Source organism: Triticum urartu, chromosome 6A (genome assembly GCF_056163025.1).
Source record: "Triticum urartu cultivar PI428250 chromosome 6A, HENAU_Tu73, whole genome shotgun sequence".
Classification (NCBI taxonomy): Eukaryota; Viridiplantae; Streptophyta; class Magnoliopsida; order Poales; family Poaceae; genus Triticum; species Triticum urartu.
In genome coordinates, this window is record NC_141878.1 from 594023932 (window position 1) to 594084879 (window position 60948).

Consider the following 60948-nt stretch of genomic DNA (forward strand, 5'->3'; position numbering starts at 1 on the left):
TCCTTGACAACTTCCAAGGAACATATGTCCGCCCCTAGATGCCGATGACCTAAGTCACATTGTCCAGCAGGCCGGAGAGTCAGCCAGGAAGCTCTCATCTCGGTTCCTAGTCAAAAAAACCAAATCGTCGACTGTCCAGACGCGGAAGCCCTCGCAGCCTTCAAACACAGCGTCTGGGATGAATGGCTGATAACCCACAAGTATAGGGGATCAATTGTAGCCTCTTTCAATAAGTAAGAGTGTCGAACCCAACGAGGAGCTAAAGGTAGAACAAATATTCCCTCAAGTTCTATCGACCACCGATACAACTCTACGCACGCTTGACGTTCGCTTTACCTAGAACAAGTATGAAACTAGAAGTTCTTTGTAGGTGTTTTTGGATAGGTTTGCAAGATAATAAAGAGCGCGTAAATAAAAACTAGGGGCTGTTTAGCTAAAGAAGCAATAAAGTTCGTATAGCGAGTGTGAAAAAGTGGTGGTAGGAGTTGCGAAATTGTCCCGAAGCAATTGACTAATTTACTAGAACGATAGCAAGTTTTATGTGGGAGAGGCCACTGCTAGCATGTCATCCCTGACTTGGAATTCTATGCACTTATGATTGGAACTATTAGCAAGCATCCGCAACTACTAATATTCATTAAGGTAAAACCCAACCATAGCATTAAGATATATTGGTCCCCCATCAATCCCGTATGCATCAATTTCTATGCTAGGTAGAAGCTTCTGTCACTCTTGCCCTCCAATACATAGTCCTATCAACATACAACTAACCCTATGGTGTGATCCATGTGTGCGCTCATATGATGGGCACCAAAGGACAACAACATAACCACAAGCAAATTAAATCAATCATAGCAATTCATCAACCACCGATAGGACAAAGAAAATCTACTCAGACATCATAGGATGGCAACACATCATTGGATAATAATATTGGTACAGCGGGTTGCGGGAGAGTGGACCACTGTAGATAGAGGGGGAGGTGATAGAGATGTTGGTGAAGATGGCGTAGGTGTTGGTGAAGATCGCGGTGATGATGATGGCCCCGACGATGTTCCGGTGCCACCGGAAGCGAGGGGGGAGAGCCCCCCTCCTTCTTCTTCCTTGCCCTTCTCCCTAGATGGGAGAAGGGTTTCCCCTCTAGTCCATGGTCTCCATGGCATGGGAGGGGCGAGAGCCCCTCCAAGATTGGATTTGTCTCTCTGTCTCTCTCTGTTTCTGCGCTCTGGATTCTGCCCTTTCACCGTTTCTTTTATAAACGGAGATCCGTAACTCCGATTGGGTTGAATTTTGGACACGATCTCTATCCGGAAATTAGCTTTCTTGCAGCGAAAGAAGGGCTCCAACCGCCTTACGGGGTGGCCATGAGGGTCAGGGACGCGCCTGCCCCCCTAGGGCGCGCCCCCTACCTTGTGGCCCCCTCGGGCATCGTATCGCGTTGATTCTTCTTCCCAAAAATTATAAATATTCCAAAAAAAACATCTCCATCAGTTTTTATCCCGTTTGGATTCCGTTTGATATGGGTTTTCTGCTAAACAAAAAACATGCAACAGACAGGAACTGGCACTGGGCACTGGATCAATATGTTAGTCCCAAAAAATAGTATAAAAAGTTGCCAAAAGTATATGAAAGTTGTAGAATATTGGCATGGAACAATCAAAAATTATAGATACGATGGAGACGTATCGATGGCTTGCACGCCACCTCAGTCAAGAAGGACCTAAATCCATGGCAGCCCTTACTACTCTCATGACCCGCTTTTGCGCGGGAGAAGATAGCTGGCTCGCTCATAGAAGCAATAGCACCAGCGATCCGGGCACTTCCGAAATCCGAGATGGCAACGGCAAGCCACGACGAAGTAAGAACAACAGTCGCAATGATAATGAAGGATCACGCGACACAGGGGTAAACACCGGATTCAGCAACCCCAAACCTGGTCAATGGAAGAAGCCATTCAAGGCGAACCGAGACGAACCATCCAACCTAGACAGGATATTGGACCGACCCTGCCAGATTCACGGCCACCCCGATAAACCAGCTAATCACACTAACAGAAACTGCTGGGTCTTTAAGTAGGCTGGCAAGCTCAACGCCGAACACAAGGGGAGGAGGCCGCCAGGTGACAGGGACGATGGAGAGGTTCACCAATGAAATACCGGGGGTCAGAAGCAATTACCACCCAAGGATCGACCGCTCACGGAGCGGAAATAGCAGTCTGATACGTCTCCAACGTATCTATAATTTTTGATTGCTCCATGCTACTTTATCTACTGTTTTGGACTATATTGGGCTTTATTTTCCACTTCTATATTATTTTTGGGACTAACCTATTAACCGGAGGCCCAGCCCAGAATTGTTGTTTTTTGCCTATTTCAGTGTTTCGAAGAAACGGAATATCAAACGGAGTCCAAACATAAAAATCCTTTTTGGAACGTGATTTTCTTCCCGAATAAGACACAGGAGACTTGGACCCTACGCCAAGGAACGCCGGAGGCGGTCACGAGGGTAGGGGCGCGCCCCCTGCCTCGTGGGCCCCTCGACGCTCCACCGACGTACTTCTTCCTCCTATATATACCCACGTACCCCCAAACTACCAGATACGGAGCCAAAAACCTAATTCCACCGCCGCAACTTTCTGTATCGACGAGATCCCATCTTGGGGCCTGTTCCGGAGCTCCGTCGGAGAGGGCCGTCATCACGGAGGGCTTCTACATCATCATAGCCTCTCCGATGAAGTGTGAGTAGTTTACCTCAGACCTTCGGGTCCATAGTTATTAGCTAGATGGCTTCTTCTCTCTTTTTGGATCTCAATACAATGTTCTCCCCCTCTCTTGTGGAGATCTATTCGATGTAATCTTCTTCTTTTTGCGGTGTGTTTGTTGAGACCGATGAATTGTGGGTTTATGATCAAGTCTATCTATGAATAATATCTGAATCTTCTCTGAATTCTTTTATGTATGATTGGTTATCTTTGCAAGTCTCTTCGAATTATCCATTTTGTTTGGCCAACGAGATTGGTAGTTCTTGCAATGGGAGAAGTGCTTAGCTTTCGGTTCGATCTTGCGGTGTCCTTTCCCAGTGACAGAAGGGGTAGCAAGGCACATATTGTATCGTTGCCATCAAGGATAACAAGATGGGGTTTATTTCATATTGCATGAATTTATCTCTCTACATCATGTCAGCTTGCTTAAGGCGTTACTCTGTTTTTAACTTAATACTCTAGATGCTTGCATGCTGGATAGCGGTCGATGAGTGGAGTAATAGTAGTAAATGCAGGCAGGAGTCGGTTTACTTGTCATGGACGTGATGCCTATATACATGATCATACCTAGATATTCTCATAACTATGCTCAATTATGTCAATTGCTCAACAGTAATTTGTTCACCCACCGTAAAATACTTATGCTCTCAAGAGAAGCCACTAGTGAAACCTATGGCCCCCGGGTCTTTTCTCATCATATCAATCTCCATCACATTTATTTTGCTTTGCTTTTTACTTTGCCTTTTACTTTACTTTTCATCTCTATACCAAAAATACCAAAAATATTATCTATCAGATCTCACTCTCGTAAGTGACCGTGAAGGGATTGACAACCCCTAATCGCGTTGGTTGCGAGGAGCTCTTTGTGTTGTGTAGGTACGAGGGACTTGCGCGTGGCCTCTGAGGGAGTCCTGGATTAGGGGGTGTTCGGGTAGCCGGACTCCAGGACTATGAAGATACAAGATTGAAGACTTCGTCCCGTGTCCGGATGGGACTTTCCTTGGCGTGGAAGGCAAGTTTGGCGATGCGGATATTCAAGATCTCCTACCATTGTAACCGACTCTATGTAACCCTAACCCTATCCGGTGTCTATATAAACCGGAGGGTTGTAGTCCGTAGGCAATTAACTCCATATACAACAATCATACTGTAGGCTAGCTTCTAGGGTTTAGCCTCCTTGATCTCATGGTACATCTACTCTTGTACTACCCATATCATCAATATTAATCAAGCAGGACGTAGGGTTTTACCTCCATCAAGAGGGCCCGAACCTGGGTAAAACATCGTGTTCCCTGCCTCTTGTTACCATCCGGCCTAGACGCACAGTTCGGGACCCCCTACCCGAGATCCGCCGGTTTTGACACCGACATTGGTGCTTTCATTGAGAGTTCCTCTGTGTCGTCGCCTTTAGGCCCGATGGCTCCTTTGATCATCAACAACGATGCGGTCCAGGGTGAGACTTTGCTCCCCGGACAGATCTTCGTCTTCGGCGGCTTCGCTCTGCGGGCCAATTCGCTCGGCCACCTGGAGCAGATCGAAAGCTACGCCCCTGGCCATCAAGTCAGGTTTGGAAGCTTAAACTACACGGCTGACATCCGCAGAGACTTGATCTTCGATGGGCTCGAGCCACGGCCAAGCGCGCCGCACTATCTCGAGGGGCATGATCTAGCTCTGCCCCCGGACAGTGTCCTGGAGGCCGCACACGCATCGGTTCTGACCCCTAACTCGGAGCCTATTGCGCCAATCGAGGATGAGCGGTTGGATGTCACCTCGGGGGCTGCGATCCCAAAAGCGATCGAGCCGAACGCTAGCCCCGCACTCTGCACGACCCGTGACTCCGAGGATCCGGACTCCTCCCCGGACTCCGAACCCCCCGCGCCCCTGCCAATCGAATCCGATTGGGCGCCGATAATGGAGTTCACCGCCGCAGACATCTTTCAGCATTCGCCTTTTGGCGACATCCTGAATTCTCTTAAGTCTCTCTCTTTATCAGGAGAGCCCTGGACGGAATACGGTCAGCGAGGGTGGGATACTGACGACGAGGAAATTCAAAGCCCACCCACCACCCACTTTCTAGCCACTGTCGACGATCTAACCGACATGCTTGACTTCAGCTCCGAAGACATCGACGGCATGGACGACGATGTAGGAGACGAACAGGAACCAGCACCTGTAGGGCGCTGGAAGGCCACCTCGTCATATGACATATATATGGTGGATACTCCAAAAGATGGAGATGGCGATGGAACAGTGGGGGATGACGCCCCCAAGAAACAGCCAAAGCGCCGGTGTCAGCGGCGCCGCTCTAAATCCCGCCAAAGCAAAAAACGGTGATTCCGGCACGGGAGATAATACTACCCCGGATAGCGCCGAAGAACACCCACCTCAGCAAGATTCGGCACAGGAAGATGGAGAAGCCAACCCTCATGAGAGAGCGGCAGACCGAGAGGTCGAGGATGATAACTATACGCCTCCCTCCGAAGACGAGGCAAGCCTCGATGACGACGAATTCATCATACCATCAGACCTCGCCGAACAAGAGCATTTTAAACGCAGGCTTTTAGCCACGGCAAGCAGCCTCAAGAAAAAGTAGCAATAGCTTAGAGCTGCCTAAGATTTGCTAGCTGAAAGATGGACTGAAGTCCTTGCGGCCGAAGAGTATGAACTCCAACGCCCCTCCAAGAGTTACCCGAAGCGCAGGCTGCTACCCCGATCAGAGGAGGAAGCACCTACATCACCAGCGCATGACATGGCAGATCGGCCACCTCGCGGCCGCGACAGAGAGGCCTCTCGGCCCTCCACCCAAGCCATGCCCTGACGCCGCTCAACTAAGGCACAGGAAAATGCGCCCGACCTGCGAGACATACTGGAGGATAAGGCAAGACAAACAAGATCGATCTACGGATCGCGCAAGCGCCCTACAGCATGTGACAATGATCTTCACTCCGGATACAACAAATCCGGCCGGGCCGAACACAACAGACATAGCTCTTCCGATCTGCGTCGTGATATAGCCCAGTACAGAGGCGCCGCACACCCGCTATGCTTCACGAATGAAGTAATGGATCATAAATTCCCAGAGGGTTTCAAACCCGTAAACATCGAATCATACGATGGCACAACAGATCCAGCGGTATGGATCGAGGATTATCTCCTTCACATCCACATGGCACGCGTCGATGATCTACACGCCATCAAATACCTCCCGCTCAAACTTAAAGGACCGGCCCGGCATTGGCTTAACAGCTTGCCAGCAGACTCAATCGGTTCTTGGGAGGACCTGGAAGCCACATTCCTCGAATACTTCCAGGGAACTTACGTGCGACCGCCGGATGCCGACGACTTAAGCCACATAATTCAGTAGCCAGAGGAATCGGCCAGACAATTCTGGACACGGTTCCTAACAAAGAAAAACCAGATAGTCGACTATCCGGACGCAGAGGCCCTAGCAGCCTTCAAGCATAACATCCGCGACGAGTGGCTTGCCCGGCACCTGGGACAAGAAAAGCCGAAATCCATGGCAGCCCTCACGACACTCATAACCCGCTTTTGCACGGGAGAAGACAGCTGGCTAGCTCGCAGTAACAACTTATCAAAGAACCCTGGTAATTCGAATACCAAGGACAAAAGTGGCAGGACACGTCGGAATAAGCAAAAACGCCGTGTTAACAGCGACAGCAATGAAGACACGACAGTCAATGCCGGATTCAAAGGCTATAAATCCGGTCAGCGGAAAAAGCCATTCAAAAAGAATACTCAGGGCCCGTCCAGTTTGGACCGAATACTCGATCGCTTGTGCCAGATACATGGCACCCCCGAAAGGCCAGCCAATCACACTAACAGGGATTGTTGGGTGTTCAAGCAGGCAGGCAAGTTAAGGGCCGAAAACAGAGACAAGGGGCTGCACAGCGACGACGAGGAGCCCAAGCCGCCGAACAACAATGGACTGAAGGGCTTTCCCCCACTAGTGCGGACGGTGAACATGATATACGCAACCCACATTCCCAAGCGGGAGCGGAAGCGTGCGCTACGGGACGTATACGCGATGGAGCCAGTCGCCCCAAAGTTCAACCCATGGTCCTCCTGCCCGATCACTTTTGATCGAAGGGACCATCCCACTAGCATCCGTCATGGCGGCTTCGCCGCATTGGTTCTCGACCCAATCATCGATGGATTTCATCTCACAAGAGTCCTCATGGACGGCGGCAGTAGCCTGAACCTGCTTTATTAGGATACAGTGCGGAAAATGGGCATAGATCCCTCAAGGATTAAGCCCACAAGAACGACCATTAAAGGCGTTATACCAGGTGTAGAAGCCAACTATACAGGCTCAGTAACACTTGACGTGGTCTTCGGATCCCCGGACAATTTCCGAAGCGAAGAGTTAATCTTCGATATAGTCCCGTTTCGCAGTGGCTATCACGCCCTGCTCGGACGAACCGCATTCGCAAAGTTCAATGCGGTGCCGCACTACGCATATCTCAAGCTCAAGATGCCAGGCCCTCGAGGAGTAATTATGGTCAACGGAGACACCGAACACTCCCTCCGTACGGAGGAGCATACGGCGGCTCTCGCAGCGGAGGTACAAAGTAGCCTCCACTGTTTTGCCGATCTGGTTTGCCAGACATAAAACATCCGGACTGGCTAGCAAACCTGGTGATGGTACCAAAGAAGGACAAATCCTGGCGCCTGTGTGTCGATTTTAAAGACCTTAACAAGGCTTGCCCAAAGGATCCCTTCCCCCTCCCCCGCATCGATCAAATTATCGATGCCACCGCAGGACATGATTTGTTGTGTTTCCTCGACGCATACTCCAGTTACCATCAAATCAAGATGGCAGAATCAGACCAAGCTGCAACAGCATTCATCACACCATGCGGCCCATTCTGCTTCAACACAATGCCCTACGGGCTGAAAAACGCCGGCGCAACATATCAGCGCATGATCCAGACATGTCTGGCAAACCAGATTGGCAAAATAGTGGAGGCGTATGTGGATGATGTGGTCGTCAAATCAAGACATGTCGAATCCCTAGTAAACGACTTGAGGCTTACATTCGATAACCTCCGACAATATGACATCAAGCTCAACCTAGAAAAATGCGTCTTCGGTGTTCCAGCCGAAAAGCTCTTGGGCTTCATTGTATCCGGCAGAGGAATTGAAGCAAACCCAGCCAAGATCCGAGCTTTGTCACAATTGGATGTCCCAAAGGACCTTAAACAAATACAAAAATTAACCGGGTGCATGGCGGCTTTAAGCCGCTTCATCTCCCGCTTGGGAGAAAAGGCACTACCCCTTTATCGCCTCCTTCGGCGCACCGAACACTTCGAGTGGACGGATGCGCCACGGCCGGACTTGATAAAATAAAAGCTAAATTGGCAACAAACCCAGTCCTGGCTGCGCCAATCACCGGCGAACCAATGTTATTGTACATTGCAGCAACACACGAAGTTGTCAGCGCGGTGCTCGTTGTCGAGCGGGAAAAGGACGGACACAAATTCCCCCTTCAAAGGCCGGTCTACTACGTGTCCACTGTCCTCATCCATGCAAATCGCGGTACCCGCATTATCAAAAGATTGCATACGCGGTATTCATGGCATCCCGGAAGCTATGACACTACTTTCAAGAGTGTTCCATAATAGTAGCCTCGGAAGTGCCACTAAACGATATTATCAACAACCGCGATGCAACGGGCCGGATTGCAAAATGGGCCATCGAGCTTCTCCCGTTCGATATAACCTATAAGCCACGGCGAGCTATTAAATCGCAAGTTTTGGCCGACTTCGTTGCAGAATGGACGGAGGCCGAGCTCCCTAAAGAGTACGGCACATATTCAAATTGGATTATGCATTTCGACGGCTCCAAAATGTTGGCCGGACTGGGGGCCGGCGTCGTCCTGACATCCCCCACAGGAGACACGGTCCAATATGTGCTCCAAATCATGTACACGGATTCCAACAATGCAGCCGAATATGAGGCCCTCCTACATGGCCTCTGGATAGCAGTATCCATGGGTATCCAGCGCCTAGAGGTACGCGGGGATTCAAACCTCGCGATATCCCAAATAAATGGAGACTTCGACGCTAAGGACCCAAAAATGGCAGCTTACCGCGACGCCGTCCTAAAAATGTCAGCTCGGTTCGAAGGGCTGGAGTTTCACCATATAGCCCAAGAAAACAATCAAGCGGCGGACGTCCTAGCACGCATCGGAGCAAAACGCGATGCAGCCCCCCCCCCAATGTCTTTTTGGAAAGATTGTTCAAGCCATCCGTAGCATGGGAGGGGGAACCCGCAAATAACAGCCCAAACCCAGCCGCACCACTCGACGCCGAACAATCTGACACAATTGGAGGCTCTGCCAACGAAATTACACCTTCAGCCCACATAATAATGGCGGTTATTGCCTCGTGGACAGAACCATTCCTAGCCTACCTTACTAGGCAGGAACTCCCGGAGGACCAAAACGAGGCCCGCTGCATAGTGCGGCGATCTAAGGCCTACAGAGTCCATGAGGGAGAACTTTATAAGAAAAGCACTACCGGAGTCCTTCAAAGGTGCATCTCCGAAGAGGAAGGGCGGAACCTCCTGGCTGAAATTCATGCCGGACTCGGTGGTCACCACGCCGCTGCTCGGTCCCTCATTAGCAAGGCTTTCCGTACAGGCTTTTACTGGCCGACGGCCCGAGCAGACGCTCAGGACCTAGTCCAACGATGCGCTGGTTGCCAACTTTTTGCCAACCAAAGCCATATGCCACCCACCGCACTCTAAACTATACCCATCACCTGGCCTTTTGCGGTCTGGGGGCTTGACATGGTCGGACCCCTTAAAGGTGGAACCCATAGGAAAAAATACTTACTGGTCATGGTGGATAAGTTCACCAAATGGATAGAAGCCAAGCCTGTTAAAACGGCCGAATTGGACCCGTGATAGACTTCATATCCGGGGTTGTACACCGTTATGGCGTCCCCCACAGCATCATAACTGACAACGGTACAAATTTTACCGCCGACGAGGTAAAACTCTGGTGCAAAAACATGGGCATCAAGCTCGATTATGCTTCCGTCTATCACCCACAAACCAACGGCCAGGTCGAACGTGCAAATGGTCTTATCATGAGCGGCATCAAACCCAGTCTGGTGCGGTCCCTCAAGGAATCTAACACGCACTGGGTAGAGGAGCTCGACTCCATGCTATGGGGGCTGTGGACCACGCCAAATCGCACCACCGGGTACACACCATTTTTTATGGTGTATGGCGCAGAAGCAGTTCTGCCCTGCGACATAATTCATGACTCACCTAGAGTGCGCATGTACGAAGAAAGAGAAGCCGAGCTCGATCGGCAGGACAACTTGGACACCATGGAGGAGGAGCGCGATGTGGCAAAAGCCCGTTCCGCATTTTATCAACAGCGGGCCCGAAGATATCAAAGCAAAGAAGTATGGGCCAAAAATTACAATGTTGGCGAACTAGTTCTACGCCTGCCGGATAAGAAAAAGGACAAACTCAAGCCCAAGTGGGAAGGTCCATTCATAATCGACCAAGTCCTGACTGGTGGGGCGTACCGCCTGCGAGATGCGTCGAACAACCGACTCGAGCCGAACCCGTGGAACGCCACCCGTCTCTGAAGATTCTATGCCTAGCGCCGGACTCTGTGTTCGTCTCCTTCCTCTGTCCATCCCTTTTTGTATTTTTCTGTCTTACATTTCTCTCCTTCCCATTTTTTTTCTTTCATAGCCCTTAAAGGCTCATCTAGTGACGCGCCACTCGCGCTCATTAAACCTGGGGGCTTCTTTAACAAAAGCTTATTTATACGGGCTTCACGCCCAACACATGCGTCAAACTTCCGCATGTACCTTTTTTCTTCACCATTATATGCATCGATATGACTTAAGTTTTGGCCAAGCTGGGTTGCCTGGCTCCTATGCTTACCCCTACGTTCCCGATTGTTCGGCTAGGCGGTAAAGGGAGCACCTCTGTGATTGTTACTGCCGGGTCAGCCGGATGTGTACCTCAGACTGGGTGAAGCCGAAAGCTAGCGTTCTTAAGGGAATATTCGGTCGGTGAAATAAAAGATGATCTTTTTACTCATTTTATGCGCCCCCAGATGCCTTTTTTTCCGCGTCTCTTCACGCAGTCCGGACATGCACCTTAGGGCATGCCTCCCAGCGAAAGGAACCCTTAACGAAACTATTCTCTCTGGAAGATGTTTCTTACTAACCATGTAATATAACATAACTAGTTGGGCACTTGTCTGATAAAGCACTGATGACCCCTACGCCTGGTCTCCACGCATACCCCGGTTCTTATATAACCGCTAGGGTATTCGGACACACTCCGGACCGTCAGGTCCCGAGGTTGAAGCGAAAAGGTCAGCAACGACAAATGATCTACAATCCGGCTAGAAGGCATTACACATGTCAATTCAAAATTATACAGTCATTCTGACTGATTGTATTCCTCTTCTATACCATCTAACAGGCTGTCTAATTTACAGTCCTGCTGGGAATACTTCGCGGCCAACTCTACTTGGTCGTATACTAAGCTTACAGGGATCTCCTTCCCGTCAGGCCCCACTGGTCCGACCTCGGCCATGTGGTTTGGGTCAGACTTCATAAAACGGGTCTTCACCATGGCCCAGGCCTCCCTAGCGCCTTGTCGGCAGGCCGATATCTTCCACAACCGGAAGCGCCGCCGAGCTCCCTTCAGCTTCTCCGCAAGCTCTCCAAGGTCCTCGGGCACGGAGTGGGCAGGCCATAAGGCTTGGGCAATATCCCGCATCGCCTGCCGAATTCGCTCGTGTAGTTGTAAGAGTTCGGGAAGAAGGTCACCCATAGAACCGGGCATCTCCTCTGCAGGACGACCTGTGAGCATACCTACAGACATTACTCTGTTAGTCGACTTCCTCGCCGAACTCTTTTTTCAAAGTTCGTTCAAGCACTTACTAAAAATGTCGCGTCGAAGCCGCTGATTCTCCTTCGTGGAGTCCGACAGCTGGCCACAAACATCTTTAAGTTCGACGTCCAGCTTGGTGTTGGCATCCTGAAGATCATTCTTCTCTCGCCTCACCTTTGTCAACGTACTCTCACCGGCCTTTAGCCGGCGTAAGAGTTATTGCTTGTCCGGATCGAGTCCGGCGCCATCTGCAATATGATTTGTCAGATTTGCACCCACACCGCACAATACTAATCTTTCGAAGTGTATCTTACCTGAGGGGGTCTCTTTGGGCTCCCCTGCTGTGGCTAGTGCGGCCTCTAGTTGGGCCTTGCACTTTTCCAGCTCCTGGGACAGTACGGTATTCTTCTCTGTAAGAAGCTGCATATTAAATGATCCTTAAATCAGTTGCTCTAACTGTTTCAAGTCTCGGGGGCTACTGGCATATATATATATATATATATATATATATATATATATATATATATATATTTAACCAAAATTTTCTTACCCGTATGTCTTTTACATACTGCTCCGTGGCTCTGGCTAAACCATTTTGAGCGGCACGGAGGTACGCATCTCCCGAATTAAAGGCATCAAAAGCCTCTTGGGAGAAACAAGCGTCGCGTAGAACTGTCCGGCGACGCCTGTGGTTCATGGCACTCTCCGCTTCAGAATTTGTGGCAGACAGCCTGTCCGCATCCTCTATCGGAGGAGCGTTCGATGCGCGCCTTGTGCTCGCCTCCGCTTCCTGGCCAGACATTGGAGCCTGGCTGGTGGAGGCGCGATTGGCAACCTCTCCGGATGTAGTCCGGCGAGGTCTCTTCGTTCTGAAGATAGCACGAACGTTAATATGCCCTGACAGAATAACTCCAGGGAAACAGAGGGTGCACTATACCTTTGCGCCGGCATCTTAGTCCGGACTTCACTCCTTTTTGCCCCAGGGGGCCCTGCGGCCCCTCGTTGGCTAGCCACCGCAGGTTCGGCCTCCTGCCTCAGAAATCTCCCCTACAAAACATGACTGTCGTCAGAAACACCGGGCTACGTGAGGGTGGAATCTCTTTCAAGGGAATAAGACCCCGGTTTCTGTCACCTGGGAGGCCGGGATTAACCCTGGGTAATCCGCCGTAATGGCTACCAAGGTATTGTCCTTGCTTAGCTGATGGAACACCCCGTCGATAAGCTCCACCGATATGTCCGGATCCTCTTCGGAGTCCGGATTGAGGGACCGTTCTGGGTCCTCGGGCTGTGGAGGGCGGCTGCTTATATCCTTTACCTCCTGTCGCAGTTCCTGCATTGAAGTCGTTAGACTACCTATCTAACCATGGGAGTATAAAACAAACGGGCAAGCGCAATTGTTCACTTACCCAACTTGGAGGATCCTACATACTGAATCCGGCCCGCGGGTTGACGCGGAGGAATTCCTCCTTTTCTCCCTTGTACAAAGAGGATAAGATCTTTACTAAGGCGGCGGCTGAGCCCGGCCCCTTACGACCGTAACGTGTGGCGTCATCCTCCCCGTTGAAATCCCACATGGGGTGGCCTCTACATTGAAGCGGCTGCACCCCCCGCATAATGCATGCGACCATGACTCCAATCATGGTTAGTCCGGAATGAGCCAACAGTCTTATCCGGCCCATCAGGTAAAGGACGTCTCTGTCGCTTTCTCTCTGAGAGCTCCGCGGATGCCAGCTCAAGCGTTTCTTCAATGGAGCATTATTGAACTCAGGGAGACCGACCCGGATAGGGTCCGGTAGCGGGACGTCATCTATATAAAACCATTCCGAAGGCCGGTCCTCGGACGCCTTCTTTGGGGTTCCGGATAGGTATCCGGTCCCGGCAATGCGCCATACTTCGGCTCCGCCCACTTGGTATATAGACCCCTCTTGAGAACGGGGCACCAGGCAGAATAACCTCTTCCATAGCGCGAAATGAGCCTCAACGCCTAAAAATAGCTCGCAAAGGGCGACGAAACCCGCAATATGCAATACGGAGGCGGGCGTGAGATTGTGCAGCTGGAGGCCGTAGAACTCCAGAAGCCCGCGGAGAAATGGATGAATTGGAAATCCCAGTCCCCTTATTAGATAGGGGACGAGGCACACCCGCTCTCCTTTAGAAGGATTGGGGGTGCTCTCCGCTTGTTTTCCGCCATTGTAGGTGGCGAGACCGGCTCGGACCGGGACCATGTATGCCTGAGGGAGAAATCCCTTGGCCTGAAGCGACACTAACTCGCTATGCGGGATGGTGCAACTCTCCCAGTCCCCGGGTTTGGGACCGGAGGGGCGAGGGGAGGAGCTGCGACGGCTGGTCATGTTGGAATGGACCTTTGCTGGAAGCGCTCTGATGATAACTCGCGGAAAGGAGAAGATGTGGTTTGGACCTAAATCCCCATCCCGTTAAATAGGCGGCTCGTTTATACGGCTAGGGGTGTGGATGTAATAATGCCCCGGCTTTTCGCATTCGTTTGACACGTGGAAGACGGCCATTATTGGGTGTGGAAGACGAGGAGCACTACATTGCAAAAATCGGACATTATTCCTACATGTACACAAGATTTGGAGAAGAACCCGCCTTGCAATGCCAAACAATCTGCGCGCCGGACTCGTCGTCATTGAAGCCTGGTTCGGGGGCTACTGAGGGAGTCCTGGATTAGGGGGTGTTCGGGTAGCCGGACTATACCTTCAGCCGGACTCCAGGACTATGAAGATACAAGATTGAAGACTTCGCCCCGTGTCCGGATGGGACTTTCCTGGGCGTGGAAGGCAAGTTTGGCGATGCGGATATTCAAGATCTCCTACCATTGTAACCGACTCTATGTAACCCTAACCCTATCCGGTGTCTATATAAACCGGAGGGCTGTAGTCCGTAGGCAATTAACTCCATATACAACAATCATACCATAGGCTAGCTTCTAGGGTTTAGCCTCCTTGATCTCGTGGTAGATCCACTCTTGTACTACCCATATCATCAATATTAATCAAGCAGGACGTAGGGTTTTACCTCCATCAAGAGGGCCCAAACCTGGGTAAAACATTATGTTCCCTGCCTCCTGTTACCATCCGGCCTAGACGCACAGTTCAGGACCCCCTACCTGAGATCCGCCGGTTTTGACACCGACAGCCTCCTACTGGATTGATACCTTGGTTCTCAAAAACTGAGGGAAATACTTACGCTACTCTGCTGCATCATCCCTTCCTCTTCGGGGAAAACCAACGCAAGCTCAAGAGGTAGCACAGTCCTTCTTCCGCCGCCAGCTACGTACACCTGCAATATTTGTACAACGCATACATCACTACGCACTCAAGATACCATGGCATTGGCGGAAGCACACTACGAACAATCCTGCAAACATCCCCGTAACACTTTTCATCTATTTTCTTTTTATTTTTCACCATATCTTAGAAACAGGTGACGAACAGGGCAAACATCTAAAACTGACTATATTGGAGTTCGGACCCGTACACTCACCTAAGGGGCTACTTCCATCAAGGATTCCCCTCACAGAGGACAAGCGGCGTAGACGCGCGACAGGAGGTCCAAAATAACTTTTTGCAGACCGCACTCTTCATTTCGAGCCTGTACTATGCCTTTTCCTCCGCCTCCGACTCCGAGCATGTCAAATAGCCGGAGTTGTGGTCTTTATATATAATAGTCATTGGCGTATTGCTCAGGTCCCAGTAAACAGTATCCGAATTAATCATCCGTGTTGTTTCACCAATGAATATAGCTCCTATGGTTATTTCACAGATATACCTTGGCATAACCTGCCAGGGGCTCGGTATGGGAACAAATGAGTTGCCAGTCAAAGTCTGAACATCTCTATAGCGTACTTCGGCATCGCAAGTTTGGCCTTATATGCATCAGCTCTGAATCATTGTCTTGGGTCAATAGTTGGGTTGCCCGGCTCCTGTGCTTGCTACCCTATGTTCCGCTCTATCGGCTAGGGTAGTAAAGGGAGAACTACTGCGATTGTGCCCTGGTCTAACCTGGATGAAAATTGACTGTCATGATGCGGCAAGAGCTGGTCAAACACTTGACGACTTATTGGAATCTTTAGCGATTCTTCGTGTCACACGAAGGATCTCTTTTCAGAGCAAATATGTAAGGCACCATATGCCGCATACATACCAGGGGCTATGTCGTAGCCCCACAATAAAACTCCTATGGTTAAGTGAAAGTGTTAACGCCCTATAGTCCGATTGCCTGATTCGCCGCATTATCACCTCCTTCATGGACTAAGACGTTGGATAAAGAGTGATTAAATGCTTTTCCGAACACCCCCGTACTTCCTACGAGGGGGCTGAAGCCGACGAACGGAAAACTTTCAGATTATATTCAAACGGCTGGACAGGAGGAATACAAGCTTTCGAGCAAAACATAAAAAGCAACCAAAAAAGCTTCTCCATTGCATACCCATCTCGCGCTTGGTAATACTGCGCCGCATCGGAAGAACTCTTCGTCAAGTCCAAGAACTCATCCAGACAACTCCACACTTGGTTAAGCTGAGCATAGTTCGGGTCACCGAACTTAGTTTGCAGCAGAAAGGGCTTTCCAGCCGCAATCTCCCTCGCCTGCCGAACCTCCTCACGGGCTGCTCTGGATTCCGACCGCGCTTCTCTCGCCTCTTGTAAGGCCTTGTCCAGTTCAGCCGTTAAGGCTTTACTCTCCTTCTCCAGAAATTCACAGCGGCCAGTAGCATTATCCAGTACGAGCGTCATCGTGGATATCTTCTCCTCGTCTTGGCGCCGTGCAGCTTGTTCGGCTTTTAACTCAGCCGATGCCTTTTCGGTAGCCGCATTGCTACACCAGGCCTGCTCCTTGGCCCGGGCCAGCTCCGCCCGAAGAACTTCAACGGCGGAAGCACCATCTGCAGCCACGCATATACCAGCATACAGATTTTAGCATCACGCTTATACCACAAAAAATAAAATGTATGGGGATTGCCCCAAATACATACCTTGCGAATCGTTAAGACGCATATTGATTAACGCAAGGTCATCCCTTGCTACATCGAGCTTCCTCTGTAGCTCGGCAATATCAATAGTCTGGGAAGTAGCTAAAGGGGAAACAACATGCGTTCAAATAGGGGCTACTACCTCGAAGCCCGAGGAGCCCGAGGAAACAACATGCATCTATCACAGGTGCATCTTCGCAAATAAAACATAGCTGAAAATACTATATCACAAACCTCGAAGCCATTTAGCAGGCTCATGAAGGCTTCATTCAATCCGCTCTTCGTGGACAAAATCTTCTCAACCACTGTACCCATCAAGGTACGTTGTTCCCCCGAGATAGATACTTTTCGCAACATGTCCCGCAATATATACGGAGCCTCCGGGTCTCCGAAAGCCTCTCTAGGAGCACGACCATCCTTCGAAGGAATCTGTTCACCCGTCCCCAGAATCACTGTCGGCTGTGAGCCAGACAATTCGGGGCCTATGTTATCATCAGCCCCGGAATCCCGGATGGTCGGAGATCCACCTTCGGGTACTGCCTCTTTTGTCCCTGCGTAACTTGTTGATTAAAAGGGACCCTCCGTGATGACACTTCAGAGTCATCTGCCTTATTGGGCGAGGAGGTTGGAGGAGGCATCTCGCTCTCCATCATCTTTGGGAGGAGACTTCCCGAAGAAGAGGATTGCCTAGAAAAACTCTGTGCTGACCTGTAAAAATGCATGAACGCGTTACGTATATCTTCGATGAACAGCAACGGAGCAGGACGCTATCGAAGTACTCCGGATTCACTTACAGTTTGGCCGAGGGCTGGTCCCCTTGTTGGAGTTGTTCAACGGCGTCGCTTTCCAAACCCAAGCCGCTCGATGGTGGCATCTTGCCCCTCTTAGAAGACCGCCCTTCCCAATCTTCGGAGGCGGCCCTTTTCCTCCTGCTTGGAGAAGGGATACTGGGTCCTTTTTCGCCTGTGTCTTCAGGCGAGGAAAGGTCGATTTCTCCGGACTCAGTGTCCACTTACCTCCGGAACCAAGGTCGTCTTGGGCCTTCTCACTCTCCTCTTTACCCTCCCTTACCGGAACCTGGTATGGTGCCGAGGCCAGCATCCTTGTTAGCACAGGGGTAGCTAGGTCTTCGGGAAGGGGAGCTGGACACCTAATCCGTTCCACCTTCTTTATCTAACCCTGAAAAAGGATGATTCTGTCAGTATCTTGCCACTGGGCATCCGATTATGAGGTATTCGGCAAACGGGTACTTACCGGGGTATCCGGATGGTTACAGTCTAGGCCGACACCTTCGGTGGTGTCCGGCCATTGCCTTCGTTTCCCGAAAAATAATCTCCACATTCCTTCGTGCGTAGTACTGAAGAAGTGCTGAAGAGTCAGCGGCCCTTCTGAATTGAACTCTCACAGGCGGAGAGGCTGTCGCTGGCACAGCAGGGTCCGACGAACTAGCATTACTTGAACGACATTGGCTATGTTGATGTCTCTCTCAATGAGGCTTCATATGCGACTTTGCAGAGTTCGCACTTCGTTCGTTGATCCCCAGTCCAACCCCTTACTAACCCACGATGCAAGCTGAGTTGGGGGGCTGGACCGAAATGCGGGCGCAGCTACCCACTTGGAGCCACGGGGCTCGATGATATAGAACCACCCCTGCTGCCATAAATCGGAAGATTTGGCAAAGGATCCCTCCAGCCAAACAGCGCTGGCAAGCTTGCTCACTATGGCACCATCGCACTCTGGATGTTCCCCCTCTATCACTTGCGGCTTCACATCGAAGGTCTTGAGCCACAGGCCGAAGTGCAGAGGAGTTCAGAGGAAGGCTTCGCACATGACGATAAACGCCGAGATAAGAAGGATAGAGTCCAGGTCCAGATCGTGGAAATCTATCCCGTAATAGAACATGAGCCCTCGGACGAAGGGGTTAAGTGTGAACCCTAATCCGAGGAGGAAGAGGGGCACGAATACAACCCTCTCGCCAGATCTGGGGGTGGGAATAACCTGCCCCTCGGCGGGAAGCCGGTGAAGGATCTCTGCGGTCAGATACCTCGCAGCCCGAAGCTTTGCAATATCTCCCTCCGTGACAGAAGAAGCTACCCACCGGCCTTGACGGCTGGATCCGGACATGATTAGAGCTTAGGGCGATTGAAACCTGAGTGTTGAAACTCGTGGGAGCGGGGGTTGAGGAAGAAGCAAGCGTGAAAGGAAAAGACGGGTCTGTACCCCTATATAAAGGCCGCGAATATCGAGTGTCTCCTCCTAGGCCTCAAAACCTGCTTGTGCCCAAGGAGTTGTACCCGAGCGACGGTTCGGTTACCCACGTCGGGGTTAATAAGAGCCCCTTAAAAAAGGGAGACACGATCTCCGCTTGGATAAGACATGCCAATAAAACCACGTCTCGGGACGTGGGACGGTGGGCCAGCTAACGGCTCGAAAATAATGGTCGAGCCGGCATGATGTCGTATTACCAAAAAGTTGTCAGCGGATTGGACTCGTGAAATATTATATCCTTTGCAGTCGCGTATACAAGTCTGGATACAATCATTACAACCGAAGACTATTTTGGAGTACGGGGAGGGGAATCCACCTTGCAATGCCGAAGACAATCTGCGCGCCGTACTCCTCGTCATTGAAGCCAGGTTCAAGGGCTACTGAGGGAGTCCTGGACTAAGGGGTCCTCGGGCGTCCGGCCTGTTATCCATGGGCCGGACTGATGGGCTATGAAGACATGAAGGCCGTAGACTGTAGCCGTGTCCGGATTGGACTCTCCTTGGCGTGGAAGGCAAGCTTGGCGACCGACTATGAAGATTCCTTCTTATGTAACCGACTCCATGTAACCCTAGATCCCCCCGGTGTCTATATAAACCGGAGGGGTTAGTCCGGAAAGGATATACCCATTACCATAGTCATACAGGCTAGACTTCTATGGTTTTAGCCATTACGATCTCGTGGTAGATCAACTCTTGTAATACTCATATTCATCAAGATCAATCAAGCAGGAAGTAGGGTATTACCTCCATAGAGAGGGACCGAACCTAGGTAAACATCGTGTCCCCCGTCTCCTGTTACCATCGACCTTAGACGCACAGTTCGGGACCCCCTACCCGAGATCCGCCGGTTTTGACACGGACAGCCGCCAAGGACGTCGCTGCTGCCACCAACGCTGCGGCCTCTGCATGGCCTACTGAAGGGTATAAGTCGTTTATCCCGCTCCTACTATTTTCTGTTTTAGCCATGCTAGCGTTATACGTAGATCTTTCTGCAATTAGCGTAGTATGTGCTTGCTTGACTGAATATCAGTATGCGTTTATTTGTGTCAATGCCATGCTAGTGATTTACTCATGGATTAATTTAATCGAGAAATTACCTATTTACTCAACAGGAGAGAGGAGAGATAAATTGAGAGAGAAGATGCATATGACATGTAGGTTCACCTAGTCAGTGAGAGCAAAGGCTGTTCCTGATGGGGATTGTGTTTTCCAAGTGCACCAAACTAGTCTTGACTCGGACAAGGTTTTTTTCAGATTTGACTCACCGCTAGGCACTAGGCAAGGCAAACACAGAGCCACAAAATCTAAGATTACACATGATAAAAATCAAATCAAACAGATAACCAAAACTTGGTGATCAAGGTTCTTGCATCCAGGTCACAAGAAGAATTTATTACTAGACATCATTGTCCATTCGTTGGCATGATGATAGAGCACAACTCTATTCGCAAACGACGCAAACACAGTGATGATTAAAAAAAGTGCCACCGCAGTAGGCTTTCTTGACATGGTTCCACACATGCTTGCAACAGGAATGACATGTGAAACCCATGCACAACATGTGCTTGCAATGGTGGTTGTGCTCTTCGCAATGCTCTGCAGACAACATACATACGTCAGTAAATGAATTCCAAATTAAAAGGGTCCAAAGAAATTTGTGCAGTGAGTTTACAATATTTATGATGACTTTTTGTAGTACTCTGGTTGGAAGGAAACAAGAAACACGACTTACTATAGAGAACAGGGATACCGATTTCATACCAGAGTGAATGGGATTTCCTAGCAGCACCAACGCCATAAGGCAAAGCAGCATAGTTTTGTCCCCCATAAGATCAAACACAAACTTCCTCTTTTTCTCGTTTCTAGTATTTGGGCTTCAAGATGAGTGCTATATTTAAAGACTTATTATAGAGAACATTTATTCCTAGTTGACTCAAAGAAGATCAAAAAGATCTCCGACTGTATCATCGTCAGGGCAGCCCCACTGCACTATGTCTTAAACCCTATCTAATAGCATTAAATATACTTTTAGATATAGCAGTTCCGGTGACCATATCTTAGTAATGTATCAAAAACAACTCTTATTTAATGACTTTCGTGAGAAAAAACTTATGAGTTGTCTTGGATTTTTTGCTAATACCTATATCTAGATGAAGATAAGGTTGCTCTCTCTTTCCTGATTAAATAGGGTGTGACATCATACTTTAGCTTAGGTGGCATGACTAGGTAAAGTATCAGGTGATACGAGGCATAACATGCCCCCATGATATGGGCTCCCAAGAACCTTTGATTTGTGATCCAATGGTCAGAGGAGGAACTCTAGGACTTGTGTGTAAATATTGGATCCATGGAGGGCTTTTTTTTTTTGCAAAGTTACAGGAGCTCGTCCTGTGGTCATTGGATCACAGATCCAAGGGCTCTTGGAAGCCCGTATCACGGGAGCATCTGATGCCTCATATCACCTGCTACGTACTCGACATGGCTAACATAAAGTATATGCTATAGCATGTGACTGCTCTTATTTGTAAAAACTTGTTCTCTAATTTATAATCGTACCCATTTAATGTGATTATATTTCTCGTTATCTATGCTGATATAAATTTGTGAGATACACTACATTAATTCTTCACATTGAATAATTAATATATGTGATCATATCAATCCTATTGAACAGACAATCATTTGAGTTAACTTTTTATGTCATGATCAATTACTAGCACTAATAGAAAACAGGGCTTTGGTCCAGGCCTGGAAAGCCCATTCATCCCGGTTCACTCACGAACCGGGACCAATGGGGGCATCAGTCCAGGTTCGTGAGGCCAGGGGGGCGGCCGGGCCTCGGGGGACATTGGTCCCGGTTCGTTTGGTCCCTTTGGTCCCGGTTGCAGACACGAATCGGAACCAATAAGCTTCGAGAGAAGAAAGGTTAAGTGTGGCTCGGACATTTCATCGAACACCTCATGTGCATAGGAGGTGAGCTAGAGCACCACAAAGCTCTCCAACGGTCGGCCAGAAAAATAGAGCAGTGGAGTGCTCTGCTTGCGGGCGAGAGGTATATATAGGCATCCCATTAGTCCCGGTTCGTGGCCGGAACCGGGACTAAAGGACCCCCTTTGGTCCCGGTTACAGCCACAAACCGGGACCAATGGTTGTGGGCCAGGAGCGAGACCCATTGGTACCAGTTCGTGTCTGGAACCGGGACCAAATGGGCCAGACGAACCGGGACCAATGCCCCACGAGGTCCGGCCAGCCCCCTAGCCTCACGAACCGGGACCTATGCCTCCAAGGGTCCTGGTTCGTGACTGAACCGGGACTAATGGGCTGCCCCGGCCTGGACCAAAGCCCTGTTTTCTACTAGTGAATATAAGTTGTGATGAAGGGTTAAGATTGACTCACTAAAACAATTCCCTTCCAACTCTCACCCCCTCCCATGTTAATAAAACGGTGGGAGTTGGAGTCTCAAGTCCCATGGCTATTCCCTTATGAACTCTCAATCCCTCTAACCAAACAATAGATTTGAAGTCTTCTACCCCTTCAATTCCCATTCCCTAGCTCTAATTACCCCCAACCAAACACGTTGTTGGTGGTGTCCTCCTTGAAGTCCAACCTCTCACTGCACCTCACCCTTCACATTCTCTCTTTCCTCTCGAAGGGGAAGCCCAAGCGGCCGTGATGGCTTGCAATCTAGCCGAGGATGAAGTTCATGTCGAGGTTTGCCGCGACGGAACCTTATCATCTTCTCCATCATCTTCATCCTTACCACCACCGCTGTGTGTGAGCACAACACCAACGCCGGCATCGCTCGACATGGCCACTACTAAGGTCAGGGACTACCTATTTTACTGCTTCGTTCCTGCGTGATTAGTCAACCAGTTTTCTTGTGGTGGGAAGAATTGGAGAGATGATGGAGAAAGCCTTGCTTGCGAATTCTTTGGGCAGAGGATGAGAAGACGAGAGTGGCCAAGACTGAGGAGAAGATGAGCGTTAAGGCCGAGGAGCAGCCTCCCCGGCGGCGGCCGTGGCAGAGGGACAGCGGCGGCAGCCAGCGGCTGCGACGCGCAGTGTGTCCTCTGGCCAGCCCCTTTGACTTCTCCACCATGATGAACTTCCCCAATGTAATCAGAGCTATACTGAATTCTCTGATTAAATATTTATAGTTTCTGCGGATTTTGCAATACTCTGTTCTGTCTGTTCATTGACAAAGTCGAGTTCTGGGAAGATTTACATATACCGGTTTGAATTGGTTGTTAAATTTGCTTCGATTTGACGGAAGAAATCTGCACCCGTTTTAACAAATTCGATTCCTGAATTTTGTGGCGTGCAGGACCTGAGCATCAAGGAGATGGCGGAGCAGCTGCAGAAAACGGCGGCGCCGGCGTCTGCGTGGTCGCCGCAGGAGGTGGCTGCGGCTCTTGACCCGCAGACGTACGTGTCGACCACTTCTAATTTAACAAAGTATTCTATTATTTTATCCTAATGAGATTAACCAACTGTTGAGGAGTTTAGCTAAACTTCATAAAACATAAATTTTGTACAATTTTGTTGTCCCATTCTTTTTGCTTCAAAGAGTTATATATTCTTGATTCATTCTCGCTTGCTCTAGCAAATTATATGCATCTCCAGTACTTCCACATCAACCTCCCTACTGTTATCTTCTCTAGGTGAGGTTGATCCCATTTCCCCATTCCAGTTTATCTCTTGTTATTCTTCGACAACTGTTAAGTTAGTCATAGTTCTCTGCTTTTTATATCTTTTTACGGTTGCAGATTGCAGGTTGATTTATTGCTAGGAAGATTCAGGAATCGAGTATCTAATTCAGTTATACAGTTGCTTAGAAAATTATCCTAGCCAACATGGGTTCTCAGCAGTATTTAGATGACGCACCGCAGATTGACTCCTGAGGTACATTGTCAACTAACATAGTTTCTTTACCTCGTATCCCTATGTGGTTCATTACTTGATTTCCTTTCATGCTGAAAGTTGGGTACTATGATTTTTCGGACCATTTAACATCTGCTATGCATTTCTTAGCTGCAACCATCACTGAGTAAGAAACAAGTAGAACAGAGTGTCTTTGAAATATGAAACACAAATAATTGGCTCCTCTATCGCGTTAAGCTAGCTCCCTTAAAAGTGTAGTGTTATGTAAACTCATGCCAGGGCATCCATTCTTTGTTAAATTAGGTGATGTTATTGTCCGGAGCTTGGCAGGTCAACTGTAGCGGGGGCTGGCATGTCCCAGCGTCGGCTCGTTCGTAGGTGACTTGTGACGGCCTTGGCTCTCTTTCCTCGACGTTCGGGTGCTACTTTCATCAAAGGGTTGTCCTTTTCCCAGTAGTGGTCCATCGCTCGTCTCACGCCTGGTGCGGCAGGATCGACCTCGTCTCGCGAACGGTGTAGCAGGACCGAGCTCATCTCGCGCACGGTGCAGTAGGACCGACCTTGTCTCGCACACAGTGCCGTGGGACTGAGGTCGTACCGCGCCAGTGCTACAAGATGGGCCGATGGAGGCTAGATTTGGCCGGCCTATTGGGTTTCGTCGCTGGGGCGCCCAGAGGTGTGAAAGGCAGGTCCTTTTCGCTCTTCTCTTTGGTTGGGGTTGCGGCGAATCTCGGGTGAGGTGGTGTCAAGGTCTTGGATGCCGGGACGGTGGCCTTGGTGGTGGTAGCACGGTGCTCATGGGCAGAGCCCGTGGCTTGGTGTTGCCCGGTGGCCATGGCCTTGTGGGCGGCGTGGTAGTCGGGGTGTTGCGTTCGATGGCGGTGAGTGTTGGCCGGGATGAAAACTTGTTCCATCTTTGGACGGACCAGCGGTGGCGAATCTCGTTCCCTTAGTGAAAGCATTGTCGTGGCTCTCATCGCCCGTCGTGCTGCTCCAAGGGAAACTCTAATCCTCGAATCGGGTGGTGACGAAGCTCCGATGTCGTATCCTTCCTGAAGGCGCCGTCTTGGAGCCCATGGTTCGTCATATGCGGCCTCATTTCTTCATGGTGATGTGTTCCCGGTTGAGTCCTTGGTTGCTCTTGTAGTGCTAGGGGTGGTGTTGCTGCGATCAACACCCATGTATCTTGCCTTGGATGTGTGCATGTGTTGTGGTGGCATGTATTTGTATCAGATTGCTATGAATCGTTGCTTTATATATAATTTTTAGACAAAAGGCACCGGCCGAGCCCGAGAAGAGCTCGAACCTACCCCGACTTTGAATTAACAAAGCCATCAACCGGCCAGGATACACAGAAGCAACATACACAAAGGGAGAAAGCGGAAAAAGGGATACAAGGTGCACAGAGGAACATCTCAAAGGCAACAACCAGCGGACAAGAACATACCACGTCGTTGCCAACGAACGCCGCTACACCTACACCAGCTAACCTACTAAGGCCGGGAGAAGGGCACCACCATGCGAGTATTGTGATCGCTGACTGCCACCGAAGGGCCAAACAAGACAATAAAGATTTGTCTCTGCTGCCGCAGAGGGCCACTACCCTCTCACCCAGGCTCGATGGGCGCCACACCGGCGACCAGCAGAGCGGTTCCCCAAGAACCCAAATCAAGGTGACCAAGCTTCCCAAGGGGAGACAGCAGGAGCAAACCCACACGCAATGGGGACCTGACCACCCAAGCACCATCTCCGGTAGCAGCATAGACGGAACGCCGGACGAGAGATGTCGAACGAAGGCGCCGAACCACGGAGAAGGCCGAGAATGGTAGCACTAAACGTCGGTCAAGGTTGGGAATCGCCGGAACCATAGGCGCTGAGAGGGACACCGATCCCCTCACACCGACGGCCGGGACCATCCACACCAAGAACCGAGCAGGCTGCCGAAGATGAAGCCTGTCCGCCACACGCCGTCAACAAACCGCCGCCAACTCCACCACCGCTCGAGCAGCCCCCGATCGACGCCTTTAGGAAGGAACACGCCACCATGGTGTCGTCGTCGCTTGGAACGGGGGGGTCCGAGGCTTTCACCTGAGCTCCAGGGAGGGGTGGGAGGAAGGGGATCCTCGCCGAAGCCTTCAACAAGGGAGCAGTACCGAAAGGCGCCGCCTTCGGTGTGGCCGCCGCGCCGGCCAAGGGATTCCCCCGGATCCGCCTCTAGCCACCAGATCCACGGCACCGGCACCCGAGGACGATGACCGGAGCCACCAGGAGCCAAATCCGTAGCAGATCGGAGAAGATCAGGGTCGAGGACGAGCTTCTCCATGGCGAACCAGCAGCCAGCGGGGGGCCGCCGTGGCAGCCGACGCCCACCGCCTCCCCGCCGTACACACGGCCGGGGAAGAAGCCCTCCTGCACCTGCCGGCGCTGCCCGCCGCATAGGCCGCGCCGCGTGCCACCACCTAGGACCACCGCCCTGGAAGCCGAGGCGCTCCACCCGCGATGGAGCCGCCCAGATCCTCGCCGCCACCTTCACCGGTGCCCCGCGGCCTTGCCAGAGAGCACCTCTGGCGGCGGCGGAGAGGGGAGAGACGAGGACAGGACGGGTGGGGGAGGCTAGAGTTCGCCCCCGAGTCGCCTCAGAGGAGGCGGCGCGGGGGGGGGGGGGGGGGGTTGATTGACCAACTTGCTTTATATATAAAGTGGGGCAAAAGCCTTTTTGTATTATCCGGAATGTTGTGACCAACATCATCGTTTCATTGTATTACTTAGCTTGCCAAAGCGCGAGGAGTTATCCCAACAAGCCAACATTATATGGGATAGAATGCAATTGCAAATCAAGAGGAGCCTTGGTGCAGTGGCAAAAGTTGTTGCCTTGTGACCATGAAATCACAGGTTCGAGTCCTGCATGAGTACAATAGACCCAAAGTGATTGGACCCTTTTTTGAACCCTACACAAATGGGACTTACATGCACTGAGCTGCCTTTTTTAGGACTAACATTGTCTTAGGTTGCTACATGATCTTCATAATTAATTTGTAATTTGAGATTACTACCTTTCCCATCTTAATATTTACTAGGTGTGTAATTGAATTGTTTAACTATTGTTTCAAACAAGTATTTTTCTCACTTGTCAAGGTAATGAGTTACATCAACTACAATATATTGTGCCTCTAAATATTTGCATAAATTCCTACCAATCTATTGATAAAATGGATGGGCGCAGCAACGCGCACCGTCATGGTTTAGTATGCATATATGTCAAGAGGGTCGCTTGATAGGTGGATCTATTACCGTTATAACAACGACCGTGCCTCTCGCGAAAGGAAAAAAAACATGTTTTTCCCGTTTGAGAGGCACGGCTGTGCCTCTCAAGGAAGCAAATCCACGCCTTTCGCAGAAGCAAAAAAATGCATTTTTTCGTTTTTGAGAGGCAAGATCGTACCTCTCGCAGAAGGAAAAACACACTTTCTTTTGTTGAAAAGCTAAGAAAGACCGGTAGACAATAAAAAAGGTAAAAAAAACTCAGAAAAAACATCTAAAAACATAAAACGCGTGGCCAGATAGCGAAACGTGGCGGCGTCGGAAAGCGTGCCAAGTGACGCGCTCTCAGCCCACCTCAAGTGACCATTGGTGAGGCTTCCAAAGGAGCGCTCCTTCGTTGGTTGCTCCCGGATGCTTCGAAACTTTTTTTTGTACGAGCAGAATCACGATTTTAACTTAAAGCAATCATTTTTTATTAATAGGTATAGATATAGATACAACAAACGTACTTGAGAAGCGATTATCTTACAACCAGTAGTAATGAAGGACAGTGGCTGAGACAGGGGTGCCAGCCAGGGCCCTGCCCCCCCCCCCCCCCCCACCCACCCCTCCCTAACATCTGTGATTTAGGCCTAATATATGAATAGTAGCAGTGATTTTTTTTTGCTAAAATGAATGTTTTTGATGGATTGGCCCACCCCAACAAGGTTGAACAATACTCGGCCCTCCTCCGAAATTGCCTAGGAGCACTCGGCGACTACCCCTCTGGAATCTGTTCTATCAATTCTTCTTGGGATCCAAAATCACTATATTAGCTGTTTTGTATTCAGACATTCTTCCTCGCGTATTTATCATGCACTGCAGTGTATGTCCGTACTAAAGTTCACGCGTTTCTGTTCCTAGGCAGAGAAACTTCTGTCCAAACGCGAGACTGCCCACATGCACCATCTGCCCAGCCACCATTTCCCAACTACCAAACATTGTTAAATGTAGACAATAAATCAAGTAATCATTGAGTCCTAAAGCACTGTCTGCCCCCATTAGACCGACTATGTAATTTCAATTACCATGCAATTTATTTAATATTTCATGTTCCGCGTCTACTCGTTTGCAATATTAATATCATTTTCATTTTAGCAAATCTTTATTTATTTCCTTTTCTCCCCATCACTCTGCTACACTCCCGTCGAATTATTAAAATAAAATTGCATGTACTCATCTGCAAATAAAATTGCTTGTACTCATCTGCTAGGACTTATTTGTTACACAAATTGATTTTTCTTAAACCTCAAATTAAAGGTCCATCTGTACTGTCATATAACTAATCGACGTAACAAACTTTATCACACACAGCTCAAATATCTCATTTCGTCCCGTGCACAACATGCATCCAGCCCTTTGCTCACAACTACCATGCAAACATTAAATGACTGGAGAAATTACATGCCAATTCAATGTACCATGTCCCACCACGCTGACCAGCCAGCACTCCATCGCTTTACCACAATAAAAGCAGTTTCAACAATCTTTTTAGTGATCAGGTTGTGCAGTAAGAATATGAATGATTTTTCTTTAAAAACAAGCTAGGTTGCCTTCCATGGAAGCCGCTTCCCGGATCTAGTGAGCCGTTTCGTGGATCGAGCTGGGGATCTGGCGACGGAATCATATCTTTTCTTCAAGATCTACAACTCCGCGGACTTGTACCAAAACAATATCTCTTGTCTGGTTAAAGAAAAGGGATAGTAGATCGTTGTGGAAAAAGAACAGTATGATTCGTTGAGAGTTTTCTTCCCTCTCCTCAGATCTGGCAACGCAGTCTTCCTGGGGTCGGGCTTAACTCGTGAAGGTATGTGCAGGAGGGTCGAATTGATTATGGTGGCTGAACTGTACAATGCTCTAATGGGCCCCCATGCAGTTACAGTTAATGCCGATGGACATGTACAAATTGTTCAAGCATACGCTAAAGGTCGTGTATAGCCAGGGAAAATTATTTTACAATTATGTTGCACACATCTCAAGACAGTGCAGCAGCGGACGTGATTTCGGCGGGTGGAGTCGCCGTGCTCTTAGTCCGCGTCCGCCCTCCTCATCCTATTTTCTGTCTCCGCCACGGATGGAGGAGCAACGTTAGCTGAATCATTATTTACCTTCCCCATGGCTAAAGCTATCAGCGAGATTGTCGTGGCCATATTTAATTAATTTTATACTGCCCTACAAGTTTCAGAGGACGTACACATTTGTCTCGGTGATTAAACCTGCCACTGGCCACTCATTCAGTCGTCGCTGCCGATCAACACTACAACAAGTTATTTTGGAGATTTTAATACGAACCACATACAAAATAAAATAAGTGAATTTACACTAAAAAATGAGTGATCTAAATGTTTTTATATTCTTTTACGGAGGGAGTATATATGTAATAGACATACGTGACATGCGATGATCTGACTACCAATGGACCACTAACAATGGAGGAGGAGCGTTAACTGAATCATCATTTACGTACATACCCATGGCATGGTTAGAGCTATCAGCGTGATTGTCGTGGCCATATTTAATTAATTTTACACTGCCATGCAAGTTTCCGAGGACATACACATGTTTGAGTGATTGAATTTGCCACTGGCCACTCATTCACCTGTTGCTGCCGATCGACACTATTTTCTCCATTTCTAAATATAAATCATTTTAAAGATTTCATTACGTATCACATATAAAATAAAATAAATAAATCTACACTCTAAAATATGCATATAACATGCATACGTGAGATGCAATGATCTAAGTACCGATGGACCAGTCGCAATAGAGGAGCAGCGTTAGCTGAATCATCATTTACGTACGTACCCATGGCATGGCTAGAGCTCTCAGCGTGATTGTCGTGGCCATATTTAATTAATTTTACACTGCCATACAAGTTTCAGAGGACGTACACATATGTGTCAGTGATTGAACCTGCCACCGGCCACTCATTCAGTCTTGCTGCCAACACAACTCCCCGTGTTTCTAAATATAAGTCATTTTTAAAAATTTCAATGCAGATTACATATGAAATAAAATTAATGAATCTACACTCTAAAATATGTATATATATATATATATATATATATATATATATATATGGGACATATGTGAGATGCGATGATCAGTCGCCGTAGAAGAGCAGCGTTAGCTGAATCGTCATTTACGTACGTAACCATGGCTAGAGCTATCAGCGTGATCGCCGTATCAGCGTGATCGTCGTGGCCATATTTATTTAATTTTAAACTGCCCTACAAGTTTTAGAGGACGCACACGCATGTGTTGGTGACTGAACCTGCTACTAGACTCGGAGGATGTTTGTTTTCAGGGACTTATTGGTTTAGGGACTTAAAAAAGTCCCTATAAGTCCCATCTAAACCAAATAAAAGGGACTTATAGGGATTTAAAGTGGGCATTTGGGACTTATGAAATAAGACTCTTAAGAAGGAACTTATAGAGACTTATAGTTGTAATATAGTCTTTTAGTTCATGTTAAGTCTCAGGAACCAAACAGGTAGGAACTTTTTAAGGACTTGAGACTTATAAATTGAAACTAAAAAAAATTCTAAAACTTATGAACCAAACAGGGCCTCAATCACTCGCTGCCGATCGATTGACATTATAAAAAGAGATGAAGAAGCGAAGCGCAGCCACTCACTGAAGGTAGGCATCTTGAGGTTAGGCATGGAGGACTGGGTGTACTACTCCCTCTCCATCACCTTGTGCCTCACCCTGTCCCTTGTATTCTCGTCCCGTTGTAAGGCCAAGGCGGCGGGTTCGTCGTTCCTCCCGCCTGGGCCGACCTCGCTCACGGCTTTCGGTCCGCTGCTGCTGCTCGCCTGGACAAGCGTCAACATCGAGTCGGTAGTCCGTGTGGCACGCTCATGGTACGGCCCCGTCTTCACGCTCTACCTCCTCCCCTCCTTCCCTGTCGTGTTCGTCGCCGACCGGGCCGTGGCGCACCGCGTCCTCGTGCAGCGCGGCGCGGCGTTCGCCGACCGGCCTCCGGCCAACTTCGCCACCCGCATCTTCTCCAGCGACCAGCACAACATCACGTCCGCCGCGTACGGCCCGCTGTGGCGCGCGCTCCGGCAAAACCTCACCGGCCGGGCGCTCCACCCGTCCAGCATCCCGCGGTATGCCGCCGCCCGCCGCCGCGCCGCCTCGGGCCTCGTCGACGGCATCGCACGCCAGATGCGAAGCCAAGGCGGGGTCGTCGTCATCGAGGGGCTCCTGCATGACGCTGTTTTCCACGTGCTTGCCTGCATGTGCTTCGGTCAGGGCCTCAACGCCGCCGCCATCGCGGCAGTCACGTCGCTGCAGAGGGAGTTTCTCAAGGTGGTGGTGGGGTTCCAGGTGTTCGGGTCCAACCCCAAGGTCACCAAGCTCCTCTTCTGGCGACGGTACCGGACGATGCTATCCATGCGACGGCGGCAGGAGGAGGTATTCATCCCGCTGATACGAGCGTGCCGTGCGCGGTGTAACACCTCCGGCAAAAGCTTTGAAATGGATTGCTACGTGGACTCGCTCATCGGCCTCCGCATCCCGGAACAAGATGGCAGCAGCAGGCACCTGACTGACGGCGAGATCGTCGCCTTGTGCACCGAACTCTTGTCTGGGGACGACTCTACGGTCAACGTGTTGCAGTGGGCCATGGCGAACCTCGTCACACGGCCGGAGATTCAGGCGAAGCTCCGGGACGAAATACACAACTTCGCCGACGGCCAGGTCCAGCGAAAATCAAAATTTGTGTGAATTCAATAAACATGTACATATGTATTAATTTTTTTATTTGAAAAAAACCAAAACTTTTACAGGTCGTCGAGGAGCACCTGCCGCAGATGCCATACCTCCGGGCGGTGGTCCTGGAGTCGCTGAGACGGCACCCACCGTCGCGCTTCATCCTGCCGCATGCGGCGGCCGGGGAGAACGGTGCGGTGCTGGACGGCTTCACCGTGCCGAAAGAGGTGGCGGTGAACTTCACGCTGGGCGACATGGCCATGGACAGGAAGGTGTGGCCGGACCCCACGCGGTTCCGGCCGGAGCGGTTCCTGGCGGGTGGTGAGGGGGAGGACCTGGACCTCACAGGGAGCAAGGAGATCAAAATGATACCTTTCGGTGCCGGCCGCCGGATGTGCCCTGGCATCGACATTTCGCTGCTGCACGTCAACCTCCTTGTGGCCACCATGGTGAGTGCGTTCCAGTGGAGCGAGGTGCCCGGCGAGCCGGTGGACTTCACTGACACGCTGGAGCTCACCATGGTCATGAAGCACCCACTCCGTGCCAAGGTTGTGCCATACCATGGCTACTAGCTAGCTTTTTTTTAGAAAAGGAGGCTTGTCCCCGGCCTCTGCATCTGAGCGATGCATGCAGCCATATTATTAAAAGTCTCAAAGTATCATAAAGTTAAATAAATATTAAGCTCGCAAACGGAGCAAAGAACTCATAAAAAACTCAATACCACAACCGGTACGAATAAAAGGACAAGATCTCTAGACTTCTATCCTGTTATGCGACCGTTATCCAAACCGGTTAAATATAGCCCGTGCTATCATCTCCCACTGGTTGCACCCAGTAACCAACGGCTCCCTGAAGTTCGTAGGAGTGAGTAAGGACCACGTACGGATCCATGCCGTAGCTCTGAAGATGACCTGCAAGAAGGTTAAAATATGTTGTTTGTTAAAAGTCATATTGTTCTTGCAATTCCATATAGCCCACATGAGCGCAGATATTCCAAGCCGGATACGAGACTCAGTAGTATGTTGTACTTCAGCTAACCCCAAATAATGATTCAATGCTAACCGAAGAAATAATGTTAAAGGCTATATGAATCGTTCGCCAAAGTAATTTTGCGAGAGGGCAATCTATGAAGAGGTGTTGTATTGTTTCATCATGACAACACAAACAATAGCGTGAACTGCCTACCCACCATTGCTTTAGTAAATTATCTTTGGTGAGGATCACTTGCTTGTGGACAAACTACAGAGAGGATGATACAGACATGAAATCACAAGGCATGTTTTCAGATGATAGTGCTACATCAGAAGAACCTGTTAAGCAGATTAGACGGCCACAACGACTACTCAGAGATAGAGATGGAATAATACGTGAGTTATGTGGGCCCAGGATTAGTATCATGCCAAAATATTCAATGTCTCTTACAAAACATATATCTGAAGTTACACCACAACACAAAGCTATTTGGGGTGGCAAAAGATGTACTGGTGTAGCATGTACCGATTGTTTGCAATCAAGAATGCATGGAAGGTTCGGATCCAGTACGGAGGAACAATATCCTCTTGATTTATTTAAAAGGAAACAACCTTGCCAAGTAATGAATGTGGATCCGGCTTGCCTGCTCCCTTTCCGTGCTCTCATCCGTGCTCCCACCTCATCCAACGGCTGTCTTTTTTTCTTTTTTCTTTCTAATCTAATCATCTCCCCCCTGATTTTAAGGGGTGTGGCCGGGCCTTATTTTGTTCCAATCAAATCAAGCCACGTATGCGGGAGTACGGATGGGCACACGGGAGGGGAGCAGGCAAGTCTCGTCCAATGAATGTACGCTTTGTTAAGACAAAGGAGATCAAGAAGGATTATGCACCTACCAAAGTGGAGCCAAAGTTCAGAACGCCACCTTGACAGATACGCACTGGAGATATACCACCAAATATTTGATTTAGTTTGCAAGTCACCAATCAGTTTAGATTCCCTATTATTAGGTGGTCTGGTTTAATATTTTGTTAATCCCAAGTTGTACTCACGTGACTTATCAACGTGAGAAACAAGTTGTACTAGTATAGGTGTTGTGGGCCTTAGGTCAAGCGCGTGCGTGAGTCTGGTAAACTAAATCACGTGAGACTTTTAGCAAGGGCGCCAGGATTGAGTTCCCAGTAGATGGGCAGTTGGGCCTTCAAATCCTGGAGGGTTTGGGATGGCATCTGATCTGCAGGTCCAGTCTGTGTGTGCGGCCTCAGATTGTTTGGAGGTGGTGACGAACATACAAGATGAAGTTCCTTGCCGGTATTATTCTATCCTGCAAGACATCAAGCACCAGTGGAGGCTATTTCAGAATATCAAGTTTACTCATGAAAATAGGAAGCATAATGGGAAGGCCCATGCCTTAGCAAAGGCAGCTGCTTCTCTTAGTCCCGGGCGCCATGTGTGGCTTAGTGTTTTGCCCGATATCACCTGTATCCCTATGTGTTTGAACGCTTAATAAAGGATGCAGTTGCTCAAAAAAAAGGTGTCAGGCGCTTGGGCATTTTTAGTTCACACAGGGTAGAATTCTGTGTAGCGGATGTTTCGCTAGCGCCCACAATTAGCGTCTACTATTGGAATTGAAGGTGCTCTGTTGATTTTCTTTTTTGACTGCATTTATTTTTATATCCTAAGCGCCTGAATAAGCTCCCCCGTTGAAGATGCCCTCATGTACATTAGTACACATTACCCTTGATTTCTGCATACAGATGCATGATGTGTGCATATGACGTGATAAATGTGAAATTTTGTGTGTGATGATTGAGTACGAATATTTTATTTTCATGAAAATATGTTTGCAAATAAGTGTTGTTTACAAATAAGTGATGTTGTTCATGAGAATGTGGTGATGTTTATGTGAGTATGTGTTGTTGTCATGATGTGTTATCATTTATAGATCATTATTAGTTGTTGTCTATGACTATGTAAGACTCAAATTGATGTGTTCCAAATCTCGGTAATTTTACACGCGAGTACCCATTTACCCTGATGGGTAACGGGTATGGAAAAAAAATCGTACCCACCGCTGATGGGTAAGGTTTGGGGCAAATGGGGTGGCTCCACCCGTACCGAAACCCGGTGGGTGCTTTCACCCGTTAGATGAAGATTGGATGTTAGGGAATACCATCATTTGTAAGCATTGCTAGCACATTAGATCATCGACCAGAATATGAGGGCCACATGATCAACTTGCCTGCTGAAGCTGCTACAACCGAACTTCTAATATAATTCCTGAACAATGTCCGGTGTATCAAATTCGTCTGTTTGTATTAATAAAGACACATCAATTGTTTCCAATTGCACCCATGAGTCAACAACTAGGGAAACAGTAGTAAACTGACCATAAAAGCAGCAAATTTCTTGGCTCGATTATATACAAATCTATAACTGACATGCACTGGGCGCGTCGGGGAGGCGGCCGAGATCGGCGGGCACGTTCACGAGGACGAGGTCCCTGACGCCCTTGGCGGCGAGGAGGTGCGGCCACTTGGCGAGCCTGCTGAGGTCGCAGTATCCGATGCTGGCGGTGGTGAAGTGGCCCGGGTGGGTGGCGAGGAACCGGTTGACGGCAGCGGCGCGCGCGATGGGGCTGCCGGACGGGAGGTGGGCGTCGTAGAAGACGAGCGGCGTGGAGGGCCGAAGGTGGCGCCAGCGCGAGGCAAGCGCGGCAGTGCGGGCAGCGTCCCTGGCGGGGAGCTGGGACACGATGCCTTGGAGGAGGTCATCATGGAGGGCGCTAATGCGGTCCTTGCCAAAGTCGTGGTCGGTCACGGCGGCGGAGAGGGAGACTCTCTCGGCCCTGACGATGGCGTCGCGCCTGAGGAACCACTCCAAGAAGTCCAGGACGGCGGCGGGGATAGCTCCGAGGTCAAGCTGGCAATGGGGATTACTCAGGTGGGTATTGGACTCCCATCCCCGTCCCCGCGATAGCCTTTCCATGCCCGTCCCCATCTCCATACCCGTCGCGGGGATAAAAGTATTCCCTTCCCCATCCCGTCGGGTTTTTTATCCCCATGGGGAAACTCATACACACAATAAATAACAACCTTCGATAGTATTTCAGTAGAAAAAAGTAGCATTTTAGCATAATAAATAATATTTTTTGGCTAGGTTGGGGTTTTCTTAGGGCTTTTTTACCAAAGGGATGGGATGGAAGGAAAATTGGGTGGGTAAGGGCAGCAATTACATGGGGTATACTAATTTTAGAGCCCACATGTAAGGCTTAATGGGTAAGGCGGCTAACGGGCACGAATAATGCTATCCATTCCCATCCTCCTCTTGCGTTGGGTAAGGTATTTAACCTACCAGCTTCGCCATGGACATTAAAGCTTGCACATACCCGTTCCCTGATAGAGTAATTACCCATAGGGACGCGGGTAGCGGTTAACCATCGCCCGCCTGACTCCGAGAGTTTCGGCCAGATCAGAGGACAGAGCAGTCGGGAGTGGAGTGGAGTCGAGGTGTGGTGTGGGGGGAAGAAAACCCAGTGGGCTCCGGGAGCGGCTCGCTAGCAGGCCCGCGGACCAACCCACTTACCGGCTCACCCATGGAATGTTCACATGAAATGCTTCTCAAAAAAATGTAGCTAATAATGGTTGTAGATTAATTACTAAAGCCTTTTCTATTGAAAAAGAAAAAATATTAGTAACTTTTTTCCCTACAAGATGCTACTCCTTGTTAGATCTTTACGATTTGAAGATGTTGTCCTTGTAGTATTTCAGTCTGGCGATGCCCTGAGTTTTTCCTTTCCTTCCTGTGAATGATGATGTCATAAGTGGTGACGACAAAGAGACAAGGTCTTGTCGCAAAAAAGAGACAAGGTCAAATCTCTGTAACCAGTTTACCATCATGAAAGATCTCAAATTAAACTCATAGTCATAGCGCTTATGAATATTGACATGTTAGCACAAGGCTAATGACCTTCTTAATGTCCACCCATAATGTTCCAGTCCAACTTTTGGCAACATGTGACATGAGTAGCTAACAAATGTTTCTCAAAAAAAAGAGTAGCTAATAAATAGTTCTAGATTAATTACTAACATTTTCAATTGAAAAATAAAAAATATTAGTAACTTTTTCCTACAAGATTCTACTCCCTCATTTCATATATGCAAAGAGCACCTAGATTTATCTTGAATCAAAATGTTTTATGTTTGATCCACACAACCATTCATTATCACCAGATCTATTAAGGAAACATGTAATTACATAAGCTAAACAATTTATTTAACAACTGCATGTTCATGTGTCCTGCTTTTTTATTGGTCATTTGGCATCAATTATCTAGAGATTTAAAAGGGGTGCAGGAACTCACGAGAAATAAATCTCCCCCTTGGTCTTGCCGAACGGCATAACAAACCCGAACAATGATCACGTATTTGACGAGTTTTCTCACAAAAATTCTCACTTAGGATGCCTGCCAAAATGCTCTCTATTGCTTCAATAGTACCGTAGCAACCTTGCTTAAGTTCATAAAATATCATTTCAATCTAAAAATTAAGCATAGCCTCGAAACAAAATTTCCTTGGGATCCGTGCTTCCTTCCTTATACCATATTTCTTTTGGCACTTCTCCAAAATTTAGCCCACCAGCCACTAGCACCTCTCAAGTTCCATCAAATGACAAAACAAAAGCAATACTTCAAATGTAGATGAAACAACTAATACATGCACATTGCTGGAATCAAGCAACCTTTGGAATTTTCAGTTGTGTCCACAACATCGGGTGTGAGACTGAGAAGAGTGCGCTAGAGCAGGTGAATAGCTAGGCGCGGACAAGCTCGCCTAGAATTCTCTCTCCAATCCTGGCTATGTATTCATTCGATGCTCAACTTACGGCAACATGTTCGTTATGCTCCATCCATGTACACTTTGAAAATGGCTACCTGTTAGATCTTTGCAGTTTGAAGATGTTGTCCTTGTAGTATTTCAGTTCGGCGATGCTTAATCTGATATCGTCCATTGCCCTATAAGTTTTTCCTTTCCTAAGAGTTTGTTTTCTTTCTATGAATGATGATGTCTCAAATGGTGATGACTAAGGGGGAAGATCAAATCTCTGCGACTAGTTTACCATCATGAAAGATCTTAAATCAAACTCGTAGTCATAGTGCTTAGGAATGTTAGCATGCTAGCACAAGGCTAAGGACCTTGCTCCAAGCTTTGTAATCGGGTACAATTATGAAAAAAATAGGTATTATGTATTTTCATGTAAACCCTATACGTACTGGTGCTTAAATATATCAGATGTATCAAGAATACAAGGCTTTGTTTAACTAGTTACAATAGAAATTGAATATCCTGCTTATCCATGGCGAATGTTTAACTAGTCTTCTTCAACAAAGTAAAACTCATATCATTTCAAATAGACATACCTGTTAGGGGACCACAACAAAAACAAGTGCAAATAACACATGGATTGGTGGAATAGGAACAAATTGACAAAATGCAAAGATAATTAAAAAATCAACATTCTAAAAAATTACTTTAGCTTTAGGGTATCGCCGGGGCCCAAAGCCATTATACTGCTCACATCAACAATCTCAAGTGGGAAGACGGTTGCAGGCTAGTGATGTAAATTTCGCCTTTTGCATGGGGTCCTAACATTGGCGCACTCGAGTGGTGTGAAGAGTACAAAAGCTCAGATGCTTAGGTTCCTTGTGGTGGAACCAACCCAACAGGGTTCATGCCCTAGACTTGTCACTGGTGCTCGCATTTTTCTAAATTTATTCAAGACTTTTTGACGATGTTTGTTCAGTAGTAGGAGACGCTTCCGTCAACTACAATATGGTTGTGGTAACTTCGTCAATCTCAAATATTGATGTTGTCTCAGTATCTCAGAGGTGCTCATAAGGGTAGAGTATGCCTCCATGTGTTTATAGAGGTGAGTGTATGCACGTATATGTGGGCATATGTGATTGTGTTGCGTTCTTTTTTCTTTGGCAAAGTGGCGGTAGAGTGAGAGAGGGGAAATTGAGTGGATATATTTAGAAAGGATGGCGAAAACTTGACAGGAGCGAATGTGTGAGAAAGAGGGGAGAAATAAATGAATCAAAATAAAATAAAGAAAATCAAAAATGTAAAAATATACTTCGTGTTGTATCAAAGTGACGGTGTTATATATCGGCCAAAATGAAGCCTACCAAGTGTTATATATCAACCACTCGGCTTAGATACGGATATTAAAAAGGACATTATGGTCACGTGGTTGTAAGCCGTGTGTTCTCTCATCGAGCACTCGGTTTATATGAACACCCTCACGAAGCTGTCAAGTGCGGGGATTATGGTCACGTGGCAGGAAGTACGTCAGGCGTCTCTTATAACCCGAGTTCTTTTCACACAGTATGCCAAGTGTATTAAGGGCGGTTCTCGGCGTACAACGTTATAAGCTGAGAGCCATTATTTTGCTGTGGGTATTAGGGTTTTGACTCGGCTTACACGTACGGCTATACACCGATTTTGGAAGATAAATTGCGCTCGGCTTACAGCTGAACACAAGACAACATGTGATTTTTCATGTAATGTAAGATGCAGGGGCGCAACAACCAGGAGAAAAGAGGTAACCTTTACGATCATCTAATTAAAAATTGCTCTTTTTTTAATTAGGATTGGTGCTATTTTTTTCCTAAAAGTTGTTCGTTGATGCTTCAGAAACTTATTCATCCAACAAATTTTGGGTAGCAACAACAACAACAACAACAATAACAACAAAGTCTTTAGTACCAAATAAGTTGGGGTAGGTTAGAGGTGAAACCCATAAGATCTCGCAACCAACTCATGGCTCTCGCACATGAATAGCAAGCTTCCATGCACCCTTGTTCATAGCTAGCTCTTTGGTGATACTCCAATCCTTCATGTCTCTCTTAACGGACTCCTCCCATGTCAAATTCGGTCTACCCCGCCCTTTCTTGACATTCTCCGCACGCTTTTAGCTGTCCTCTATGCATTGGAGCTTCTGGATGCCTACGCTGAATATGTCCAAACCATCTCAGACGATGTTGGACAAGCTTCACTTCAATTGGTGCTATCCCAACTCTATCTCGTATATCATCATTCCGGACTCGATCCTTCCTCGTGTGGCCACACATCTATCTTAACATACGCATCTCCGCCACATACAACATTGCTGGTCGAACCGCCGTCCTGTAGAACTTGTCTTTTAGCTTTTGTGGCACTTTCTTGTCATATAGAACAAATTTTGGGTAGCAAGCTTAACCAATTTTGTCACTAATTGACGGTTTCCGCTTCATATTACAAAATCGCAATTGATGATAAATTAAACTGAAAATATAGTTTCAGTGCACCATACCTAAAACCATGGCGAGGATAAAACAAATCTCACCCACATGAGCTGGTTTCTAAGTGAAGAATCACAACAGCGAACGGATAGACCTGACCATCTTCTTGTGTCGTTGCGTGCACGCTCGCAAGGTGCAGCGTGAGAGCGCCGGCATGGATTGCAACCTTCACGGTCAATGGCAATTGGCAGTTTCCCCAGACGCCCTAGGCGTAGCGACGGCGCCGAACTGCACGATCGCTAAAAGCTCCTCTAACGTCGAACTTGCCAAGGAAGACCTATTTCTATTTAATAGTGGGCTAGATCGAGTACTATTTGAGCTTCCTTCTCCCTAAGTCACCTTACAAAAATCAAATAATTTCAAAACACTTAGGCACGGCACATTAACTTCATCCTTGTTTTTTGTTTCGTAACTTATCAACTAATAAGAGATGTGGGTCGTGCATGCTTCTAATGACTTGAGACTATCAAACATGACATGCATTAGTTAGTTCATTATATGTAATGCTATTAATTTACAAAAATAAACATTAAGTTCTTTCGTTTTCCCCTCCGTTTTGGTCGCATTGCACAACCTAAGATGATTTATGCACCTAGATGGAGGGAATAGTAAGTTTGCACTGAACGTGGGCTGGACATGAAGCCTTGACGACGTTGGTAGGGGCAATTACTCTTAATTGTAATTAACAGAGACAAAGATACAATCCAGATTATCATGCCAATGCAAAGTACTTCGTTCCTCCGGGTTTATTAGGCCCCCTTGTATTTACTATCAAACATTGATCATAAGGGAACCAACTTGTGGTTGGGATGGTTAGGTGAACAGTGGTATACCCAGCCCATCAGGGTTTAAGTCCCGGTGTTCGCATTTATTCTGCATTTATATGCCGGCCCAGTCTCTCGGAGGTGCTCATAGGGGTAGGGTGCATGTAGAAAAATGTGTTCATAGGGATGAGTGTATGCGTGTTTATGTGAGTGCTTGCGTCTCTATTGTGTTAAAAAAAATGTTGATCATAAAGTTAACTAATTAAATATAGATTATATGTCAAAATACATACAACAGAAATCCTCTTTTAAAAATTTCTAGCATATAAATTATACTCCCTTCGTCCGAAAAAATTTATCCCTCAAATGGATGTAGAGGAACAAGCTTGGTAAAATTTTCGGGCGGAGGGAGTATGTTGTTAGTTATATACTCCCTCTGTTCCGAAATGTAGGTTGTTGGGGGTTTTTTTAGTTCAACTTTCGTCTAGTAACGAAATATCGGCACTTTCCAATTTTGCCCCCTGGCGTCGCTCCACTCGCTCGCTCACCGCCCAGCCGCACTGCCCGCGCTCACTCTCTCCCACTCGCCCAGCCGCACTAGCCGGCCTCCCCGTCGCTCGCCGGCCTCCCCCCTCTCCCCGTAGCTCGCCGGCCTCCTCGTTGCTCGCCGGCCTCCCCGTAGCTCACCGGACTCTCCCTCTTCCACCGCCACTTCTCCACCACCCCGCCTCCACTCACACCCCGGAGGTAAACAATTTCCAATCTTTTGCGCCGGCGACGAGCTTCTACTCCACGGAGGCGTGGATGTGGATGTTCTAGCGCTGGATCTGGGCGACAGAGGCGTGGATGTGGAGCGGCGCCCGAGCGGCGGATCTGGAGCGGTGCCGGCGCGGCGGAGCAGCGGATCTGGAGCGACGTCGTCCTCCTTGCGGTGCCCTGCCCCGCTACGCCACGTCGTCGTCTTCGCGGAGTAGCTGCTTCCTCCCGCGGTAAGTACTCTGTACTCCTGGTAGTCTTTCTTCCTGCCGGTCGATTTGTTTGATCTGAAACCGTTGTCTCTTTTGCTTGGTTGGTTGGATACCAACAGTGAAAATGGAGGACGAGAGGGAGGGGCAGATGATGGCCGCCATCATGGATTTGAATCTTCTCTTCTTACGTTGCTGTAGTACTGGCTGCAGTCTTGCTGTACAATCACTTGGTAAACATCTTGCTCATGTACTGCTAGTTTCAGTTAACTGTTCATGTTAACCATCTTGCTCATGGATTTATTCCCTTTTCTTCATTGATGTACTGTTAAACATCTTGCTCATGTGGTCATCTTGCTCAGAGGAATTCAAGGCCTGATGTGTCCTTCTGGGAGCCATGGCTACTTCTTCCCATGCCCTGCGTCAGGTATGTACTCCTACTTCCTTGCTTGTGTGAGCATTACTGAATTTCTTAGCCCTTTAGCATGACTGAATTTATGTCAGAGATTTCCAGCAAGGATTAGTGCTTGAGCATGACTGAAAAATCATGCTCAAAGATTATTGCTTGTTGTAGTACTGGAGTACTCCACAAAATTGCATCATGCTGTACTCCAGCAAATTGCATCATGCCGAACAATGACATTCCAGCAAGGATTAGTGCTTGCTGTAGTGTCTTGGAGTACTCCAGCAAATTGTTTAAACAAATTTTTTTGTCTGTATTGAAACTTTTGTTTGCATGCTTCTGAATGCTCTGATGAAAATACAGAGAAAAACATACAGTAAAATAACAGTAGCTACAGATCTGACAAATGGTGCAAATGCTTTGCTCTAGACACTAAGTTTTTACTACTCCAAGTAAATTAACTGAAACTTGTTGTTCAATCATTTGCTTGTTGTTCTTGTCAGTAAATGAAACCTTTAACTAGTACTCCTTTCAGATAAGAGTAAATGAAACGTTTTGTTTAACTAAAACTAAATGAAAATTTTCCTTTAATTAAAACCAAATGAAACTTTTCAGTTAATTAAAATTACTCCTTTAAATGAAATTTTAATTAATGCTTGCTGATCTTGAGGAGTAAACAAGTTGATTGGTGATATGTACGAGCAGGACAAGCAAAACACTTTGTTTCTGAAAAATACAGAGAAAACATGTTTCAGTTTTTTGCTGTAGTTTTGCTTGCATCTGTGATTTTAGTTCTGTAAAAAACATTATCGTAAAGTATCTGTAAAATATCTGCTTTAGTTTCAGTAGTGCTTGCTTGGTTGCTTGCAGTAGTTTAGTGTAGAACTCTTGCTTGTGTTCTCTCCTACTCCTCTTGCTTTCTTACTCCTCTCCTCTCTTCTCCAGATTGCACTAGTGAGGATTAGGATTGCAAGTGTAGCAGTATTATTGGAGTGCCCTCTTCTCTCTTCTTGCTCTCTTCTTTCTCTCTTCTTGCTCTCTTCTTCTCTTTCTCTTCTCTTCTCTTTCTTCTCTCTTCTCTATCTTTTGCCCTCCAGTACTGCCCTCTTGCAGTAGTACTCACTGTGTGTGGTCTTTAATTGTCACTCTAACAATTGTCTCTCTTCTTGCCCTCTTGCAGGAGTAGTTTAGTTGCTCTCTTCTCTCTTCTCTTTCTTCTGTCTTCCCTTTCTCTTCTCTTCTCTGCTTGCTCTTCTACTCCTCTTCTACTCTCTTCTCTGCCAGTTTTAGTGTAGGACTAGTGTAGGAGTACAAGCAACCTTCTTCTCATCTCTTCTCAGTCAATTAAACCTTTTCAATTCAGTAAATGAAAGTTTTCATTAAACCTTTTCTGTTAAATAAAAAAAATTAGTAAATGAAAAGCTGCTGCTGCTGCTGCTGCTGCTCTGAAACTACTGCTGCTGCTTGTTAAACTACTGCTGCTGCCATACTCCACCTGCAGAAGAACCCAGCAGCTGTTGTTGCTGCTGCTGATCAGTGTGACTCTAAACTTTGTTGTTGCTGCTGTTGCAGGAGAAGGAGCACGCCCAGGAGAAGAAGGATCGGGAGAAGGCCCTGAGTACCTGGGATCGCTGCTGCTAGATCTGGATCTGGGACCTGGGACTGCTGCTGCCGCGTGCTCCTTCTGGGAGACGAGGACCCTCCTTGGCGCCCCTGGATCGCTGCTGCTGGAGACGAGGACCTGGGCCTGGGAGCGCTGAGGAGAAGTAGGGGACCTGGGCCTGGGAGCGCCTGGGACCTGGGCGCGTGGAGGAGAAGCAGGGGCGGGCGGGCGGACGATGGCCTGGCGGAGAATTTCAAATCCTCGGATGGAGGAAGAAGACGATGGGGATACCGATTCATACTAGGGGCAGCGACGTAAATTCCACCGTTTTCACCTGGTCGGAACCAATCCTCCAGCGACCTATATTTCGGAACGGAGGAAGTAGATGGTTAAATTTGACAAAAATACAAAGGGGCTTAATAAATCCGGACAGAGGAAGTAGTCTCTTTTTTTGCGGGAAGAGGAAGTAGTCTAGCTAGAGAGGAAGTAGTCTAGCTATAATCTTATTTTATATTCACGTTCTTATTCATGTAAGAAATTATTATATATCAGCGTCAATATTTTTGTACCCACAAATAAAGAATATACTCCCTCTGTCCCATAATATAAGAACGTTTTTTAGACTACACTAATGTAAAAAACGTTCTTATATTTTATATTTTGGGACGGAGGGAGTATATGATTGCGGCAAAAAAAAAAACTGTTTTGTTCTGCATGACGCATATCAGGGAGCAGCAGATGAGATTGCTGCCTGGAATCGATATGCACACATCGACGGCTAGCATCTGCACCTCCACGCTTGCGGGGCCTTCGTCCCCATTGCAAACCCTAGCAGCAGCCGCGCGTACGTAGACCGATTTTTCTGACGGATAACCAGATCGATCGAGCTACTCTACCCAAACATGTCCACGCCGCCGCGACGGTGGACCGAGCTCCCGCCTGAACTGCTCGCCGCCATCTCCGGCCGCCTGCACGACGCCACCGACTTTGTCCGCTTCCACGCCGTCTGCGTCTCGTGGCGGGAATCTCTGCCACCCCAGACGACCGTGCTCCGCCCCCTCCTCTTCCCCTGGCTCGTCGCCCGGCCGTCCTGCCGCCGCATCGGGCTCCGCTGCGTCTTCTCCAAGACGAGCTACCACGCGGAGGTCCACCCGAGCTTCCACGAGCTCGGGTGGGTGGCACGAGCCGACGGCACGGCGTACTGGTTCTTCAGCAACGGCAGCCCTAATAACAATAAGCTGGTCGACCCTCTCACCGGAGACGCCACCCCTCTGCCGCCCTTCCTGCACGTCGATGATAAGTGGAATATCGCAGACAAGTCCCATGGCGTCGTCTATGGCGACGGAACCGTCTTCCTCTACAGCTTCTGCAAACCGGAGGACGACCCTGAGCAAGGCACGGCGTACACTGCCATCCGAGCGGCCATCCTCAGTCCCGGCGACACCGCATGGACGGTCGTCCAGAGAGCTCTCAGGATTGGGAGGAACAACTTACGGTTCGAAAACAATCATGGTGAAGAGAATCAGTGCTTTGCCGCATACCATGACGGCAAGATCCTGGTGTGCGTGAACGGGGATACTACCAATGACATCTGGCACCTCCTAGTGCCGTCTGCGGGAACCATGCACACTGCCATTATTGTTGAAAACGATGACATGTGCGCTACGTCATGGCGTCTCGTCTCCAGCCACATACTTGAATCCCGCGGCGAGTTGCTACGACTGTCCGTCCTACTCCGTTGGCCCAATCACCGGATCTCAGAACATCAGTGCCACAGCAACGAGGCAGAGGCGCACGCACTCACGGTTAGGGTGCACACACTCGTGGAAGAGGCTGGCGTATGTGGTAGACGTACGATGCGGTGGGCGAGAAGGGACGGCCTGAGCTTCACCGACCGTGTCATGTTTCTAGGGTTCCCAAGCAGCTTCACAATGGAGGCCGCAAGGTTTCGTGGCGGGGAGGACGACGTGATCGGCGGGTGCGTTTACTTCTTCCTGCGGTGGTCTAGAGTATACAACTTGTCGTATTCGTCGTCGACTGGCGTGTTCAGGCACAACCTCATCGACAACAAAACCAAGTTCATGGAGTACCTGCCGCTAAATTGGTGGGGCAGTCAAAATGGCGCCGGTATGTGGCTCGTCCCCGGGCCTCCCATTGCTCAACTCCAGGTAAAGCCTGCACCATTATTGTACAATCTGGTCAATTGTATTGGGTTGATCACTAATCACATATGCAAGTCATACAATGCATCACCAAAAAAAGATCTTTTGAAATCAACGTTTTGTATTTCCTAGTCACACAAAAAATTCTTTAGCATCGGTCAATTTGGGGATTTTAGAGGACAGAGGAGAGCAGTGTTGAGGCCATGACAAGAGACGACGTGGTCAGCCGCGGCGTCACTGGTGCAAGCGAGGATGAGGGTTAACGGGTTAGGAGGAGGTGCTACTGCCGTGGAGTCCAACGGCTAATTCCAAATCAACTGCTTCTAAATTCAAGCAATTGACACCTAGGTAGTTCCTCTGAAACCACATTGCACCATATTTATGAAAGTGATAATTCTAAATTACATAAGAGTTAATTTAAGACTAGAGATAAAAATTCTGACACAACGTGCGAATTTTGTAAGGCTGGTCGTAATGGTAGTATCATAGCTAGTATCATGCATGCCAACTAGGCAATTTTGATGAGGTGTCATGGCATTAAATGAAGAAAAAGATGGTGGAGTATCATATCATAATGCCGTATCATAATAAATGCTATGCTGCTTTGTGTCATGCATGACAATAAATATAGTACTACATGATACTAATATATAATACTATGCATTAGGGAGGTGGTATCACACACTAGTATCATATGCATGATACTAGTATATGATACTCCCCATTACAACCAGCCTAAGGTTGACCTTGTGTTGTCCTTGTGGAATACGTGACAAATCAGAAGCTAATCCTCTACATTTATTTCCTTTCTCAAAAATATATTTGACTATTTTCAACGCCAACTAGAAGATCATTTCTATACTTCGTAAATGATGATTATTATTATGCTGGAACTTCGACTCACTTTCTCACTTATGTAGGCACGCACGCGTGCATGTGTGTTTGGCATGATCAAATGGCATGGTCCATAACCTAGCTTGTTTTTGTTCAGGCAATTAGAGAAAGGCTGGAGGCTCCAAAGGCAAATAGCTCTATCCGCAAGGAGATGCCATCAGAACGGTCCAAGGAACCCTTCTTCAGTTTCGTCGTGCAGAACTTGCCTCCAAACATGGACAACTCTTTGTTGCACCGCTTCTTTACCAAGCATGGTGAAGTTTCCACTGCCGAGGTGACCTCACCTAGGATGGGACGTGTTACCATAGCAATGGTGGCGGTGGACAGGCCGGATGAGGCCGAGGCCATCTTGAATGGGTTGGTACTAGATGGCCATACCCTCACAGTGAGTGGTTGTACCACAAATTCAGCGTTGTCTGTGTCCAAGTTGCCAATGACATGGTGAACTTTGTGATTGGTTGAAATGTTCCCACCTGGAAAATAGTGCATAGTCTACAGAGGTTTTTAAAAAACCTTGACTGTATAATTTTCCAATTTGTACTGTGGAGATTTTTGGGTGGCACCACGGAATATGGATAGGACCTCAACCTTCCAAGCCATAGGCATAGTTTCGATGTCATACGATTTCAATGTTGCTAGCGTGTTTTTTTTCCTATTATGCACGTTAGTTCGTGGTGGATGCGTGCATTTTAGTCATGCAGATGTCGGCATATACTCATTATGTTGTATATCCTCTTGATGCTATATTATGAGTTAAAATAAAAGTGTCCTTTTATCGAAAAAGATGAGATAGCTATGGAATATGATGAGCTCATAGCAAACAGGTTGGCCTAAAATTTTCTTCCTCTCCAATCCTAGCTATTCATTCTATGCTCAACTATCAGTAAAGTATCTACTACACTCCATCCATGTCGCCTTCGAAAAGCGGCTACTAGTTAGATCTCTGCAGTTTGAAGATGTTGTCTTTGTAGTATTTCAATTCTGCGATGCTCCCTTTTTGGTATCATCCAGTGCCCTGTGAATTTATTCCTTTTCCTATGCGTTTGTTTCCTTTCTGCGAATGATGACGCAAAGAAACACAAGGTCACGTCTTGACAACAAGTTTACCAGGAAAGATCTCAATGTTAAAACTCATAGTACTCAAGAATGTAAACATGTTAGCCTAATGTGTTAACAATGACATATATTCAAGCAATGACCTTCTTATTCATTGCCATTTTCTAATCGTCGCAACATATATTAGTAGACCAAGCTAGTATTTATTGTACTTATTGGGTAGGATTTTCGAACATTGCTAGGATGTGATGTGTCTTGCCATTCTCTACTCTGAAAGCTCATCCCCAGCCACCTAATTGTACTTGAGTGCCATCTTCCCGGCAATCACATCTTCTCCAGCGGCCTCTCAGCATCATCAGGTGTGACCTTGACCTCATGTTCCTGTTTCCATTCTTCAAGGCACTGTCATGAACATCTGGATCGGCCTTTGCATTTTTTATTTTGGATCTTTTCGTGTTTCAAAGAAGCCGAGTAGTAAAAGCTCATCTTTGCAATACCCAAATCAGTTTCTTGCCGGCCCATCATTAAGCCAAGAAATAACTACCATTTCTGCTGCTTCCTAACTTCAGCTTTGAGCCTACTCAAGCACCGTGCATCTTATGACTATTCTTCGCCGTACTTGTAGCTGCAACACCCTTTCTCTCCACAATGAAGGGCCTGAATTATCCAAATATAAACCCAAACTCTCGACGGTGTGGATCAACAACGCCGTCGCTGGTACACTCAGCATGCACTCTATTCTCACCAGTTTACGACAAGATCCCTCTGGCGATGGAAGCGCCTTTGCCGCGGGATTCTTATGTGTCTCCACCCTTGCATGCGACATGTCCCTTTTTGTTGTCTGGACCGACCTTTATCCTGCGACGGCGGTTTGGTCAACTAACCGAGATCGCCTTGTTGGGAAGAATGCCACCCTTGAGCTTTCCACTGATGCAAACTTGGTCCTCCTGGATGCTGATGGTAGCCATATTTGGGCAAGTAACGACTCAGGCCGGTCTGTTGCCGGCATGGTGATCAATGAGAATTTTTTAGCAGGGTAGTGACCAATGGGATTGGATTCCTTGTGTTGTTTGATTAGAGCAATGTGGCAGTCATTTGATCCTCCTACTGCACATTGGTCCGTGGACAGTCACCCGTGGAAGGCATGAAGCTCATAGCAAATACCTCTGCAATAAATACGAGCAAGAATCAGCTCTATATCGACGTGCTCCGATTTGGATTATATGAATCTTCAACACCACAATTCTACATTCGGTGACTGGTCACAGGAGGGAAAACGATCTGGCTATATTTATGAATGAAAGCCTCACAATCTTTGTGCGGTCAGATAGGTACGGTGGTATCTCATTGCAAGTAACCAAATCCAACCAACACATGCATGAGACTAGAGTCAGATGGAAACTTGAGGCCGTACGAATTGGCTGGTGGACTGCATGTATATTTTTTTTTCGAAAAGGGGGATCTCCCTAGCCTCTGCATCAGAGTGATGCATACAGCCATTTTATTAACCAAATAAAAAGGTTCCAACAAGGTTTCGAAGTCTTGAACTGTAGAAAAAAAAAAGGACAGCAAGCTCACACAGAGCCAAAAAGGGCTAGAAATACAAACTAGCCAAGAAAAGACGCCACAACCGGCTGGCTAAAGATAGATAGGTGAACTAATTGTCTATCCTATTACATGACCGCCATCAAAACCGGTTGAAGATATCCCGAGCTACCATCTCCCAGTAGATAGATCCAGTAACCAAATGCTTCCTGGTCCCCATCGGAGTGAGTAGCGACCACGAACGAATCAGTGCCGTGGCTCAGAAAATAACCTGCAAAAAATGAATACGTGATGTTCTGTTAAAAACCAAATCATTTCTACAATTCCAGATAGTCCACATCAAAGCGCAAACTCCAACCCGAATGTGTCTCGCTAAGTCAGGCTCAATCCCATTAAGCCATGTCCCAAGTAACGCGTTGACAGAATTCGGTGGAGTAATATTTAAAGTAATGTGGACCGTTCGCCAAAAAACTTTGGCCAACGGGCAATCAAGAAAGAGGTGTTTGATCGTCTCATCCCGATCACAGAAACTACACCTAGTAGGACCTGTCCAATTACGCTTTATCAAGTTGTCCTTGATTAAAATAACTTGTTTATGGACAAACCACATAAACACTTTTATTTTCAAAGAAACTTTGACATCCCAAACATTCTTGGAGGTAGGAATGGAGTTCGAATTAATAACATCAATGTACATTGATTTAACTGTGAATACTCCCGACCTAGTCAGTTTCCAGCGTAATTCATCGGGTTGTTGAGAAAGCTGAACCTCCATCAGTCTCCTAACTAGACGAAGCCATTCTTCCCAACGATTGCCCGCTAGCGACCGTCTAAACTGAATATTAAGGGGGTAGATTGAAATACCGTTGCAACGAACACCTCACGTCGTTGAACAATACGATACAAAGACGGATATTGAATGGCCAAGGGTGTCTCGCCGAGCCAAGTATCCTCCCAGAAGCGTGTACTAGCGCCGTTTCCAATAACAAACTTTGTTCTATGAAGTAATGATAAATGGTTGTGATTACCCAACAGTTTGCGGTGAGTACGACATATGCATCGGGGGGCAATGCACATGCCCGTATGAGAACTTTTTTTGCAAGCCGGTGGATGTAAGGCAGCCAAATCTTGGTTGCACATCATTAACTCCAATCTTTTGTAAAAAAAAAAAAAACAATGCCATCGACTATTGACCCTTCCCTCCATTTCTTGAAGAGCTGCTCCCGCGGGACTGCTATCTTCAGTTATTACCACAACGATTCCTACGGCGAATGTGTCTGGGTGACAAAGATCTTCTCCTTTCAATCAATGCAGTCTGGCTACGGCTCCATTCCTTACCTCAAGGCGCAGAATGAAGAAAACAAAACAAAGGTGTTATTAGATGCTACACTTGGCGCTATTAGTACTCTTGTATTTATTTTCATATCGTTGCTGGTTTTGTATAAAGAGAAGGAAATATGACGAGATAGATTAATTTGACTTTGATCAATTACCTGGAACAGCGATGAGATTTTCTTTTGAAAACTTGAGCGAATGAACTGAAGGGTTCATTAAGAAGCTTGGGGAAGGTGGGTTTGGGACGGATTTTGAAGGGAAATTGGGTGAAGATACAATTGCAGTGAAACATTTGGAAAGTGCTAGGGAAGGAAAGAAGGAATTTTGGCACATGTCAAGACATATATGTCGAGAGGGTCACTTGATAGGCGGATCTATTATCGCCACAACAACACACCTCCTGATTGGTACACCCAGTGTAGGATCATTCTTGATATAGCTATAAGGGCCTATGTTATCTTCATGAGGAGTGCATGTGAAAAAGTACTTATTCGGATATCAAACCACAAAATTCTCTTGGGTGACAACTTTAATGCTAAAGTGGCTGATTTTGGACCATGCAAGCTAATACCGAGAGGTCAGAGCAAAGTAGTGACTGAGAGAGAAACACCAGGATATTTGGCACCTAAATGGTTAACATCAAGGATCATTAAAAAAGTTGATGTCTATAGCTTTGGAGTTGTTTTCATGGAAATAGTAAGTGCAAGAAATTTTTTTTGACACCTTTGACCTTGGCGCAGTGGTAAAGCTGCTGCCTTGTGACCATGAGGTCACGGGTTCAAGTCCTGGAAACAGCCTCTTACAGAAATGTAGGGAAAGGTTGCGTACAATAGACCCAAAGTGGTCGGACCATTCCCTGGACCCTGCGCAAGCGGGAGCTACATGCACCAGGCTGCCCTTTGACCCACAGATACAAACAAAGTCAAATTCTGACATCTTATCCTCATACTTCAAAATTCTCAAATCGAATCAATTAGGAACAAATTAAAATTCATATAATAAAAGAATAAGGAAACACTCCCCATATAATCTATCTATATAAAATAAAGAAACAATCGTGTCAGGAAGCAGGGTTTTCTTTGGCCAAAAGGTACTTCAAACATAATCTTCTATCATGAATTAAATAACAAGTGCTGCATATCAAACGGCCTTTACAGGTTTCAGCTTCAGGGGTGAGAGTGAGAAGTAAGAATATGTCATAGGTGGAAATATCCAGACATTGATCAACACGTTAAGAGCTACGGAATACGACAAGCTCGCCTCGGAGCGAGGCATGGACAACTTGGCCTGATATTTCCTTCCGAAACCTGGCTAGCTACTCATTCGGTGATCAACTTACTGTGACATATCCAATACACCCCATCCATGTCGCCTTTGAAAAAGGCTACTTTTTAGATTTTTGTGGTTTGAAGATGTTGCCCTTGTAGTATTTCAGTTCGGTGATGCTCTCTTTGATATCGTCCGTCGCCCTGTGACTTTTTCCTTTCCTGGGAGTTTGCTTCCTTTCTGCGAATGATAATGACAAACACACGGTTAGATCTCGGACACATCAGGAAAGGTCTCAGAGTTAAACTCACCCTACTCGAGAATGTAAACATGTGTTAGCACAAGACTAGTAGGTACACTCCAAAGCCAGTGGGTACCATAGATGTGATTTTTTTTGTTCCGTATTTCCGTACAAACTCTAAATGTACAGCTATACTTGTGCTTGAATATAGCAGGAACATCAAGAATACAAGGCTTTGTTTGACTGCTGAAATTGTGTATGTTACTATGTTGCTTATGCACGGCGATTGTTTTAATTATTTTAATCTTCTTCAACAAAATCAGAAATTACTCATATCATTTCAAACAGATGTAGCAGTTGAGGGACCATGATTGAAACAAGTGCAAATAGCAAATGGATCAATGGGATAGACAGGAACAAATTGACAACAAGCAAGCATAATAATAATAAAAAATCAGCCTTCTACAAATTTTGTTTACCTTTAGGGTACCACCGGGTGCACAAAGCCATGATACTGCTCACATCAACAATCACATGAGAGAAGATGGCTGCAAGCCGTGGCATATACTTCTGCTTAGGGAAAAAATAGCAAATATATTATTTATTATCCACCAAAAGCTAAAGGAATACATCATGTTTAAACTGGATAAAAGATGTTCTTGTGAAGGAAAAATTAAACACATTGCATATGTAACAAGGAATAAACAAATTATTTTGCACGATGATAAATGCGGAGACATGGATATCAGTGTAGCAAACTATTATCGAGCACTGTCCCAAATAAGGCAGTTTGATCTAATACCATATAGTTCACAACTATATTTTTCCTATTGACTTAACGAGCTGATCTATACCAAGCCGAATAAATAACACAAGAAAATCAACTAAATTTATTTTCAGAATTGAATTAGACCATTATCGAAGCAATTTTGAATGAGCCTTTTACACCCTGAGGGCAAGGAGCCTCCCCGCATTTGGGAAAACCAAACCGAATTACTTGGATTTTCAAATTTTGAAATGAGAATATTGACCAAACAATCCTGAGATTGCCAACTTTTTTTACTTCAGTCAAACAAAAAGCACAAGCTTGAATTCAAAAAAATAGGATGGAAATTCTAGCTGACAAGAAATACAACTCAGTATCGACAGTTATTCTTTTTACTGAAACTGTTAATCCTGCTGGAGGATAAAAAAATATGTAACAGTGGCCAGTCTTGCGTTCATGGAAAACAAATGTCTTTCCATAGTCCTAGCCGCATGACTATTCCTGTCAGTGTGACAGTATATCAATCCTAATTACAGCATATGAATCCTAAAAGATATTCTTTACTGACCTTTAAAAATAGTAAATCTACGTAAACTGAGTTCCCAGCTATTGATGGAGTGTCTGAACCTACATGCTTCATGAGGAAGTCTAACACCTGCAAATAGGCCAACAGAAACTTCTATTAGAAACTTTTGGCTATTTTATTTTTGTAGCAAGGCATCAATATGTACTGTTTTACAATGCATAAATGATTAAAAACTGTATGACATATCATTCATAGACGTGCAAGGAACTGCTGTAGCAAGTGGTAAAGCAGAAGCCTTACTCAGAGAAACTTAAGAGCTTGAGATGTGAGAACTACAATAACATTCACAGATATACTGATATAGATCATGCTCTAACATGCACACTTGCAAAACTTAGTGTAGCTTGAATAGTGACTAGCATGCTATTCAAACCATACCAATCTGTTTGTTACTTTTCCTTTGCACAGGGTGTACTTGGTCATACTTTTGCAAGAAATCTTGCAAGCATACATGTTACAGCATGATATCCATCTAAAACATATAAATTGTTTGCAACATTTTGGAGTGGAAAAATGCATTCTGAATATAGGTGAATCGCCACCTATGTGGAGATAAGAGTTTTTGCAACATATGCAATTTTTTTCCTAAAAGGGGAGGTTTGGGATTGCAGCATTTGTATGTTAGATATATGTATGTGACATCTAACAAGTAACAACTGCAGTGTTGCAAAATTGAAAGGTACAACAAGTTCACAATTTTGGGGCATCCACTGGTAATTTCCTAAATAAAAATTAGAATGGCAATTGGCAATTCAAGATTTTACAGAAAAATATTTAAAATCAAATGTAGCATACTAGTGTTAATCGGAAATATTTTTTTATATATTGATAAATAAGAAAGAAAACAATCTATAATGATCAACTCAAATCATGTCAGAACTGTCGGTTCTCATGATAATGCCATGGTGTAAGAAGGCAAGTATGTAATGAGTTAAAAGAGCACATGAAAATGAAGTTATGCAAACTGTAGAACTTTTGAATAGCAAATAGCACTCAAAGAGAGTTCTAAAGTAGCATGAGGTCCAAGTGCAACAGATAGATAAATGAATAAGATTAAGGAATCAGTTGTGGATACTGTAACTTCATTACCATGTTTGCAATCAAATATTCAGAAAAATGTGATGATAACCATAAAAATCAGACAACATACTTGTTTCTCCGCATCACCCTCAGAAATCTCACTCTGTAGTACCCTCTCTGTCAATCCTAAATAAGTTCAGGGGTCATCAGATTTATATTCAGACAGCAACACCTAATAAGAAATGTTATTTGGAAAATAAAGATTATTTACCACTAGATGCATGATGGGTTTTACACCATTCATTCATATTATCTAAGCAAGCTTTGCTCTGACTTATAACCAAGTTAGGACCCTGCAAAATGACAACGATGTTGAACTTCCCGATGAGATGATGACAGACAAGTTATTCTACACTGAGATGAAGCACTATTTGAGCTTATTGACATGATAAGTAGAAAACTAGTGTACTGATTTTGACATTAAATATTTGTGCTATTACAGATATTATATTGCACATGGATCATCAGCACTCCATTTGCCATTAAATACTTCTTATATTCAGGTCTGAGCAAAGGGTGGGTTTGGACTTGTATTGTGGAACAGAGGGAGTACTGTCTAGATTGGCCAGATAAGATTTTTTTTTTCTTCCAAACTGCAGTTTATGTAACACAGCTGCTAGGAACAGAATTAGTAAAAAATTAATCTACAGAAAACCAGAGTAATTCACGGGTGTTCTTGAATATTCCTGTAAGCAGCACTAGTTACAAGAATTGTACACGATCTATGTAGAACGAACTAAAGGTATATGATTTCAACAGCCACCTCTATTTGTTTTGTAAGTTTACCATCTGTTACAATGCAAGCTATCTCCAATATCCGATCTTTCGAAATATCCAAACCTACACAATCCAGTATGAGTGTGCCAGTTAGTCATAATTTTATGCATAAGATAAAGGTAACAAAAAAAGGAATAGATTCCAAAACTAAATTTCATTTATCTATCCATCGAAAAATTTATTAAAAATTTATAAAAATTGAATAAATTCACTGCAGTAGGAACTATCATCAGATCAGAGATCAAGGTATTTAGCAATCATCGTCGAACTTCCAGGATAAGAAATGCCCTTCGATGTTTCAGACCAACTCAACAAGCTGTTCGGGGCATTGGAGATAAATAATCTGTGGTTTGTAATTTTGTTCAGTTGAATCCCAGATTATAGCTTGGTTAACTGAAGTCGTGTATCAGTAATTTCAAATGCTTGTTTCACCATGAGCCATGTAGTTCGACCATTGACTACAAGTTAAACTAGATGTCACTCCATTCTTAGCCACTAGAAGAAAGTAGAGAACCCTTCCCAAAATAAAAGAATGAGAAGCTAAGACACTGATATACTCCCTCCGTTCCAAATTACTCGTCGCAGAAATGGATGTATGTAGAACTAAAATACATCTAGATACATCTATACCTGCGACAAGTAATTCAGAACGGAGGGAGTATTTCAGAAGGCCTCCTGAACTACTCTATGACCTCATACCCTTCCATTTTCAGTATTACAATTTGAACTTACCATCCAAGTATGATAATTTGATTGAACAGATTGGACTATTCACTGTCCTGCTGAAGAACTTCCTACTGGGCTACTGGCTACCAGACATTTCCCCTCATACCATTCCAATTTCAGTATTACAATTTGAACTTACCATCCAAGTATGATAATTGGACTGAACATATTGGGCTATTCACTGTCCTGCTGAAGAACTTCCTACTGGGCTACTGGCTACCAGACATTTTTCCCTCATTAAGCAGGTTACAAATAATTGGGGCTGTGATTTATAAGTGGCCATGTCACAAATTTACATCATCAGCACTCTGAACTATTATTTCGTAGGTGCAAATTTTTAATAGTCACAAACATACCAAACTCTGTGCAGAAAGTTAATTATTCTGAGGCAGAATAAAACAACACAAATTGCTACGAATAAACAAGTAAATGAAGGTGGAACATCGAAAATAAATTATCTTATGTATTAATAACATAAAACAAGTTGTGGTAACTGGATTATTTACCAGTCATTTCCAAGTCTATCCACACTAAAGGCATCCTGTAACCACCAGATGATGATGCAAGAGCTGCTCCATTATTGCTTACGACAGTTGTGTCATTTTGCACACCTTTATCTGCATAGTAAATGCAGTTTACAACCCCATTAGTGACCATGGCGAGTAGGAACAGAAATATTATAGAACATAAACATGTATATCCCTGTCTCCATCAAAGCGTTTTTCAAGTAGCCATATGCACCCTGAAGACAAAATCTAAAGAAAGGGGAAAACCATATCAGACAGATTGAAAATGTGATCAGTATGCTGGTGAATACGCTTGAGCAAGACTGTCACACTACAATCTAGTTAAAACTATTTTCAGAGAACTGTAGGGGGAGACCCCAACAACAAACAGAGGCAAACTGAACAGTGGCGGTATGACTTCTTGGGGCAATGGCAACTCTCCCCCAGTCACCTGTCATACCTAATTTGTTTCAATTTGGTCTCAGGGCCAACTGCTGCTCCCGCCTCAATGAGCAGCAGCTAGCTTTATCATGCTATGCCTTTACCCATGACAGCGGCATACCCAGGCACAACACATTCGGCAGTGGCATAACCAGGTGTGGTAATGGCACACAGATTATCGTTCACATTTGCAAATGTTGCAGATGCACACTTAGATGATGGGATGGATATTATATCATCAAACCACCCGAGAAGCTTCTTTTGAAAATGAGCCACCATCCAAAATCTGACATGACGGCCCAAGCAAGCATGGATAAATTACAAAACAGAAATACGATACATCTCATCTTTTCAGAATAACCACTCCAGGAAAGTAAACAGTGAATTGTCATAAAACAGAACGTCAATTGAGCCCAGGGAGGTATTATTACATCATAAGGTGGTTATGTTCTTGGCGATAGTAGGTAAGCATTAATCTGTTCAATACGGGTAAAAATAGGCCCAGTGAACCAAGGTAAACTACAAAGGAAGTAGCTGCTTCAACTGAAAATTGCAGGGATAATAACGAGTTACGCAATCGGTTCCCCATGCAAAAAAGGGGGGGAACAATAATCCATCTAGTGTGATCCAATACTTTGGAAGCTACATCCGAGAAGAAATGGAGTACCAACCAGGTTTGCTCGCAGCAGTCTGTTCAGCGCTGGTAGAAGACGTTTGAGTGACTTCGCTATCATTCCCTGCATCATCTTCGCCATCCAGATTAAGAAGCGAGAACATGTTCTCGGGCTTACTCATTTTCCCAATTTCCTTCTGTCTGGTATAATCCAAGCACCTGTTCCTGTATCAGCCAAGCACCCAACTCCTCAATTAAAATGAGCCTTTGTATAGCAAAAATAATTTACAGGGGCGGTAACATAATACTAATATTCACTGTAATCCAACCAAGCAGAGCTAGTGTGCACCGAACGAAAAGGTTAACAGGATTAATGGAAGACAAAGTTGATCATCTGCACCATTGGTTTAATCATTTATTTCTCTGGTTTAATCATTTGGCTTTTTCTAATTATAGTACAGTGCCCATCTCCCTTTCCTTTTTCCTAATATCTCTGTCGCCTACACTCTGTTTCTCTACACCTTAAGAGTCCATCGCTCTTACTGCTAGACCTAGTTTTGACCCAAGCCAGAGAGAACCGACCTCGATGTCTGTTTACCCCCTATCCCCCAATCGAAGGAACGAACCTTGTGCGCGGGCGCCGATGGAGGTCGGCCAGAGGAGGAGAGCGGGCGAAGGTGCCGCGGCTGGGGCAGGAGGAGATGCCGGTGGAGGCTGCGGACGAGCCGCGGGCTGCTGCGGCTGGCGTACGAGGAGACGCGCGCCGGTCGGAGGGGACGCCGGGGGAGGGGGGGGAGCAGGAGGACCGGGGCGTCGGGCTCGGGCAGAGGAGCGCGAGGGCTACCCGGGCCGCGCCTGCGAAGCCGAGGCGGCGGCGGCGGCGGCGTAGGGGAGAGGATCGGAGAAGGGGATGGGAGCGAGAGGGGTCGGCGGAGCGAAACTTTTTCTTTTCTTTCTTTTTAGAAAAAAAAACAAATAACATATTTTTTGTTACTTCAGCCTGAGCACGCTTAACTTCCGGGTTCTATTCTCCCTCGTTTCCAAGTCTGCATAACCCTCAGGAATTTAGCTTGAGCATGAAGTCACACATTTCACTGTTTAAGTTTGAAACTATTGTTCTAAAAATCAATACTTATTTAGTAAAACTAATATTTCTTGAATAAGTAGTTTGACCACAGTTTGACCAGATTTGACCAAAATTCAAAAAACTGAAATAATTATTTAGTAACACTATTATTTCTTGAATAAATAGTTTGACCATTGTTTGACCACATTTTGACCACAGTTTGACCATAATTGACCAAAATTCAAAAAAACTGAAATAATTATTTAGTAATACTAATATTCTTGAATAATTATTTAGTAACACTAATACTTCTTGAATAAGTAGTTTGACCATAGTTTGACCAGATTTAACAAAAATTTAAAAAAAACTAAAATTTGAGCATAATTTTTTTTCCTTTTAGAATTTGAGGATTCTAAAAATTGCAAACAAGCCGTAGGCGGTCTCCAGCGGATGCGGATTTTCATGCTAAATTTTTTAATATAATATACGTTTTTTCCGACATCGTATGCAAAAGTTATAGTCGTTTTACATTTTCCCTACACTTTTTGCAAAACATGTCCAAATTTAAGTTTTTAAATTTTCCAAACTAGTAGATGCAGTAATATAATTACCTCTCGAAGGATTTTATTTTTTGAAGTTTTTATCATTTTCTTTTGATTTTTTGTTATAAAAGGCGATCCAGGGGTAGAGTTTGAAAATGGGACCTTTAGTCCCGGTTTGAGACACAAACCGGGACTAAAGGGCACCCTTTAGTCCCGGTTTGTGTCTCAAACCGGGACTACCTTTAGTCCCGGTTTGTGTCTCAAACCGGGACTAAAGATTAGTAGAAAAAAGGGCCTTCAGTCCCGGTTCATAAGGGCCTTTAGTTCCGGTTCTGAAACCGGGACTAAAGGGTCGGTATTAAAGCCTCCCCCTTTAGTCCCGGTTCTTTCTGGAACCGGGACTAAAGGCCCTCCACGTGACCGTTGCCTGGAGGTCCACCTTTAGTCCCGGTTGGTAACACCAACCGGTACTAAAGGAAATTTTATGATTTTTTTTGAAAAAAATTGAATTTTTTTTAATTTCAAATTTCTAAATTATTTTAACCTCTAATCTCTAATCACCCCTCATCACTGCTTAATTTAACCTTTAATCTCTAATCACCCCTCATCATTCCAAATCATCTAACTTCCCGAACGGTCACCCATCCTCTCACTACTTCAGCCTGAGCACGCTTAACTTCCAGGTTCTATTCTCCCTCGTTCCCAAGTCTGCACTTGTTGTTTTCCTGACAATAGTAAGATGTCAATCCTATTAACCCTCCAGAATTTAGCTTGAGCATGAAGTCATACATTTCACTGTTTGAGTTTGAAACTATTGTTCTAAAAATCAATAATTATTTAGTAACACTAATATTTCTTGAATAAGTAGTTTGACCACAGTTTGACCCTAGTTTGATCACAGTTTGACCACAGTTTGACCATAGTTTGACCAGATTTGAACAAAATTCAAAAAATTGAAATAATTATTTAGTAACACTAATATTTCTTGATTAAGTAGTTTGACCATTGTTTGACCACAGTTTGACCACAGTTGACCAAAATTCAAAAAAACTGAAATAATTATTTAGTAACACTAATATTCTTGAATAATTATTTAGTAACATTAATTCTTCTTGAATAAGTAGTTTGACCATAGTTTGACCAGATTTAACAAAAATTCGAAAAAACTGAAATTTGAGCATAACTTTTTTCCCTTTTAGAATATGAGGATTCTAAAAAATTACAAACAGGCCGTAGGCGGTCTCCATCGGATGCGGATTTTCGTGCTGAATTTTTTGATATATTATACGTTTTTTCCGACATCGTATGAAAAAGTTATAGCCGTTTTACATTTTCCCTACACTTTTTGCAAAACATGTCCAAATTTAAGTTTTTAAATTTTCATAACTAGTAGATGTACTAACATAACTACATCTCGAAGGATTTTAACTTCTGAAGTTTTTATCATTTTCTTTTGCTTTTTATAAAACTGAAAAGGCGATACA

At 46.3% G+C, this 60948-nt stretch overlaps 4 protein-coding genes, 1 long non-coding RNA gene and 2 pseudogenes across 5 annotated transcripts; 5 read left to right on the top strand and 2 right to left on the bottom strand.

Annotated features, from left to right (window-relative positions):
* Positions 1-20233: 20233 nt before the first annotated feature.
* LOC147966916 (uncharacterized) lies at positions 20234-20884 on the bottom strand. The gene is made up of 2 exons (XR_015607870.1): positions 20675-20884; positions 20234-20509 (listed from the first exon to the last, which is right to left on the bottom strand). It is a non-coding gene; the product is annotated as an uncharacterized LOC147966916 (long non-coding RNA).
* Positions 20885-30714: 9830 nt separating this feature from the next.
* LOC147966917 (cytochrome P450 89A2-like) lies at positions 30715-32658 on the top strand. Its single transcript, XM_087529156.1, has 2 exons — positions 30715-31804; positions 31894-32658. The coding sequence occupies exons 1-2, from the start codon at positions 30761-30763 to the stop codon at positions 32386-32388; spliced, it is 1539 nt and encodes a 512-aa protein (XP_087385282.1). The 5' UTR covers positions 30715-30760; the 3' UTR covers positions 32389-32658.
* An 8735-nt stretch (positions 32659-41393) lies between these two features.
* LOC147966918 (uncharacterized) lies at positions 41394-44490 on the top strand. The gene is made up of 5 exons (XM_087529157.1): positions 41394-41805; positions 41843-41880; positions 41979-42089; positions 42230-42283; positions 43832-44490. Exons 1-5 carry the CDS (start codon positions 41738-41740, stop codon positions 44017-44019), a joined length of 459 nt encoding a protein of 152 aa, XP_087385283.1. The 5' UTR covers positions 41394-41737; the 3' UTR covers positions 44020-44490.
* A 274-nt stretch (positions 44491-44764) lies between these two features.
* LOC147966919 (uncharacterized) lies at positions 44765-47363 on the top strand. Its single transcript, XM_087530978.1, has 2 exons — positions 44765-46030; positions 47016-47363. Exons 1-2 carry the CDS (start codon positions 44765-44767, stop codon positions 47361-47363), a joined length of 1614 nt encoding a protein of 537 aa, XP_087387104.1.
* A 1435-nt stretch (positions 47364-48798) lies between these two features.
* LOC147966920 (EP1-like glycoprotein 2) lies at positions 48799-49527 on the top strand (annotated as a pseudogene).
* Positions 49528-50515: 988 nt separating this feature from the next.
* LOC147966921 (G-type lectin S-receptor-like serine/threonine-protein kinase SD2-5) lies at positions 50516-51775 on the top strand (annotated as a pseudogene).
* Positions 51776-51914: 139 nt separating this feature from the next.
* On the bottom strand, positions 51915-58798 carry LOC147966922 (oligoribonuclease-like). Its single transcript, XM_087529160.1, has 9 exons — positions 58483-58798; positions 57915-58081; positions 56803-56913; positions 55557-55633; positions 55005-55086; positions 54864-54919; positions 53696-53782; positions 52841-52931; positions 51915-52360 (listed from the first exon to the last, which is right to left on the bottom strand). The coding sequence occupies exons 2-9, from the start codon at positions 58036-58038 to the stop codon at positions 52239-52241; spliced, it is 750 nt and encodes a 249-aa protein (XP_087385286.1). The 5' UTR covers positions 58039-58081; positions 58483-58798; the 3' UTR covers positions 51915-52238.
* Positions 58799-60948: the final 2150 nt, after the last annotated feature.

Bases quoted from the DNA above. Each gene is read 5' to 3' on its own strand.
- LOC147966919 (XM_087530978.1), top strand. From the start codon at position 44,765: ATGTCCACGCCGCCGCGACGGTGGACCGAGCTCCCGCCTGAACTGCTC. The intron at 46,031-47,015 runs GTAAAGCCTGCA...GTTTTTGTTCAG, and splicing joins CTCCCATTGCTCAACTCCAG to GCAATTAGAGAAAGGCTGGA.
- LOC147966922 (XM_087529160.1), bottom strand. From the start codon at position 58,038: ATGAGTAAGCCCGAGAACATGTTCTCGCTTCTTAATCTGGATGGCGAA. The intron at 55,087-55,556 runs GTGGCTGTTGAA...GTCATTTTGCAG, and splicing joins AACTTACAAAACAAATAGAG to GGTCCTAACTTGGTTATAAG. The intron at 52,932-53,695 runs GTCAGTAAAGAA...TTCCCTAAGCAG, and splicing joins TAGATTTACTATTTTTAAAG to AAGTATATGCCACGGCTTGC.
- LOC147966917 (XM_087529156.1), top strand. From the start codon at position 30,761: ATGGAGGACTGGGTGTACTACTCCCTCTCCATCACCTTGTGCCTCACC. The intron at 31,805-31,893 runs GTCCAGCGAAAA...AAACTTTTACAG, and splicing joins ACAACTTCGCCGACGGCCAG to GTCGTCGAGGAGCACCTGCC.
- LOC147966918 (XM_087529157.1), top strand. From the start codon at position 41,738: ATGTGGAGCGGCGCCCGAGCGGCGGATCTGGAGCGGTGCCGGCGCGGC. The intron at 41,806-41,842 runs ACGTCGTCCTCC...CCCCGCTACGCC, and splicing joins GGAGCAGCGGATCTGGAGCG to ACGTCGTCGTCTTCGCGGAG. The intron at 42,284-43,831 runs GTATGTACTCCT...CTGCTGTTGCAG, and splicing joins CTTCCCATGCCCTGCGTCAG to GAGAAGGAGCACGCCCAGGA.